Source organism: Abramis brama (assembly GCF_963993115.1).
Source record: "Abramis brama genome assembly, chromosome: 21".
Taxonomy (NCBI): domain Eukaryota; kingdom Metazoa; phylum Chordata; class Actinopteri; order Cypriniformes; family Leuciscidae; genus Abramis; species Abramis brama.
The window spans coordinates 22,228,072-22,300,160 of NC_139983.1; the positions used below are offsets into that span (position 1 = coordinate 22,228,072).

Here is a 72,089-nt window from a genome sequence, read left to right on the forward strand (position 1 = left end):
TGGCTGTGTGCTTCGGGTCATTGTCATGTTGGAAGACCCAGCCTCGACCCATCTTCAATGCTCTAACTGAGGGAAGGAGGTTGTTCCCCAAAATCTCACAATACATGGCCCCGGTCATCCTCTCCTTAATACAGTGCAGTCGCCCTGTCCCATGTGCAGAAGAACACCCCCAAAGCATGATGCTACCACCCCCATGCTTCACAGTAGGGATGGTGTTCTTGGGATGGTACTCATCATCATTCTTCTTCCTCCAAACACGTTTAGTGGAATTATGACCAAAAAGTTCTATTTTGGTCTCATCTGACCACATGACTTTCTCCCATGACTCCTCTGGATCATCCAAATGGTCATTGGCAAACTTAAGACAGGCCTTGACATGCTGGTTTAAGCAGGGGAACCTTCTGTGCCATGCATGATTTCAAACCATGACGTCTTAGTGTATTACCAACAGTAACCTTGGAAACGGTGGTCCCATCTCTTTTCAGGTCATTGACCAGCTCCTCCCGTGTAGTTCTGGGCTGATTTCTCACCTTTCTTAGGATCATTGAGACCCCACGAGGTGAGATCTTGCATGGAGCCCCAGTCCGAGGGAGATTGACAGTCATGTTTAGCTTCTTCCATTTTCTAACGATTGATCCAACAGTGGACATTTTTTCACCAAGCTGCTTGGCAATTTCCCCGTAGCACTTTCCAGCCTTGTGGTGGTGTACAATTTTGTCTCTAGTGTCTTTGGACAGCTCTTTGGTCTTGGCCATGTTAGTAGTTGGATTCTTACTGATTGTATGGGGTGGACAGGTGTCTTTATGCAGCTAACGACCTCAAACAGGTACATCTAATTTAGGATAATAAATGGAGTGGTGGACATTTTAAAGGCAGACTAACAGGTCTTTGAGGGTCAGAATAGGTGCATCTAATTTAGGATAATAAATGGAGTGGAGGTGGACATTTTAAAGGCAGACTAACAGGTCTTTGAGGGTCAGAATTCTAGCTGATAGACAGGTGTTCAAATACTTATTTGCAGCTGTATCATACAAATAAATAGTTAAAAAATCATATATTGTGATTTCTGGATTTATTTATTTTTTAGATTATGTCTCTCACAGTGGACATGCACCTACGATGACAATTTCAGACCCCTCCATGATTTCCAAGTGGGAGAACTTGCAAAATAGCAGGGTGTTCAAATACTTATTTTCCTCGCTGTAAAAAATAAATAAATAATAATAATTAAGTGGCAATGTAATGAAGTACCAGAAGATCATTACGGTAGTTTTGTATTGTGATGCAAGTCAAAGAGAAATTGATTATAGAAAAGAAAAAGAGGGGCAGGGATTAGATGCTTGGATCGGTTGTTGATTGGATGAGGCATATCTGAATGCACACTAGGTCAGATTTAAGAGAGGGGCAGGTTTAAGCAGACCAAATGATTAGAGTAGTCCAGTATACGTTAAAGTACAAAATGAAATTGTATATTTTTTTTATGAAACCTACATAGATTAATCATTCACAAAAAGACCAATAACATGCATTTAGAATTACCATTTCATGCTAACCTTCATTTGACTTAAGGCAGAACTCATGTGCGAGACAGTAACGGTGGAACGCAAACTTGAGAGGTTCATTCACAGAGACGCAGCACTGAAGAATGGAAAAGAACAGAGGTTCTCAAGACATGTTTTTAAGAGTTGAATGGGGCACCAATGTGTGTGAAATCCTGAAAAATAATTGTTACCTTAAAAAACAACATTTACCTTAAAGTAGTGGAAAACAAAAATGCATTCTGTCCAAATCAGCTCTTCGAGAGGGCAAATTTTATATTGAAATGATTAAATAGAATAAAACCCACAAAGAACTATAAAGAAAATGACAACAGGGAACATGAAGCTCATTTCATATTTATTTAATACCAAAACAACGAAATATAAAAAAAGATCACAATGACCACAATTAAACAAATAAAACTCAAGAAAAACTTCAACTGCTAAAAAAAGATACAAAGCTATATAACATACTCTATTTTAACAGAAACAAATAATATTAGCAATTTAATGTGCATTCCAGCTAAGACAATTTTTCCTAACAAATCATTCAAGCTACAAAGACATAGCAAAGTCAAAATATCTGCTTTTGTTTTTTCTTCTTTTTTATTATTCTGAAAAAATAAGAAGGAATGGGTTGTGTAGGCAGTTGGATTTCAACTAATGCATTAATGTCCATCTCCTATCTGTTTTTTACAAATGAAATTTTAGTGCTCTGCCTTGAAACATCTGATACTTTGAGACATGAGTAACATTAAGTGTAAACGCTTGTCCTTGTCCTTATATGTGCCTTAGAAGGGAGCAAACCATTCCAGGTGAATTCCAACATACCTGGGAATTCGTCGGGAACCATCCACCTGTCCTTTGAGATGATCTAGAAGTTAGCTGGCATGACATGAGGGTGCTGAGTGAAAGGTTCCTTTAAATCCTGGCTCCAGCTCTCAGATTAGTGAATAATTTCCCTAAAGGCATGCATTTACACGTAGACAAACTCTCCCATAAATACACACACATTCTCAGTCTAAGGAGTCACCCAGTGTCCTGACTTGACCCTCCTGCTCTTTATCTACCAAGACATTCTTTTACTGACAACCCCCAACTCCTCCTCTCTCTGGCTGCATCATGTACAGGGTTTAGATGTTTATTGGATGCTGGGGGAGGGCTGTGGGTTTGGATTGGCTGTTGCTTGGCGTGGCATAGTGTACATGGCTCCCAGGAACTGATCAGCGATCCTTCCTGCCTCCCTCAGCCCACTCAGCAAAGCGCCGTGTACCGTAGCAGGGTAGTTTCTAATCGTGTGTTCGCCCGCGAAGAACAGACGTGGAACAGGCTGTGAAATGCACACAATCAGCATGACATCTGCTTCAGGTAACACGCATATCAGAGGAAATGAGCAATAAACTATGACACTCACCTGTGAGGCTCCAGGTATGGCAGGACCAGGTGTGATGGGCTGGGCCATGAGATCATAGTCGTTCCCCGACGATCCAGCTGCTACGTACGAGTAGGACCCACGAGCCCAGGGGTCGGCCCGCCAGCGACTCACCACCGTCTCTTTTGGCTACCATGACGACAGACACATAACACATAGTCAGTTTGTTGTCGTTGGAGCAGAGCCAGATGCTCCATACCGCGGGAATGAGCCACAAAGTCTCGAGTGTGTACCGAGATATGAGAGCACTGAACTTTTCAGTAGATTTAGGTTGACGTTTCCTCTCATAACTGTTACTCGCACAATCTTTTGTTGTACAGTATCCAACTACAAATGAAACAAGCTACTCTAGCGCATCTGAGCTCACCTGAGGTACTGCACTGCTTCCAAAGATACCCTTGAGGATTGCCAGACAACGGCCAACGATGACATCATCACTAATATTCTCCATAATGCCTGCAGCCTCTCCTGCCATCAGAGCCAGCAGTATGGGTGCTGAGAAAGCAAAAAAGGTCAGATTTAATGTGAGCTTTATATGACATAATTATGTAATCATAAGTAAAATTCAATTACATAGTTAAATGTAGTCTTTAGCAGATCTCAAGATATGCTGTTCATAATTTCAATAATGTTGAGATGATTCAATTTACTTCTTGCATTTTAAACTTTTTCATTTTTTTAATTCCCCACTAAATTGTAAAGATTTATTGGTTATCACCCATAACATCAAAATAATGATCAATGTATTAACCAGAATTGTAATATTGGTGCATCTTTAAACTGAATGATAATCACCTTTGTAGAGGTTCCAGAAGAGAAACAGTTCCCCTCGACTGGCTGTGGTACTTCCCACATGTCCAAAGAGGTTAACACTGGGGTCCCAGAATACTCTATCAAAACACAACACCACCTAGGACAAGGACGACACAGATTAAGTCAGAATATATCTTTTTAATCACACCATTGTTAGTGGACAGTAAAGGTATAATTCACCCAAAAATGACAATTCTGTCCTCATTTACTCCGACTGAATATGAATGCAACACGGACCAAAGACATCTAAACGAACCAAAAACAGGATGTGCTGTCACACGATGCAACCCTAAATAGGACAGAATTCTCAAGCATTCCTGTTCTTTCTCATCATAGCAGCTACATTGCCTAATACAATTCGGTACAGGCATCAGAAAAGCTGTCTCCTTGCAGCAGGATCTTCGTTTGCGTGTGCAACGGAGGAATTCCTGGTGCTGTTTTGAGTCCTTTACATATTTTATAAAATCTTCACAAGTTCTCAGTTGGTAAAAATACAATCATATGTACGCACATATACCAAGTGCATTTGGCCCAGCACACAGCATTGTTTTGACTGTTCTGCAAGTTCCGTTGCAAAATATACGCAATAAAAGCCACTTTTTGTTTTGTATTGTCAGTCTTAAAAATTACAGTGTAAATGCTAAGCATACCAGGACTAAATGTATCATTTTATTTTTTGGTCCGGACCAAAAGAGCCAAGATTACCAAACTACAAGTGCGAGCACACCCTTAGTTTCCTCTGTGGAATATTAGATATTTGGAGAAATGTATGTTTTTTTGCCCATACAATGGAAGTCAATGAGCACCAAAACATTTTGGTTACCAACAGTCTTCAAAATATCTTCTTTTGAGTTCATACAGGTTTGGAACAACATGAGGGTGAGTAAATTGACAATTAAAATTTTTGGGTGAACTATCCCTTCAATTAAACCCCAATAAAATATTAGCAGTCTAATGCTGCATCAACATAATACAAATGTATTCAAGACCACTTACAACAAGCCCCTATAAACCCCTACAAAACCCACATTATGCAATTTCTTTATCACATGTACATTTTGTTTTAGCAGATGCTTACGAAGCAAAATCACTTTCCCACAACCACAAAAGCCTAAAGCCATTTCGAGAGATTATTTTTGTCACTAGAATGATACAAATTGATAAGGAAAAAACACATGTAATCTTAAAAAAGTAGCTGAAGCTTGCTTTCAATAGAGTCAAAGAAAAAGCATTTCAGTGAACATTTCTGACATCCTGCGGTGTATACAGACAGCTGTTTCTGATATAGCAGCACTGTGAATGAATCTGGTAACACACTGTGCCCCCTTGTGACAAAAAACGAGAAATGGAGAAGGACAATTGCATAATACTGCAGTATTTTTCTGCTGCAGCTGAACAACGAGAGGGAGAGTGCAGTGAAGGAGGATGATGACGCATCCTGGACACCCAATGTGTGTGGGGGTAAATTTGTTCAGGAATCACACTGATTAAATACACACACATATCTATCGTATTAAATATGATTTGACCTAACCAGCTTCATTCTGTTTTAGCCAAAGTGGATTAGTTGGATATACATATATAAAATGTCCCATGCTGACACAGGCCAATTTTGTCATTTCATCAACGACTTCCCGCCTGCAAAGGAATTATTCACACCTTGTTGAGGTTCCCAAAGCCCATTCTCTGGATGGCAGCCGTCTTCCATTCCGGCAGGGGAGGCACAAACTGCACGGCTGGCGGCTGCTGCTTCATCACTCCCAAAGGAAGGGTACACAACACGGCATCACACTTATAAATAAACGTCTGGGTAGTGGAGCGGGTATTTACCGCTATCACCTCACAACCTGAGATGGAGAGGAAATTATGTTTAAACTTACACAATAAAATGCACACCAAAATACAGGCACAAACAGCAGGAGCTGGTCTGACTGACTCACCAGATGATGTGTATCGGACCTGTCTCACTGCAGTGTTGAGTTTGATATCCAAACCCTCTGCAAGTGCCACTGGTACGCATGAGTATCCATTCCGCACAGTCAAGTGACTTCCCGTGAACTCGAAATCATCGTCCTACTCAAACACAGAAGGAAAAGGGACAAGTTGCAGAAGCAAGATTTGTTTTCTTACATTTATATGCATTTGACTGGGAATCGAACCCTTGGCCTTGCCATTGTAAGAACCATTTTCTACCAGTTGAGCTACATGAACACTATAAAGACATTAAAGGTGTTTTGCAAGAAAAGGTGGGCGTGCAGTACCTGATCCCAGTGTTTGAGCGAGAGCGTGGACAGAGGCGTAGCATTAGCAAACTCCAGGTTTGCAAAGTGCCAGTCAAGAATCTGCCGGTCTCTCGAAGACAGGTAAACATCACTGAGGAAGAGATCCAGGATGACATTACTTGGACTCATTAGGGAAGTTAGACAGGTATGTGGCCTCACTGTGTTTGATTACATGCATGGGTTTTATATGATTACCTGGGTGGGTTGGCTTCCAGCTCCTGTAGTCTCTCCTCTAGCTTAACCTGCATCTCCACCAGTTCGTCATACTCCTGCAGCAGAAAGACAGGATTACAGAGCAGCACATTTATGCATTCGTTTTTTTTATTCTTACTGTATACCAAAGGATTACATATTCTTAAGAGGAAGAGGTTAAACTGAGGTTGAACCAATGTGGGTTTATAAATGACAGATGGCAATACCATATCTTGAGAGCAGGGTGGCCAATGCCTGACATAATACAGATTAATTATGTATTTTAAATATAGATGGGGGAATTAATATGCAGGATTTTTACACAATTTAGAAGGGGAAAAAATCATCACAAAATTGGTATTATAAGAAGTTGATTCTTAACTTATATTGAACCCAGAACAGTTAAAAATAAGACCGTCCTCTCTCCCTAGCACCTAAGTGTGAGGTTTTCGGATGTGTACACTCTTCAGTGAACGGCTGAAGGCAGCAGCAGTGGTTTCATCCCAGAGGGCAGAGTCATCCCTCTCTGAGTGGGCCAGCCGTTCACCCAGCTAACCAGCATGGGACTATTTAAAGAAGTCTACCCTTAAACCACATCACACAACTTTAAAATATCCTGCTACAGTTTCTCTGTGTGTCAGACTGTTATAGTCTGCAAAAACGTCTTTTTAATCACATGAAGACCACAAGCACAATGAATGGTATTACTCTCCACACGAAGTGAAAGCACATTCAATAGCATGAAAGAGAGAAAATTACAGGTATAGGTAGACATTTCTGTTGCTCTTTTGAGTCCCTTTAAAGCCATATGCACTACTGTTCAAAGGTATGGGATCAGTTTTTTTGTGTTGTTGAAAGAAATTAATTATTTTATTATGCAATTACAATTGATCAAATGTGGTAGTATAGACATTTATAATGTTACAAAAACTTTCTATTTCAAATAAATGCGGTTTATTTGAAAACTTTCTATTCAAAGAATCCTGAAAAAAAAAAAACACATCATGGTTTCCAAAAATTAAGCAGCACATCAGTTTTCACCACTGATAATAAAAAATGATTCTTGAGTACCAAATCAGCATATCAGAATGATTTCTGAAGGATCATGTGACACTGAAGACTGGAGTAGTGGCTGTTTAAAATTCAGCTTTGCCATCACAGAGATAAATTACAATTTAAATTATATTAAAATATAAATAAGTTATTTTAAATGGAAATAATTTGAGATATTACTGTTTTTACTGTATTTTTGATTTAAAAAAAATGCCCTGGTGAACAAAAAACATTTAGAAAATCTTACCAACCCCAAACTTTTGAATGGTAGTCCATATCATGGAGAAAACAATTATTTGGCCCCTTTAAAGGAGTAGTTCACTTTAAAATGAAAATTCTGTCATCATATACTCACCCTCATGTTGTTTCAAACCTGTATGAATTTCCTTCTTCTGCTGAACACAAAGGAAGATATTTAGAAGAATATCAGTAACCAGACAGTTTTTGGGTACCATTGACTTCCATAGTATATTTTTTCCTACTATGGAAGTCAATGGGACCCAAAAACTGTCTGGTTACTGATATTCTTCTAAATATCTTCCTTTGTGTTCAGCAGAAGGAGGAAATTCATACAGGTTTGAAACAACATGAGGGTGAGTATATGATGACATAATTTTCATTTTAAAGTGAACTACTCCTTTAAAGACTAATCAGCCTATGTATACTGATCTATAAAAAAAAAATCCTTCTGTAGTCAAGTTCTGATTTTGAATATGAAATTGTGAATAAAGTAGTTGTCATTTTTCCATACTATAAACCTCAAGGCCAAGGTTTAAGGCTTCATCTCTGAGTCACGCACTAAAAGTATCTCTAAAGTTTAAAATGAAGTTAAACCCCAATGTGAGTGAGCAGGCATCGAAATTCATGTTTCAACCATAAATGGTTAAAGTGCCTCTAATAGGCTACAATTGAGAGTGATTATGTGAATTAACATGCTAAAATCTCACCAGTGTAGACCGCTTAAGTTAGGAATTTAACTTTCTGCTCTGTGGGTGCTAAAGAGAGTCCGACAAAGTTAGACTGCGGTTTGGAAAATGTACTAAAACAACCCAACTGAAACAGCAGGCTGAAATGGTATTATGCTCCATTACCAAGCGCAGAGGTGTTTGGCATGGTTGGAAAACACTGCTGTGCAGTAAAAAGATATTAAGATCGAGCATGATGGATCCAGAGGTGTCTGGAGTTGCTACGAGAGAGGACCTAATTAGGAGATTTCGTAAGGGATGCTTGGCTGTCGAATATGCATTAAGCATCAGTGGATTGCAAGAATTGTTTGCAACAAACTGATTGTCTTTGACATGTGGTTTTCTATCAGCATGTCTAAATGTGTGAGCGTGCACTGTTTACATGGTCAGTGTGGGGTGATGTCATATGGGTTTGGTCAGGGTGGGGATTTTGGTGTACTACCTTGCAGAGAGCAGTGAGGTCTCTGTGTTTGCTCTTCACCAGGAACTCAGCTGTGATGTCTCTGGGTGGCTTCACCTCACTGGCCTCTTTATACTGCTGATGCAGCTCTTTTACCTTCTCCTTAGTACCCACCATCTGAACAAGAACACGGACAAGCAAATTAACTGTGTGATGAGTAAGCTGTAACTGAGGGACGTGTAACTGTGTGTTAATTACCTTGTTCAAAAGGTCTCTGAGCTCCTCTTGAGTCTTCACAATCTTCTTCCAGTGTTCGATCTGTTCATCTTTCACATGTTTTTCCTGCAGCCTGAACAGAGAAAAGCAGTATGTCAGTGCCATGCTATTGACTCTTTATTTTAAAGGACAAGAATTGCTTTTATTGAGGTTTAATTCTTAAGGGTCCAAGACAAGCAAATAAATCCAGTGTTCACTCACTGTATGACGACTTCTAGGGCTTGTCCCAGAGACACGGGTTTGTTGTTAAGAAAGTTGAAGTCCAGCTGGTGGCTGAGATACGATGTCGCCTCTAACAGGCGATTGAACTCTTGTTCTACCATCTCATCCTTCTCTTTAGGGACCTTCAGCAGGGTTACAACCATTAAATGAACATATATGGATGATAATCTAAAAATGTCCTTTTGTCTTTTATAGAAGAAAAAAAAATTCATACAATTTGGAGCAACGTGAGGCAAGTTAATTTTTTCATTTTAAGTGAACTATTCTTTTAAGTGTAAAAGCCTGTAAAGAACAATTAACATAATACCATATTGTTCCAAATATATGATGTCTTATATTAGGAACAATACAGTATTTATAAAAACAAGTAGTAGCATTTTATTAATGGGGATTCATTTTCCCAGAGGGATTACATTGACCTTAACTGACAGACAGAGCTTAATTATTCATAAACTCAGTTGCATCACCAAACAATGCAGACAATTAACATCATGCATTTAAAGGTTCATGCATTATGAACGCAGGATGTCTGCCATTTAACAGGCGTTCATTTCCATCATGTTCTTGGGTAGCAAACTGTACTGAACAGGTGATAATATAAAAATGAGACAAACCTGTATTGAATATGTAATTGTCATTGGGTGTTGTGAATAAATTAACTGGAACAAGTCCTCTAATTATATGTGTTGTATGATATTATAAACAGAAATACTTACACTTGTGCAGCGCTCTCCCTGGATAATCACCATTTTAAGAAATGAAAAAGCAGTGAAATCAAGTAAGAGAAAAACAAAAAGAATAGGATGGAATGTAGCAAAGGGAAAATGTTCAGGGTTTAAGAGGGGGCAGAGAGTGAGAGAGAGAAAAATACTGTTAGAATGTTTTTTCCTCTAATTAGAGTCTGACAGCTTGACTTTAAACATAGTTAAGATGCCAATCAGAAGAGAATGGGAGGAGCACTGACTTTTCATATTTGATTTAAACATGTTAACTGGTCTGATAAACAACTGCACTATAACTGTGAACACACTGAGGTAATGGATGCTGTACACATCTACTAATATCATTATCAAAGTTGTGACACTTTTAACATTATATTCCTATTTTAACATGCATTTTACTTTTGATATATTACTTAATACTTTAAAATTCTGATCTTATACATACAAACATACGAGTATATGATACTGATCTGTGTATGAAACCAGAGTGATGCGTGTCTGCCAGTGTTTCAAGAGCACTCACAGCCTGTCCATTGGCCTCATAGAGCGGACACTTCTGTTTGATCTTGGCCAGCTCCATGTTGACCTGTTTGCTGATTACAGCCATAGGGTTTCCACCTGAAAGAGATGTACACTTCAATTTCAAACTGTTGCAAAAAGTCTGAATGAACATATGACTCTTTTCCATGGTCAACAGTGCCACTTCCTGGAGAGAAGTGTATTTGATATTTCTTACCCAGTCCAGTCACTACCATGGCACCCAGGTCAGCTACATAGTTCCCTTTTCTGAAAGTGGCCACTCGCCCTCCTACACGATCCTATCAAGAACAATCAAGGTTTGTAAAAGAAAAAAAACTTGTCTCAGCTGTGTGTAAATTGCTGTATCGTAGCAAAATTTACTTACTCTTGCCTCCAGAACAGTCACATCCATCCCAAAACTCTGCAGCTGTCTTGCTGCTGCCAGCCCTGACACCCCACCTCCAATCACTATCACCTTTCCAGTCTTCTTTGCTACAGGAACATAAGAGAGTATAATACAAACAATACAGAGTTGTCTCTACAACAGAAAAATTAAACATAATTGTGAAAAAATACTGTTATCTTCCTGTTTGTTTGGACATTAATATCTCTAGTTCTGCTCTGTTGTAACATTAAGTCTCAATTACTTGGCAGAGGCTTTACTCTCTTGTAGACGCCAAAGTTAATGAACCCATGTCTCTCCAGGTAGCTGTGTATCCGGTGCACCAGCACAGCATCACCTGCAGAGAGAATCAGCAGACCAATTAAAAATATGCACAAGAATATTTAACAAATACAATTAAAAGGTAAACTATGTAACTTTTGCTGTTCAAAATTAACAAAATTTAAATAATGACTCAATACATCATCAAAACGTATTTTGCCCTGATTAAATAAGGTAAGCCTTTCCTGACACTTATAAGTGTTTATATTTTAAACCTGTCTGGATGGTTTTAGCAGGAAATTGCTTGCATACATCACTCGCCCTTGCGGGTCTCGTCATATCCGTAATAGAGAAAAGTTTATCCGGCTACTTTGCCGTGTATATGGTGTGGTAGTGGCACAGGTTAGTTGCCACAATAATCAAGAGAGGTTGACATGAAGCACGAAAATCTCGAAAATCTCTTCTCGAAAAATGCCAAACAGCAGAGAGTCTACTATCAAAGAAAAAAAAAAACACACACACAAAAAAAACACACTGTCTTGGCTTTTTGAAGATGGCGAGAACTGAGGGATTTTAAATGTTGTAATGTAAATGTGTTTTTATTTGTAAGTTTTACATTCCAAAGCATTTTCTGTGCAGGAATTTATTTAAGGAAGAACTGCGTCTATTGTGTATAGCTACTATGACGTCTTTAGCTAGTCAGTTTGATCCTTTCCATCTAAACGTAAACCTAATAGTAAAAGTTGAGCAGTAGGATAAAACTCTCTCTTTTTTTAGTTTTGAGAAAGAACCATATTCATCCACACAGCGCCGAAGCACAACCAAAAAAAAGCTCTTCCATAAAATGCATGCAGTTTTTTTTAAACTGCTGGAGGGCCAAAAGTTACATAATGTACCTTTTATACATTCAATAAAGTGTAATAACATCAAATTTGGGATTTTTGGAATCAGAGCAATGTCAGGTGGAACAGACTTACTGTTGTATGGAGCTTCTAGCTGTTGCACAGTGGCCTCAAAGGTCAGTTGAACTTTGGGGTTGTCCAACCATAGCTGAAGCTGAACATTAGAGAGAAGACATTTTCACAACTGACTGGAAAACACATTTAGTTGTTCCTGAAACGTTTCTGTTGAATCACCTTTAAATATCTTCTACACTACTATTCAGTAGTTTGGGTCAGTAAGATTTTTGCTAACCAAGGCTGCATTTATTTTTTCAAAAATATAGTAAAAACAGTAATATAGTGAAATATGATTACAATTTAAAAAAGCTGCAAGCAGCATTTATCGGGGTTCAAGCTATTAAGGCCTTTAAGGGTTTTTAAGCACAAAAGTTATCAAGTTTTATTTAGCAAGCATCTAACCACTGACATAATAGATGGAAAACACCATTTACAGTCAATACAGGCAATTTACCATAGGAAATATATGGTTTTAAAGCTTTTTAACAGTTATAGCGCCACCTATAGTCCGATCTCCATGACATTTTGCATGCTTGTTAATGATGTTATGTCACATATGCTCACCAATTTTTGTGAAGTTCTGAGTTTTTATTTATGATTTATAGGCTTTTTAGTGTATTTTGCCACGCTGTTTCCTATTTTAATAAATTTTAAACTAATTTATTCCTGTGATGGCAGAGCTAAAATTTCAACAGCCAATACTCCAGTCTTCAGAGTTGCATAATCCTTCAAAATATCCCAATTTGCTGATTTGGTGCTGAAGAAACATTTATTATTAAAAGGGTTGAAAACAGTTGTGCTGCTTAATATTTTGTGTTAATATTTTTCAGGATTCCTTGACGAATAGAAAATACAAAAGAACAGCATTTATTTGAAATAGAAATCTTTTGCAAAGATTTTATCAATTTAATGCTTCCTTTCTGAATATTAAGTTTTCATTTCTTCCTTAAATTTTTTTTATTACTGACCACAAACTATAAAACAGTAGTGTATTATGATCCAATATGACTTCTAAAAGAGTTTCTGCCATAATAATGATGTGTCTATTTGGCTTTTGCTTATCAGCCTCAAAAAACTTAAATCAAATATCACAGAATTGTGTTTCCAGCTGTGAACTCACTGTGCGGTTCCGGATGTATAAGAACACCTTCTGAGTATGCTGTGGTCCACTGATAATATCAGGGAAGCATGCAGCTTCCTGTGATGTCATACGGTCATGTGGGAGACGGCTCTGGAAGGCAGCCCCCTCTACACCTGAAAAGTTACAATATTTCAAATTCATAGACTCACAACTATTATGTCAAAATGACATTTTGAAATGTTTGTTAAAGTGCTTTTAGAATTCAGTAAAAGGTATAAAATGATAGATTAGGCCAACCTCTTTCCATACCTGATGGTTCCTCAGGTTCGCTGTCATTCTCCTCCTCTATTGGTGGGGCTGGTGGAGGAACCACCTGTTTGCGTTCTTTCTCAGCTTTAGCGTTCCTCTCTTCCTCCGAGTAATACTCATCCTCCGACAGATTGGCGAGACTCTCATCCATCTCCCTGTACTCCACCTGCAGCAGGAGGCACAATAAAAGCTTCATTAAAACCTTGTTCTGCTTCACCTGGGGTGAAATGGGACCATTATTCTCTTACAACTTACGGCAAAGTCCCTTTTTGTTGCAATTTTTGGCATTAAAGGGATTATTTAAAACCAATAAATAAAAAAGAACAAAGGGAGGAAGCACATCACAAGTGAAACATACAAGTGAAACATAAAACCTCCGCCTGAATCCCTTATTTGTTTTCCTTGACTTGGAAGTCTGTTCATATACGCATCAAACACTGAAGAAAGAAAGGATACATTACAAAATACATTTTTTGTGTGGTAACGTTTTATCCAGTTTCTACTTAACCCCTTAACTGTCACCATCCTACCGGTGGAACGTTTGCCATTATTTTTTTAAACCAATAAAATCTTGGTCACTCTAAACCTAAGGTAATATTGACAAACTATGTATCATTTGAAAACTTACTATCTCTAGTTTTCATATTTGGTGTGGTTTTTAATAGAAATGACAATGCAGTAGATTTATAACAAGAACTGCAACATATATACAGTATATATATATACAGTATATATATATATATATATATACAGTATATATATATATATATATATATATATATATATATATATATATATATATATATATATATATATAATGTAAGAGTCCTTATTTGGTTAGCAATAGAGTAGTCTCAGCCTCAGACGTCACGCCCACGGAACGTTGGCTAAACGTCTGATGCATATGGTACACTTAACTGGAAACACTTCAGGAATGTCGAAGTCGTCATCTGATTGGTTGAATTTTATCGGATTTCCGGGGGGCGCGAGTGTCGCGTTTATTTTCGGTCAGCCGGGAAACAAAGCGCAGACGTGTGATTGCGGAAGAAAAACATGTTGTGTTTACATGAGTGACAATGAGCATTTATCAAGATCAGCTAAACGTAGGATTCTCAAAAGTATACGTGCACGAACAGATCAAAGACTTACTGCTTGTTTTCTTCTCCTTCTTTGATTTTCTATGCTGACTGACTTGTTGCACGCCGGTCTGTTGTTGTGGGGACATTTCCACGCCCCGAAACGTGACGCTGAACGAAACGAACTGTAATTGGTTGTTTGACATGTCGGTCAAACGACCTTATGGGCGGGCCTTGGCCAAAGAAAGCTGCTATGAATTCCAGACTTTCAGCCGTCAGTCTGAAGGTCTGGCTACGCGAGACTAGCAATAGAGCCTTGATGTCATCTAGAGGAAAAGTTTGGTACTGCGTCTAAACAAATTTTTTTTTTTGAGATATCAACCTAAAATTTGGAACATAACTTAGAACTAGAATTTCCAGCAGGTTTTGTGTAAAACATGTTAATTTGTTGTTAATAGCTAGAAATGTCATTTTGGGGTTTATGACTATGGCATATACACACGATGGGGGAGGAGAGAGAGCTCAGTGCACAAGACAGAAATGAACAGAACAACAATAGAAAGAGAGAGATGGCAGAGAAAATGGGAGGGCCTGAGGTTGCTTTATTTCTTCTCGATACCGGAGTAACATCGGTTTTGCTGTGTTTCACAGAACTAAAATATGCTGTCTTTTCTTGAATATACTCGTGTCATCTTAGCTTGTTTGCATTATTCTTATTATAAGCTTGGAACGTCTAAACCTCCTCCAACACCTGTTTCAAGCATCGGCTCCCAAAGTGTGTCAGAAAAGTGAGATAACATACTCCTAATATATGTTATTTCTTTTGGTTCCTTTTTAGTGATTGCTATAACTCCTTAATCTTGTCACATTTGTAATATTAGTTACTTGGACTATCGTGTTATGTAGGGAGCTGTTGATAAAAACTAGGGATGTGCGAGACAATTCGACTAGTCCATTGAACAATACTTCTGCTGCTAGTCGACTTGTTTTTGTTTTTTTTACACATTTAATGTTTTGCTTTTGCTTATATTTTTACAAAGGCTACGTTTAAATTACTATCGTGTTAACTTTAAAATTAATAAGTTATTTTGAAAAGTGTATATCTGGAGCAGAAAAACAAAATCATTTCATTTTACCTAAGATTTTGCATGCAATGGTTTTCTATGTGGCACTCGCAGCAGCTTCAGAGAAATTTCCACTTGGAAGATGAGCAACGTGGCGCTATTGTCCAAATTTTTTTTAGCAGTGACGAAAAAATCTGAGTGCGCTTCAGTGTGGCAGCAGTGCGCGAGTTCAGTTTCCAGAATTAAATGAAAACTAACATGAGAAGTCGATGCGTTTGATTACACATAGACGAGCACCCAGTTTAAGTCCATTTTATAATAATAAAGTTAAAATACTTACACTTGCATAATTAAGTTTCTAATCCAGCTGATTTTGTTTTAAATGGTGGCTGTCATTGACAGATTCATTCAAACAAAAAATATGATTAGGCTATGTAATATGGTGCATATATTTAACAAAATGTTATTTTTCTTGCCGACTATCAAGTTAATGGTCAACGAATGGCTTTTCTGAGGTATGTTAAGTGACATTGAGTTTGCACTAGAGATGCACCGATTGATCGGCTGGTGACCGGAATTGGCCGATTTTCACGTGATCGGCCGTGACCGGCGACTGGCCGGTCAGTCTGACAAATGCCGATTTTATGCCGGTCAAATGCACTCGGGCGCCGCATGATTAACATCGCGCAACATCAGCATCACGATTCACACATGCACACGGAACACACATGTAGGAAACCTCGTCAGTTCAGTCAATTACGTCAGTTCAGACCGCAAGCGCGTATTTTTTTTCCGGTGTGCATGTTAATCAATGAGTGCATTCTTCAACGGGAGCAGGAGCGTCACGAGCAGTGAAGCGCGTGTTTCGGCGCCGTGGCACTGCTCATGCTCTATTAAAGGGAAAACACACTTTTGACGGACAAAATAGCCTAAATATGGTTTCACAAAAAAAGTGCCCAAAATGCACAGAATTTGCGTGTTTTAACAAGAACTGGAGTAGGCTATGTCAGAAAAGAAAACGAAGACTAATATTTATAGAAAATGTACCCATTTAAACTTGTTTTATTATTCAGTTTGTACAAGTGATTGCAATAGGCATGTGTGTGTGTGTGCTTTGAGAAATATCTTTATACTGCAAGGCTATATTTATTTTATTTTTTATTTATATATTATTTTATTGCCATTCCCTGTTCATACAGACGTTTAGTTTGCTAAATACATATATAAAAAAATTATTGGATATTGAAAGTGAAAAGGTCCTTCCATAACACTGCACTTTAGATGTGTGTGTGAATTACCCACACCTGGAGTAATTTATATAGTTCTATTTTATAGCGTTTATCTGTTCAAAAAAATATGTACTATGCAAATAGTAAAATGTTCTATTACAGAAAAGATATAAAATAAATATTTGTGTGTGCTGTAAAGTGGTTAGAAAAAATGAAATCGGAATCGGCTAAAATCGGTATCGGCAGGTCAAACTTAATGAAAAATCGGAAATCGGAATCGGCCCAGAAAATTGTAATCGGTGCATCTCTAGTTTGCACTGATTGAGCGATTATATGAGACATGATATGGATTTCGGTAAGTTGTACAATATCTTTCAACATATTTTCTGATGTTCATTCATTTTATTTCATTCTGTAACATAGTAGAAAGGAAGGGATGATCAGGGTTTACTCACGGTCTGCGACAACTGTTCAATATGAAAACTGAAAAGTGACGTACAGTCTTTGTTCATCTTTCTTTTCATAATATAAATAAATGTATAGTCTATATGCTTGTCCTGTAAGTTTGTGAAATGAAAATGTGATTGAAAACAGAAGCTATTAAATGTCTTATTAAAATATGAAAATTAAAATGACAGGTCATAATAGATTATGATGGAATTTGTATGATCCTATCCATCTAACACTCTGTGAGGGAGTATTTTGAAAGACTACACAAAACCTTTCAGTGTTCTTCCATGTCATAGTCAAACTAGCATATAACAATAAAGCTTGCTTATTGGTGTGTTATACTACTGGTTATGAGGGACAATATTGGATTAATATTGGATATTATATTGGATTAAAGGAGAAACGTTATGAATGAAACTTAAGCCGGGCTCAGACTACAGGAGTTTCAGGCCGATTTACCCCTCCCGACATTCTGAGAGGGATAAAAAAATAAAAAAATAAACACACATCCAGGGCATCAGTTGGTTCCGACATTCTAGATTTAGACTAAACTACCGTTTAAACGTTTATGAAATTAGCTGTTTGTTTTTTGGGATGGGATGGAATGGAAGGGATGATTTTGTCATCGAAGGAGTAGAGGAGCTAAATAACATTTAGACATTTAACCCGAATTATCATAGTAACACAAATTGCTTTCAGTTATTGATGACATCATACCCTCAGGTGGCAGGCACAGAAGATTCCGTCATAGTCGTTGCCCATGTTGCATAGTGTGTACGTGAACATGGGGTTGGAGACGTCAAGATAGGGGTGTGATCCTTTTGAGTAGGCACATGTTTGTTTTGGTGATTTCAAATATCAACATTTACCATAAATCGGTTAAAGATTTGATGTTGGATTTTTTTAAACACTATACCACTTATAATATATATATATATATATATATATATATATATATATATATATATATATATATATATTTTTTTTTTTTTTTTTTTTTTTTTTTTAAGTATTTTGATTAGCAATCAGAGCAATTTAAGTATCAGAGCAATAAAAAGTAATGTATTATTTAGTGCCAATTAATTATTTTACTTCACTTTCTGTCTCAGTTCAACTCAGCTAAATAAATAAGCCTGCCTTAATCATTCCTGTTCTCTCTTCAAAGAACAGGAAACATTAATAGAAATGTTTACCTTGGCCCTCTTGCGGCGACTGGTTCTGCGCCCCTCTGCAGAGTCCTGATCAATCCCTCCTGGTCCAGGAGGGTGTGAGAGAGGGGGTCCACCTGGTTCCCCACTTGGGGAGGATCTCTCTTTCTTTTTCACATCTGCTGAACCCGGGCCAGCGGGACCGGCCGGACCAGCCTGAGGGGCAGGGAGGATTTCAGGAGCACGGTCACCGCCGTTACCCCCTGAGGAAGAGGAGCCTGGGTCTGACTTCTTATTGGACAGCATCACAGGTGACAGAGGACTCTCCTGAAGTGACGAAAAAAAGCTGAATGTAGGTGCACAAACAAAAGATGACCAGCAATCTAAAGAGAGACAATACAACATATTCTCCATCTATACATCTTTAAGTCTCTGTCATAAACTTCAATGCTTCAAGATTAATAATGATCATCTTGGATTCCTTCCAAACGGTTTGGTCCCATACCTAACATAATGAATGTACTGCTGGCTGCCCCACATTACATGTGCCAAAGGATTTTAATGTTTATCAAAACAAAAAGAGGTTTGTAGAAGTTTAACGTCGCACTAGTGCACCTGCTTTGAACAAACAGGCATTGTTGGAGACACTCAGGTTGTTCAGGTATGAGAGGAGCTTAGAGACGTTGGGTAAATGTTGCATAATGACTTTGGCTGTAACGTTATATCATTAACGTTACAAAACATATCTTGTGCTGGCCCAATTTCTCTGCTCAAATAGATCGTGAACAAACTCTGTAGCATTAAACCAAATAAAAGCTATATTTATATATTTACTTTTAATCAGAGACCAAAGCAATAAATGAGCGGCCTGAAAATAATTCACAAGTCTAACGTTAGCTGTTTTCATAACGATAGCAGATAAACGCTATACCGGGCATAATTAAAGCCAGGAACACCAGTCTCAGTTCTAAATGTGGGCTAACGCGTTAAATAATTTATTTTATTAAACATTCGCAAACAACATATTTTGTAACTATGAAAAATAAGACTATAACTGACGCTCGTGCACGGGTTAGCAAACATGCTATTGCTAGCGGCACGAGCTCAACAATCTACAGAAAACCTTAGTTCTTCGTTACTGTTCATTTATTATAATTGGCATATAAAATATATATAGATGTTATGCGTTCGTCTCATTTAACGTGTTGTGCTCTGTTTATAAGAAATATTATTTATATTTACCTCCTCGCTGCTGTGGGGAATCTAGCACAAAGAAACAGACGCTTGTCCCTGCCGGAACACCGCAGCCAATCAGGTAGACGACGAGGGTAAAGAAGGCGGGATCTAAATTGTCCAGTGTTGTAATTGGGTAAAATGCCATCGATCAAATATTTCGGAAAGTCAGGTTTAATTTATGCAAATTCTACTTGCGTCGTTTAACTGTATGCAAAATTCATGGACTAAAAAAATAAACAACGTAAAAGGTTCCATTCCTTAACCCTCATGTTATGATCGAATTCTGCATACTATCCTGATGCAGTCGGTCAAATTGACACCAGTTATCAATACAATTTCCCAAAAAATCACACTATGAAAAAATAAAATCCAGAATCGTGAGCAAACAATTAACTTTTTTAATATCAATACTTTTCACATATTACACAGAATAAATATCTTAATCTATTATTCATTTAAAAAAATTAACCACTATTTAAGACGGCCCCTCCCCCACATACTTGGAACATTTGCCTTTACACATTTATAACAATAATATCTTAGTCTAAATCTAAAGTAATCTCTACAACCATTTATCATTTGAAGGGTTTCAGATTTTAGTTTTCAGATTTTTTGTGACTGATTTTCAAAAGAAATGACAGAACAATATACCGTAGATAGTGAAATATTCATGCCGAACTATAACACACGCCCTGTTTTTATGTGGGTTTTAGAGGTTGAATACAAATCAAATATTAACATTACTGCCCAAACCACTTCTGAATAGGTCTACTTTATGAAATAGGTAAATTTTTATGAAAATTGTGGTAGGTACAGATCGCTCAAAACATGATGTCATATTGGAAAAGTTTGACAACAGACCTGTCGCTCTCATGTCTTGAAGACATGGTGTTGGCTGACCTGAAGGACATCACTGGACCCCTTGCTGGACCCCCTGCAGTTTGCTTATTGAGCAAACAGCTCAGTGGATGATGCAGTCAACATGGGACTGCAACATCTGGACAAACCAGGGACTTATAAGGATCCTGTTTGTGGACTTCAGCTCGGCCTTCAACACCATCATCCCATGCAGCACCACTCCAGACTAAGTTAACCCAGCTCTCTGTTCCTAGCTCTATTTGTCAGTGGATCACCAGCTTTCTGACAGATAGGCAACAGCTTGTGAGAATGGCGAAATTCACCTCTAACACCAGCACAATCAGCACTAGGTCTGGCGCCCCAATCTCTCTCCCCACTGCTCTTCTCCCTGTACACAAACACTGCCAAAGACCCTTCTGTGAAACTTCTGAAGTTCGCAGACGACAGTACCGTCATCGGCCTCGTACACAATGGTGATGAGTCTGCATAGGCAGGAGGTTAAACAGCTTGCTGTCTGGTGCAGTCATAACCTGGAGCTGAACACGCTCAAAATAGTGGACGTGATTGTGGAATTTAGAAGAAACTCCCCGACTCGCCATCATGAACAGCACTAATGAAGCAGTGGAGTCATTCAGGTTCCTGGGCACCACCATCTCTCAGGACCTGAAGTGAGACAATAATATTTGCTCTACTGCAAAAAAGGCCCAGCAGAGGTTATACTTTACAGAATCTGAAGACTACACAGGACGGTTCAGACTGCTGAGAGGATTATTGGTGCTCCCCTGCCCACACTCCAAGAACCATATACACCTAGAGTGAGGAAAAGGGCTCCGAAAATCACTCTGGATCACTTACATCCAAGTAACGTTTTCTTTGAACTGTTGCTGCCCGTGCCCGGCCGGCGCTACAGAGCACTGAGCACCAAAAACAGCCAGGCACAAGATTGCCTCATGGCAGTCTACCTCATGAACAGTTTTGTTCCCCCCACTGTGCAAAGATAAATATGTGCAATATATTTATACATCATATAGCCTACATCACAGCCAATTCTATTCTACTCTGCAGTATCACCTGTACAACTTTGTCTATTTTTGTTTATTTATAGATAGTACATCATTTGTATCTTATTCAATATCTTTATTCTTTATTTTGTATTTAACTATCTGTGTACTGTTGTTGACTCTGTGTAGCCTACTGAAGCTGCTTCTGTCACCAAAACAAATTCCAAACATGGCAAAAAAGCTCATTCTCGTTCTGATCCTGATCATAACAATCCACCAGTGACCGGACTGAAGTGGGAAAGGGAGGGTTAATGTAGGCTATTCGCCGTAAAAAATAAAAAAAAGTATTCGACGTATGCGCTTTGAGAGGACGAGCCAGACTGACGTATGCGCTATGGGAGGAGTATACGCAAAGCGGAAAAGCTGATCCAGGTCCGGCCACTACGGGACAGGTAAAACAGGTACTGGACTGTGTGAAGGTGTGTCTCCTGTTTGTCGATGTACTGGACTGCGCGATTTTTTTTAAAGCGGGCAACTAAAATAGGCCAAACTGAAAAGACGGATCTTTTCCTAAAGGTTAGTTTTAACCCGTTTATTAAGCTTTAAGGTTTCTGATTTCTCAGTTTGAGTGATTACTGATTGAGATTCATGAAGCACGGTTTGTTTCGTTTTCCTGCGACGTCACCCGTTGTTGTTGCTGTAGTGCTGGTGAGCTGATTCTCACAAACATTTCTTTGACTTTATCATGGTAGGCTATAACATTTTGATCAGTTTTCTATAATTATGTTTGCCGTTAACTTATCGTAAATATTTATAAGGATCCAATAATAATAATTACATTAAAGGCAAATTTATTACTGATATTGACCAAAACAATATGTGACTTGCACGTTCAACCAGCCAACAATTGGTTGTTTCTTACTATGGGCACTGTGTGGACTTAGGCCTGTGGATTTAGGCCTATTATATATATATATAAAAACTCTTTAAACACTGTCAAAAATATTTAAACACTGTCTAAAACACGGTCTACTGTCAATATCGAACTGTACATGCATCAGAGAATATTATTATTATATATTTTTTAAAAGTCATAAACATCTTGACCACACTTTAAATCATGTAGCCTATTGAATTTAATAAAATTCTGTAATTCTTTATTTATCCTAAATACACATAATTAAATTACATTTGTACTTTTTTTATATAATATGAATTGAAATGAATTGAAAATAATGCTTAATATAGGCTAAATGTGATGGTTACTCTTTTATTAAATCATTTAATTATTGTTGTGTGTGTGTGTGTGTGTTCAGCACACATCACATGTGTCATTCTATCTAATATTTATGCTCTTAATTATTGTTCTGTGGGGTGGAAATGATGCCACAATTGAGAGGTATTTTTTAATAAATGTATATTAATTATTTCTACACCATAAATATTGAAATAGTTTATAATAGTAGATAGTTCATATGAATTCATATTTTTTATGGTGGATTTTCATATTTTTAACATCCAAGATTTTAAAATGGCTAAAATGAAAAATAAAAATCTTAACATAAGTCTTTTGAAACATCATTAATGATGAATGTTTTAAATGTAACCTTCATAAAACAAAAAGATAAAAGTTAAAATAAAATCCCAATGCCCAGGATATAAAAGTTCCCAAAGATGAAGAAACAACCCTTTTCTGATGTATTATTTGTTGCATTGAACTCTGATCTGTTTTCCATTTGGCTTTAAAAAGAGTATTATTGTTTTATCGATGTAATTTAGGTGCACACAGTAAGCTTGTTGGCCTTTTCTTAAATCATCAGGATGAAGAACCAGGGAGAGACGGCTGAACGGCCTGACAACACAGCATTCACACAGCAACGGCTCCCGGCATGGCAGCCCATACTCTCTGCTGGCATTGTCATACCTGGCTTTCTACTCATTGGCTTGGCCTTCATAGGCATTGGAGTTGGTCTGTTTCTGACTTCACAGACCATACAAGTGCTAGAGGTAAGTGTTTACTGCAGGACAACAACAGGAGCCAGTTCACTGGGTGGATGACATGGCATTTTACTGTAGAGTTTGTTCAGCCTCTCTAGTAATTTAACAGTTGTACTGAGGTCGGTTTTTGCTTGTTTGTTAAAGGATAGACAACACTATTTAAACATTCAAGTCTGTTTTAGAGTTATCAAACCCTTGGCTCTACATTACACTGCCTAGTAGTTGAGTTAGTTTTGAGGTGTTATCACACCGGGGTGTTTTGTGCAAGGTGAGAGATGTTAATTAAAGATTAATGCTCTGTTTGTTTCTCACCATGTCACAGAGGGATTACACAGGCTTTGATAAGGATTCACCCTGTTTCAGCTGTACGAACCCAAACCTTCAAAACTGCACCTGTGAAATCACATTCGCCCTCAGTGAATTGTTTAAGGTAAAGTCTTTGAGTTTGACTCCCTTTTAAAGCCTGATATTTCTCTCTCAATGTTAGAAAGAGACTGATAATGTCTGTGGTGCTTACAGGGCCCCATCTTCTTTTATTATGGCCTGTCTAATTACTACCAGAACTTCAGAAAATATGGTGTGTCAAAAGACGACTATCAGCTCACTGGCGATACAAAATACTTCAAGGTTTGTGTCTGGCCAGAATGATCTTTTAAATGTTTTTTTATTTTATTTTTCTTTCCATGTAATGGATCATATGTTTCTTGTTTTTATTTTCATCTGCCTTTCTAGAGTCCACAAGAATCCTGCTCTCCATATGACTATGACTCCGATAAGAATGCCATTGTCCCATGCGGCGCTATTGCAAATAGCATGTTCAATGGTAAAATTTCTGTTTGGTTGATTAACTTTATGTATGTACTTAGTTCTGGGATGGATTACTAATATATTTTTTTGTTTGTATGTTTCTGCAAAGACACATTTGAGCTTTACCAAATAATCAATGGTACGAAGAAGCAGGTGCAATTAGATGGTAAAGGAATCTCCTGGTGGACTGATTACAACCTCAAGTACAGGAATCCTTCGTTTGTGAATGGCTCTTTTGCAAAGGCTTTCGATGGTAATTAGCCTTAATTAATGCAAAAGTCACTATCCCTGGATTTGATTTTTAGACTTGGAATATAACCTAAATGCTTTATCTTTATTAATGCTGATTAACAGGTACAGTGAAGCCCATAAACTGGCCCAAGCCAGCATATGAGCTGGACCTCACAGACCAGAGCAACAATGGTTTCCTGAACCAGGACTTCCTTGTGTGGATGAGGAGATCAGCACTTCCTGAGTTCAGGAAGCTGTACCGGCGTATCACAGAGGGTGATTATAGCGCGGGGCTCCCTGCTGGGAACTACTCTCTGACAGTGCATTACAGTATCCTTCATCTGCAAGTCAAATTTGATTCAAGACATTAATTGGGAATTAATAGTAGGATTATCATATTTTATTCATTCCATGTTCTTAAGTTTGTAGGATTTCATCTATAAGCCACGTCATGACTACAGTCAGAAAGTCTTCAGATATTTGTAAGACTGCATGGCATATGGTTTCAGTCCTGTTTCGCAGATGTCTTTTGACAGTGTTTGCCTGAGATCCAGGCAAACAGGTTTTTACAGGTTGGGTGTGGCTTTTAGTTGATCCAGAGCAGAATGTAGAAGAAACAGAGGGTTTTTTCTTTGAATATGCATAATGTGCCTATGCAAATCAATGAAAAGGCATGACAGTCAAAAGAGCAGCTGGGATTTGTCTTAAAGGTGCACTTTTGTAAATTTCCCTCCTCAGTAAACTATTTCCTGTAAAGCAGCATAACGAGCTGTTTTGTATGGTAAAAAAAAACTGGAAGCGAATGAGACCTGAAGCCTCACACATTCAAGTTACAAATGGGCGTGCCCACTCTTACATTTCAAATAATGTGGATTTACAAGTTTTACACATAAGGAAATTAATTGAACAATTAAAAAATGTTTATGTACACCAGTTAAATATTTGGGGTTGGTAAGATAAAAAAACAACAACTGTTTTTAAAAAAAAGTCTCTTATGCTCACCAAGGCTGCATTTATTTGATCAAAAATACAGTAAGGAATATTGTGAAATATTGGTACAATTTGAAGTAAATGTTTTCTAATTTAAAATGTAATCTATTATTGTGATGGGAAAGCTGAATTTTCAGCAGCCATTACTGCAGTCTTCAGTGTCACACGATCCTTCAAAATGTTGATTTGGTGCTCAAGAAACATTTAATATTACTATCAATGTTGAAGACGGTTGTTCTGCTTAATGTTTTTAGGGATGCCATGCTACTTTTTTTTAAAAAAAGATTCCTTTATTAGTAGAAAGTTCAAAAGAACAGCATTTATTTGAAACAGAAATCTTTTGCAACGTTCTAAATGTCTTTATCGTCACTTTTGACCAATTTAATGTGTTCTTGCTGAATTTTACTGACCTTAAACTTAGTGTACGGTAGTGTACATTCACATGAGATTAAGCTCTATATAAAAGTAGATATACATGGAGCTGGTCTCCTAATTTTTGCTCACATGACCAGCTGAATACGTCTCTGTAACCCTCCTGTCATTGGACACTTGTGGAATCAATCAATTATGACTGGCAGTAAATAGAGTATTTCTACAATGGTATCAGTGATTAAAAACATCCTTTTACTTTAAGTGTCAGTATGTGTCCAAAATGACGGGCTGTGCAGCATGATCACAACATTACTTATTGCACCTTTAAGGCAAAGTTTTTAGAAACACTTGTTATCCGAGTAAGCTTTACTGTCTTTTTTACTGCCATAGAAGTGCTCATGTGCAGCATGAATGAACTGTGTTTGTTCCTTAACCACGTAATTTCCAGACTACCCAGTACTGACTTTTGATGGACGTAAGAAGGTGGTCTTCAGCAATGTGTCTTGGATGGGAGGGAAGAACGACTTCTTGGGCATTGCTTATTTAGTGGTTGGCTCCTTGTGTGTGGTCATGTCAGTGGTTATGCTTATTGTTTATGCCAAATTCAAATTCTCAGATGATGATGCGTAGTGATGCATCCAAAAAAAACAAAAAACAAAAAAAAACGAAAGGAAAGAAATAAGTGGCTCATTAAGATGGAACCAAATTTTGAAAAACATGAAAAATCAAGTTCTATGTAATCATTTTGCATTCACTCGCTAAAAAGTTTTAACTTCAGGTCATTTATTTATTTCTTTTTAATCAGGAATTGTTTATTTATTAAAAGAACTTTAATAACAGGATATGCATTAGACTTTAGGAAAAACTCAATTATGCTAATGTTCAAAGAGCAAAAATCTTCAATCAGTGTGACATACACTAGAATCTGAAGATCAAATTGGTTATCCGATGTCATTATTCAGGGACTGTTACAGGTTTTTAGTCTACTTAGACTGTCTCAGGTATAAAAGATGAATTAGCAGTTTAAATTTGATCTCTTGATAACACAAGAAATGTTAAACTTATATATAGACAATTTTAGGTGCCATGTCTACCTGTCAAATGCAGGTTTAGTTTAATATATGGAAAATTTAAATTTATTGTGACTTGTATATTTTCTGTAATAAACTTTATATGCTGTTTTATAATATTAAAGTTTACACGAGTATTTTATTGCGGTCTTATAATATTTAGCCATAACAGCAGCACAGGTTTTGCTGTGAGCTATGACCGTAATAAGCATAAAAGATTTTATTTCCAACCAAGGGAAGCCTTCTGCTTTTAGATTGCCATTTGTACTGGACAAATTAAATGAAACTTAAGGGTGAATCTCGACTGACTCACAGAGTCTTTGTTTGCATGCATCGGTGATATTGATCCCTGTTAGAGAAAGAGATTTCACTTGGGAGCAGTATTCTGTGCAGAGTTTAGCTCTAATTCTGCAAAATGGTTCAGTGTTTTGTGAAGATAAAAGCGTTTGAGAAGTGAGGATAAAGCTTCGTTTGATCTCACTCATAATTAAATGCTTTGATCAAACTGTAATATTTCAAACTGTTATTAGCGACACCGGTGGCCGTTAAGTGAACTGCAGCAAGCAATTTATTATGCTCAGCTCAAGTACGTACGTACTAAAGACTGAACGTGATTCAAGGCCCTGGCATACTCATGGCAAAAAATTCCATTCTTCGTTTAGATCTAAAGAAGCTGGAAATACCTTTGCAGCGATACCTTTAAACATCCAGATGCCGCCTGCGCTGCTGAGTGCGACGTTTATAGATGAATATGTAAATATGTGCTGCTCGCTTTCTTTTCAATAAAATAAGCACACAACAGAAATGTTAACGGTGAGAAAACAGTATAGTTAAGAAAGCATCTGATTATAGCAATGTGGATATGTTTGCACTAACTCAATTCACCGGCATCATGTCGACAGATGAGGTAGCCTAATTAAAGTTATTTTATATTTTGATTATAAATTTGCTAGTTTGAATTAATCCGTTGTCTTTGCATGAAACAGCATTCATTTCAACCATAGACAGTGGCTGCGTCCGAAATCGAATACTTCCCTACTATATAGTATGCGAAAAGCAGTACGCGAGCAGAGTAGTATGTCCGAAATCATATAAAGATTTCAACGGAGGCTCTCGGGAGCGCGCGAAAACGTCACATCCTTTTGATTTTGCAGGCAAAAATGAAAAAAAATTCTGGCCTTTCACAACCTAGGAAGTCGGGGAAGCTATAAGTTGTTAAAGAAAGCGATTAATACATGATAATATATAGTTCAAAATATATGACATATACAGGCCTTTTAATTTAACTCGAATCCTATGAAACCTTATTGTTAAACATGCTGCCTGCTTTTTTTTTTTTTTTAAATGTGAAAGAAGTAATTTATGCTCACCAAGGCTGTAGGCCATTTGTTTGATCAAAAATACAGTAGGCTTAAAACAGTAATGTGAAATAGGCTACTCTTACTTTTAATACTAGGCTATTAGCCTACTATTAATGTAGTAGGCCTACTATTACTTTTATGTCATTAATTTAAAATTACTTTTCTATTTTAAAGTGTAATTTATTCTGTGATGACAAAGTTGAATTTCAGCATCATTACTTCAGTCTTCAGTGTCACATCCTTCAGAAATCATTTTTATATGCTGGTTTGGTGCTCAAGAAACATTATCATTGTTAAAAACATTTTCCTGCTTTAATATTTTTGTGGAAACTGTGGTACACTTTTTCAGAATTATTTGATAAATATAAAGTTCAAAAGAACAGCATATATTTTTTATAGAAATCTTTTGTAACATTAATGTCTTTACTGTCACTTTTGATTCATTAAATGTTTCCTTTCTGAAAAAAAAAAAAAAAAAAAAATCACATAGTTCTTTTGAATGGTAAGTATAAAAAGATTTTGATTAAAACAACATCTGCCAATGATAAAGAAGCAAGTGAGCCGATGAGCATCAGGAATGAAAATCGTAACACTGCTCTATGTGCACTAGGTGGCGTGGTTGGGTCAATGTTTGCAGTAAAACACCTGCTGCCACCATCTTTCTCTTTTTGTAAACTTGTAGCTGTTGTAGGCCTTTAAATATCTACTGTGTAATTAACCATTTTACGTTCCAAGATGGCTCTATTATTAAAGCTACAGTAAAGCTCTGCTCAAATCCCTTTGTTTCAGTTTTTAATCTCATTAGAAGGATAAAAGCCTCACCTTCGCTCGGTTGTTACGTGTGTATATTTGAGGTGCACCGGGATGTTTTGAGCGTGAGAGAAATGTGGCGGCTCTCTCGCCGATGACTCTGTGCCGTCGTGGCCAGGCTGCTATCACTGTTTTGTATTATTAGCCTGTGATATGAGTGCCTTCATTTCCTGTTCTTTCAGATGGGCGAAGCAGGCCTGAAATTGGAAAAGCTGAGAGAAGCAAGTGAAAAAAAACAACAACAAGGCCAGAGGTGCATCTCTTTCTCTCACTTTAATCTCTCTCTCTCTCTCTCTCTCTCTCTCTCTCTCTCTCTCTCTCTCTCTCTCTCTCTTCCTAATATAGGCATTGCATTATAAGTGCAAGTGATGATGGATCTTGTGTGGGTGATTTCTCTGAAGAGCGAGTTTATGAACAGAACAGGTAGTCATTATTATACTACTGGGTTCCGCCCTTCTGGAAAGCTTAACATAGGCTAGCCTATATTGTCAAGTAATTTCATTTTTCAGACCCCAACCAATAATGCAGAGGACTTTGTCATTACTGATGTCATAAGTGTTGCTATAACAACAAATCCTCTATATAATGACCAGTTTCATGACCATAACAAGCACGAAAGGTTTTTATTTCGGAGCAGTGTGATCCTGAAGAGCCATTAGGATTGGATGAAAGTAAAGGGTCGAATCTTTACTGACTCGCCAAGACTTCATTAACACACTGCGGTGATATTGATGTCAGTGGAGGAAATTTTAGACTAATATAGGCTAGTCCTCACAGTGATTCAGTCCTGCACTGTTTGCAAAGTGTTGATAAACATCAATTCAAACGAATTCAAGCATTCGAATGCTCTCGCACATCCTACTGTGACAACACCCTTATTTAAATGAGTGCACTTCACTCAAGCTTTAATAATAGATTGATTCCACGTTATCAAGCAATTAGGTGCCGTGTTATGGTTTCTGAAGTGATGGGAAGCCTTCGCTACTCCTGTGAGTTTTTAGAGAGGGTTTTAGTGTGGATTCGGCATCACAGAATGCCAAACAGTTGCACAGCCTACGTGACCGCAGGCATTTATGCAAAAAATACATGAGCAGATGTATCCAGTGATGTCTGTCTTGGAACCGTGATGTCGCAACCATCAGTTTCACACAGATAACAGCTTGCTCGTTGACCAATAGGAGAGAAACAACACTGAAGAGGTAGGACTTAAAGGATAGGACTATGTCAGAAACTGCAAAAACAATTTAAAAAAAGTATTTGTGTCTTTTTGTTTACCAATACAGATATATCCAAACATCCAAAAAACTAGATATGTTTGCTTGAGAAGCAAAACTGACCAATACACTTCTGGAGTTTTTTGTTTGTTTGTTTGTTTGCTTGTTTGTTTTAAGCATAAACATCTCTAGCCGACATTTTTATTAAATGTCACCTATCCTTCAAATATTTCCAGTAAGATTTTATTTTTGGTTTAAAGAAATTAATACTTTTATTCAAGAAGGACACATTAAATAGATCAAAAGTAGATAGATCAGACTTTTTTTTGCGTTTTTACATCATAATTTCCATAACAATATTAAGCAGCACAGTTTTTCTTTTTTTTTAATAATTGATAATAATAAGGAATGTTTCTTGAGCACCAAAACAGCATATTAGAAGGATTTCTGAAGCACAAATTACATTTTAAAGTATATTAAAATGGAAATCGGTTATAAATTGTAATAATATTTCACTATATTATTGTTTCAGTGTATTTTTGGTCAAATAAATGCAGCCTTGGTGAGCATAAGAAACTTTTGAACTGTAGTGAATGCTTAAAACAAGAAAATGTCATATACATTTGCCTTTCCGTTTGAACTAAGGTTTGAGTTTGATAAATGATTTGCATATCATGCATATATAATGTAATTATAAACCAAAAATGTGGAGTAAATAAATTTATTCATGAATTGGATTAGATATTGTGTGCATTCCAGTTAACATTGATTAATTCGCATGTTCAATGCTGATAGCTTTAAAAGGACAAACAGCATTACAGTGAAATTACAGAAATGATAAATATCCTGAAATACACATAATACCCTAACGTATTTAAAGATTCCCTTTAAATGGTTTTCCATTAACATGAAATGAAACTTCTGATAACTGCACCCTGCAGCTGAATTTTGCAAATGATCATCAATCTCTTGACATTAATTAGAAAAAGATTCCCACAAAAGTGAATGCTGGTCCACACTCCCTCTGGCCACCTTCATTTGGGAAAGAATTCAGTGTTGGGTTCACATGGAGAACCATTATCATAAAACTATAAGATGCTGTGAATGCCAAAGAAATATTATAAACTGCGAACAGAAGATTCTTAATTTTAACACATCTCTATAACAAAGTGGGCAAATGTATAATGTACACGTGTGAACTTGATCTGGAAGAGGTGCGACAGAAGGAATGAAAGACATAATACATTTCAGGCAGTAGGAAAGGGAGTCTTGACCTTCGGCGTCACATTTAGCAGGTCTAGATACAGTCTTAAATTTGCATTATCATCATTAAGCCCTGATTTGCCTCTAATTGGAAGTAAATGGCTGGCAGTTCACTGCTAATCACTGTAATTGTGGTCTAATTTTGTGTGCTTGAAAACTAGCCTGCTCTGACTTCACCAGCCACCCAAGAGCAGAGTTTGAGGTATATTTCATTTAATCAATTAATATTGATTTAAAGTAGGACACACAATTCTTGCGTTTTACAACACTCAGCTCAGATAGTTTCAGAATGCCCCTACACTCAATTATTTGATGGTTTGTATGTTGAGTTGCTTGATTTGCTTTTGTTATTTTTTCCAGCAAGTGAATCTGTAAACCTACACAACAGATTTGAGGAAGTGCCTTGTTGTTTTGCTCTGTGTGACGGTAATGAGAATTGGCATCTTTATTTTGGATCTTGTGAGAACCCAACGGTTACCCATCATTGCATGACTGAGGGACACAAAAGTTCTAAAATAAGGGACTGATTGTTGTGTTTGACTGTCTCTTTGCTTTCTGTTTCTTTTGTTTCATGTCAGATGTAGCCACAGAGATGGGCTGAATCTATGCAAAACAGGGTGTTAGTTTCGAGTCCGCATGGATAAATTTAGCTACTTTGTGTCACCTCACTGTCTCCGATATAGACATAAACTCGCTGGCTGAGTTTTGGATTCAGGCCATTGTGGTTTCTAGGTTGCCTCGTGACTTTGTCTGTTTTTGTGGCAGTCCTCCTGAGATTTTGTGCTGTTTTTATGCACTTATCACATCTGTAAGAAAATAGATTTAGTATGAAACTATACATTTGGTGTTTTCATGATGCACTCTGCTTTACATTCACTTTTGTACTGATGATTGTGTGCATCATGTAAGTGTCAATTAGGCCACAGTACAGCTGAAGCCACCAAGAGCTGTAATTGTGCTTTTGCATTCGCACAATCCTTTGGAATTAAGTTATTTAAAAATATGAAAATACAATCTAAAATTGTAAATGAAAAGTAATACTATTTATATTTAATTCAGCATGAATCAGAAGTTGTGATAGTCTTTTCTTCCCTATTGTGATGGACACCTACGTGAAAAGGCTTCTCAGACAAGAAAAAATGTCATCAGAGAAGAGATGTCACTGCAAAAGGGATGGGAATTTAAAAAAGAAAAATGATGAGCACAGATAAAACGTAATTGTCATGGCTGGGTTGCAGAAACAAAGATAAATTGATCTAAATGCAGCATTTTTATTAACAGAACTCAAAAAGACAAACACTCAGGAGCAAACTTGATGCAGGAACAGAACAAGTATAGCGTAACAATAACGGACAACTGAACTGAACAAAACACAGAGCTCAAATGAATCAATTAACGAAATTAACTTCAGGAGTGACAGATAATAAAGCAATAAAAATCCATGGAAAACTAAACATAAGCAACCCATAAACAGAAATAAAACCAGAATACCCATAGCAATAATAATTACCAGAATATTCCATTAAAAAACAAGATTTGTCCATTGTGGATTCATGGTGACTTTAAAGGGGTGGTTGAATATGATTTCACTTTTTTAACTTGACTGGAGTTAAGTTAGTGTGTAATGTTGCTGTTTGAGCATAAACAACATCTCCAAAGTTACAATGCTCAAAGTTCAAAGCAAAGGGAGATATTTTATTTTAAAGAAATTGCTTTTTTAGGACTACAACAAACGGCTGGTAGGGACTACAGGAGCTTCCTCCCGGGTTAGTGACATCACTAACCCTAAAATTTACATAACCCCCGCCCCCGGGAACGTGATTTATAGATTATCAAGACAGAATATGCTAATCAATGACTAGAAGATAACTACACATAAGCTACATAAATTCACCAACTAACCATTCAGAAATGTCCTGTTGCATTCTACATGTTGTCACTTCTTCTTAAGTCTCTCCATCTTTCTGTCTTCGGTTTGAACATAAAAAGGCTGAAAGTTTTAGAAATTTCCAGTGCATGTCTGTGTGAGGTAAAAGGACACAAGCTCTTGAAGCTCCGCCCTCTGTGTCGGGAGCAGCAGCTCATTTGCATTTAAAGGAACAGACACAAAAACGGTGAATTTTTGCTCACCCTCAAAAATTGACAACTTTAACATGCTATATAAAAATATCTGTGGGGTATTTTGAGCTAAAACTTCACATACACACTCTGGGGACATCAAAGACTTATTTTACATCTTGTGAATAGGGCATTATACCACCCCTTTAATATTTATATCAAAATAAGTTCATATAATTCAATATTGAATAATATAAATTAAATTAAATTAATTATTATGTATATTTCACAGAAATTAAATGTTTTATTATTAGTAGTAAAATATTTCAATTAGGTGATATGAGCCTTGAAAATAAGCTTTATACAGATATTTTCATATTTTTTTGGTCAGGGGCGCTTGAAGCAAATGCAGCATATTTATAAAATGCAGCATAGGAAATATAACGTTTAGTTATTACTTACCAAGTGGTTAGTTTTATATGAGCTTTTTTGTTTGTTTTGTTACTTTTTCAGACCCGGAAATTACTGCAGTTCGGAGCAGTAATCATTCTGGGCAGATGGCTTTGCTTCTGGAGTTTAAAATTGTTTCATATTTGTCAACTTTGGCCATTCCTCCCAAGGTTTCTTTCTGGCACTTTTTCTCGCAAAGTCCTTGTGCTTGGTCACCGGGGGGGTTGACATCCTAAGCCGCTTTCTGTAAATCTCCATTGTTGAAAGCCAATTTACAAGTTGAAATCTTTAATTCGAACTTAGAAATGGCATTTCTGTGCCAATACAATGTCTATTTATATGTGTGTTTATCTCTCTTTCACACTGCTTTTAATCTACTACGTGACTGATATTTATCTCCCGCTCTGACGCTGCCTTTCTTTTTCTATAGCGTCCCTCAATAAGTGCGTTTTGATAACATCGGCAATGACTTTGGGTCTACAAGTCTTTTTCTGAACACATACAGAGAAGACTGTGTAGAAATTGGCCAAAGGTTTTCATTGTCTGAATATTTTATATTTATTTTACAGAGGTTACTCTTGCAAAAGCTCAGGTGTTTTGAAGGATTTTCTTCTAGGTTTTAAGGATGATGCTTTTCAAACTGAGCACACATGCATAGACCTATAACATGTCAGAGCTTTAGCAAAATGGGAAGATTTCCTGTGAATATTGATGGTCCAATCCTCACAAAGCTACTATATTGCTTCAGAATATTAATGCTTTCATGGTGTTTTTAATGGTCTTTTTTGTCCTTTGGTTTATGTGGGGCACAATTAATTATTTGTATAAAAATAACAGCATATGGGTTTGGAATTACATGACAGTGAGTCAAATAGTGATAGAATTTTAGGTGAACTATTCCAAGTCTCTCTTATTCTGCCCTCCTGTCTAGGAGAAAAAAAATGTATATTACAGGTCTCATTTGGGATTTTTCTTTCTTGTGATGCAACAGCTTTGAATAGATCTTCCCACATTTTGAAATTTTCGCACCTCTCATATTCTTTGAGCCTATTAAGTGTAGTTTTATATTTATGTGTCAGTGTTTGATGGTGTGCAACATGGAAAAGCTTAACGGGAAAGTAATGTTTCACACTGCCACATCCACTCAGTGCTGAGCAGATGACACTGCCCTTCACACACTCTGTCTTCCTCTGCCCATCAACCCTGAGGCTGTTTCAATCTCAAACAATCCCTTTGGACTGACGGAGCAGTTGGCATGTTGTTGCATTGTGGAGACTGACTGGAGAGCTATAAGGAGTGACAGCAAAGAGAGAAATGCTGTGACATCACACAAAAAGTGTGTGACACCACATCAATTGGAATTCAAGGGAATGTTGTGTTTAAGGGATTAGTGCACCCGAGAATTAAGCCTGTCATCATTTATTCACCTACATGACTTTCTTTCAAGGGAATTGAGTAGTGTGCTGGGTTCTATGAAATTGCCATGAATGGGGACTGGAGTTTTCAAGCTTTAAAAAGGGCAAAAAGATTACTGACAGAGGATTTGGTGTGCAACAGATCCTGAGCATCATTAACAAATATCGGTCAAGTACCGTTGCTCCATACACATAGGGCCCTATTTTAATGATCTGAAACGTAAGGATCAAACGCGCTGTCTCGGGCGCTGTTGCTATTACACCGGCGGTATAAAGGATTGGGTTGGGTTGGTCTAAAATGGGTTGGTCTGAAGTAGCTACATTACTCATAGGTGTGGTTTGGGCGTAATGTGAAATAAACCAATCAGAGCATCATCTCACATTCCCTTTAAAAGCAGGCGCGCTTGTTCCATGGCGGATTGCTATTATAACGGCGGATTTGCCAGGTGCACGCCAGTAGTGGTTCACAGCCGAGGAGACCAATGTTCTCGCCAGGGCCGTAAAAGACAGAGAAGTGACATTGTATGGGGATGGGAGAAACCCACCCAAATAAGCTTAGGTTAAACAGGCGTATAATAATTTGGGTAAATGTGTAAGCTAGATTTATGCCTATTTTTTCACATCTTCATGGACACTACAATGATTTCCCTCATGTGGAATATTTTTCTTTGTAATTATGTATGGTTTGTATTGCCAAAAATGGCAACTGCTGCATCTGTGTGTAGATGAGAGAAGCAAAGTGTATGCGCGTTGTGCACACACTACATTATGGCCAAGTATGCGCCCTTAAAATAGCATCTGAACACGCCACTGTCTTTAGACTAGGTTTTTCCTGGTCTGTGGCGGAATTGTTTTCTGGAACTGCAAAATAGCACCAGGAAACGTTTGCGCTGGAACACGCCTCCTCTTTTCGCTAAACCGCCCCCGGGAGCGTAAGTTCATTCCATAATTTACCGACGTGCGTCTGCCGAGGGAAAAGTCCGCTGTGCGTCGGGTGCAAAATAGGAATGACACATGCGTCGGTGTACAAAGTCAATTGCGCTGGGTGCAAGATAGGGCCCATAATGTCACAAGTTTATTTACCAGTGTGAAAAAAATCCTCAACGTGACATCCATAGTTCATAAGCCATACGATAGTTTTGAAATTAAACTTGTTGTTCATTGATAATATGTTATAGCTGCACCAAGATCAATGAGTTAGTGAGTTGAACTCGGGAACTAATTAGCTCAATTCATGAACAAATTATACACACAGATTTTGTAAACTGGTGATGTAAAAGAGTGATTCGTTCAGCAGTGAGAATGTGCTATCATGTGCTGTCACACATATGACTATTTGGAATATTTTATCCTATACTTATGGTTTGTCATTTTTGAGTTTGACAGCTCCAGGCCTCATTCACTTTCATTGACCAGCATTCTTTTCAAAACAAAAAAGAAATTCATACTGGTTTGAAGCAACATAAGGGTGAGTAAATGATAACAGAATCGTCAGTTTTGGGTGAGCTATTCCTTTAAAGCATTTTCAGCCCAGAGCTTTTGATGAACCCACCAGTGTTTACATGAGCCTGAAGAGCTGTCCATTTGTTTTTCTGTGGGTAGCAGGTGTATTGCCGTATTCTCCTTCATTGCATAAAGCATCTTTCTCCATACACTTAAAAAAATTGATCCAGTTTTTTTTTTTTTTTTTTTTTTAGTTTTAATGTTTGCACTGGATCACTGTACACACCTGTGTAATTGTGTGAACATCAGCTTTTCCCTCTGGCACATTACTATAATAAATGCTGGGTTGTAGCTTTCACTGAAATAATAATAATTATAATAATACAGATATTTCACAATTTTGAAAATTAATGTTTTGTTAATAACCTAACACCATATCATAACAAGATCAGGCAGGGAAAAGCAGCAAGTGATAAAAATCAATAACATTTTTAGTAGTTCCATTCAAAAAAAATAAATTCTGTAGTCAATAATTGTATCCCTTAAAACTCTTTGATCACCAAAATTACACATTTAAAAAAATTTTCCTTAAAAAAAAAAATTAAAAAAAAATTCATGCCTTAAAATAGCTTGAATGTAACTACACCCTTGCCTCTAGTATACGTGGTTCTATGAATCTGCATATAAGCCCTGCCTCCACACACCAGCACAGAGATCCACTTGTTGACAATCACACATCGACATGATTGGTTAGTTTGTGACGTCAGAAACACCAGTGATTTTAAGACTGTCTTTGGTTCACTGCAGTTTTAAGGAGAAAATAGCCTACTCAGCAATGGAATTTATGAATTTGCACATGGTTTGTCTTAAAGCATAACACCACATAGACATATAAACAACATTAAAAGCTTGATTTTCACCACAGGGGGACTTTAAATATTTTGAATGCCTCTTATGCTCACCAAGACTGCATTAATTTTATCAATAATAAAACAAAAAAAGTCATATTGCAAAGAATTATTACAATTTAAAATAACTCTTTTCTATTTTAATATATTTTAAAATGTAATTTATTCTGTTATGGCAAAGCTGAATTTTCAGCCGCCATTACTCCAGTCTTCAGAGATCATTCTAATATGCTGATTTGCTGCTCACATTTCTTATTATCAGTTGTGGTGCATAATATTTTTGTAGAAACAATGATATATATTTTTTAAAGTTTCTATTTCAGTGATGTCAAGCTGAGTAGCCCGCTGTAAAATCTCATTCATCCAAAATCCTGGTCACTGTACATTAAACATCCAATACATTCTGTTTGGTTACTACGTCTATACACTTCAATTCAGTTCAATTTTCAGTCGACTAAAGCAATAAAGTCTTTAAATGCCACGCAAGTGCTGTATGTGCTTTATGAAATCATGTTAGTCCAACATTTTATTTTGTGCAAAAGGTTTAGGTCATGCAGCAGTTTCACATTTATTGTGCCCAGACAAATTGCTTGTCACTAGAAATCTATCACACCTGGTTAGGACAAAGAGTAACCTTGCACCCAAGATCCTCTGTGGCACGTCCCTGCTGACCAGTAGATATAGTTAAGGAGGCCACAGCTACCTTGGGTAAGGCATGAAAGAATGCTAAGCATTGTGTGTTACATTTCCACAGCCCCTGAGGCTTTGACCGGAGTCTATTAATACTGTTTTCACACACATGTAGAGCATGATAAACTCTCAGCAGTCTTTGTAACCCCTGACTGTGGTGCGAAAGCTGTGAGCGGACTGCTGGACAGCTGGATTTCCTCCACGCTGACAGCAGTGTCACAGAGGTCAGGCTTTCCCTCATTCTGATTAAGGGCTTGGATCTGCCAGGAGCTCATCATGCTTTTATCAGCGTTATGACAGCTCCTCTTCTTCACTGGGTAAGAACTGTCAGGCATCAATCCCCTGGCCTCCCAAATAGGTAGGTGTGCGTGTGTGTATAGGACATCTTTATTCACCTTTCACAGTGAAGACCTGAAAGAGAGAAAAAACACAGGTGTGGTGTTGTATTGTGCTCAGTTTGAGCTTAGAAGAGAAAATATTATAGCACAGTATATTATAATATATTATTATATTATAATATAATATATTATATTTTATAAATATATTAAAACACAGTTGCGCAGGCCTGTTATCACAGCAGGGATAAGTAACTATGCAAATAATAAAATACAATTACATAACCATGTATAGGTAATTACATTTAGAATTCACTTGACATTTACCAATCAAACACTCTAGCAATAAAGAATGTCAATTACACCTGTGCTGGTGTTTATGCATTTATGAAATTGCTACTCTTCCTGTTCATTTTGCATGTTAATCATTTTGTTGGGTTTGTTTGTTAGGGGATTTACAGTTAAAGACACAAGAACCAGATATGATTAATTAAGACCAGGAGTTAGAAGTGCAGTCAATTTAAGACAAGAGTCAGAATTGTAATAAATGAAATAATTTTTTATACTGAAGATAGTTTGCAGTTTCATCATGCAGAAGTCAGCTTCAAGACTCGCAAGGAGTTTGTAGGCCGCCCCGCTTACAGTTACAAAGATCACAGCAATTATACCCTTCACCAAGGTCTATGCTACGTCCTTGCTTCAGGTTTAATGATTCTGATTGGCTAAGAAATAGATAAACATAAGACCCTTTCACACAGAGATTCTGGAAAATACACGGATAATGTCTTTTGATTTTGATTTTTCCGGAATCTGTGAGTGCGTTCACACACGTAAAGATTCCGTAAAGACGTGACGTCAGGATGTGACGTGTAATGTACGTGTCGAAAACATGTTGCGGTACAACAGCAGAAGTGTTTGCATTGCTTTGAACATCATGGCAGCTGATCAGGCACTAACGCATTGCGTACCGTTCCACAAAGCTGGCGAACAATCTCAGCTTCAACGCGGATAGTAAGGAGCTCCCTGGTCTCTGCTTCATTCCAGTTTGCAGACATTTTTTCGTTCTTTCTTTGTTGATGACAGACACAAACTTTCTTCTAAGAGCAATAGTCAATCTCCAATAATGCCAGTTGTTCCTTAACCTGTAACTAAGAACACTAACACACACAGCTTCTTTAAGGTTGGGTTTGGTTGGGCTCTAACGATAAGCAGGAGAGTCTTCCCAAAACATCTAGATAACATGTTCTTTCTCTCAATGAGAGGACACTAAGAAATGGTCACTTAAACTATTGGTTCCAATGACCCTTATATGTTTTAACACGTTGAAGACCTTTCTCAACAAAACGAGTGCATATCTGGAAGCCGGGCTAAATGAGCAAGCACTGTTGCTGTATTCCTAGCATGGGCACAGTCACCTCTCAGATATTTAATACAAACATTAGAGAATACATGAAAAGAACATTTCAGTAATCACACTGGTAACTTCTATAACAAAGTAAAATCTCATTAGCCTAGAGAAGTCATTCAACTCGTGTGATATTTAGAAGGAAAAACATTGATTAATACCTTGATTATAATCACTCATTAGATATATATTGAAGCAGCAGTGTATTCCAGAATCCACCCCTTCAAGTGTATATTAAAACATTTCAATGTTTGATTATGGTATTTTTTTGGATGCGGCAATTCTTTGCCCTCAAATATGGGACAATTTCATATTATACGGGATGGTTGTCAGCTTTATGTGTGCGTGTTGGTGGTCTTCTATATCTCCAGGTTGTTTTGATCACAGTTGGAGTGGAAATAGTAAAAAGGATTTCTCTCCGTTTCGTCTCCACTGTGAAGTTCTCTACTCTTTGTGTTTAGATAAACTTCACACACTATGGAGTGCTGACCACCAACCCTCTCCTTCCTCTGATCTGTGTAATGGCCCATCTCCTTATCCCTCTGTCATTTGAGTTTCCATTTACACTTTCTCGGCCTCTCCCCTTCATCTCCGCTTTCAGTCTGTCCTGCTGTCGCATTGTCCATTTCTCCTTTTCTTTTTCCTGTTTATTCAGTCCCTTTCTCCAATTCTCAATTCCTTTCTGTCTCTCTTCTGTCATTTTGAGTACCATCACATGTTCATTGGCTCTTGGCCGATAGAGCTCTTGGGCTCTGAGATTAAGTGGCTGTCTGGCTTAATCTGAGTTGTGCAGCAAGCTATGAAGTTCAGGTTGAAGCAATGGCCAGCCTTTTGAAAGAGATAAGAGGCAGACAGAAGATTGGAAGTGTGGAGTGTGGTATTTGACCTATAAACAGAAATGATAACCAGCCAGGAGTCTAGGACACAAAAATATCTGGAGTCCCTTCATGGGCTTGATTCAGTATGGATGCTGCAACATATTGAGTAAACGCACTACCTCTATTTCAAATCATATACTGGCAAGTAAGATGAAGGTAGCAACGCCACTAACTTCACCTGGTCTCTTGGACTGACCAGCTAAAAGGTGCCCTTTAAAACCAGCCAACAGACCAGGCTGTAAGAACTGGGAGATCATAGGTTCCTAACGATATTTTTTTTCCAGCAGGGTATTTACAAAATATTTTAATGTGTAGTTAAATTCTACTGATCAAATGCTGTTTAATGCTTTCGCCTTACTAAGCTGGCTACTTTTTAGTACCTTGTAGTGTAGCTAACTACTTTTTCAAAAGGGTATCTTGATGGTAGTTCAACTTTAGCTTATGCGCCTACCTTGTAGCTTGACAAGCAAGTCAATTACACTTGCTATATAGTGCGCCTCACATTGTATGAGGGACTTGACAAACTATTGTTAATTGAGACTAAGTCTTACAGTTCTTTTCAACAGAGCCAGGCATTAGCTCTTTGCTAAGCTAACAACTGACTCAGTACTTGATCATACTGCCTCAAACAACATTTAATCATTATAAAGTTGTATATTGGATAAGTTTATTCAAGTGTGCTATTATTTTGATAGTACTTTTTGTTTTGTCCCCCCTTTTGAATTTACTTCAAATCTACTTTACTCTTTCCCTGCCATTGACTGAATTTTCCAGCTTTCCATGTTTTCACTGTTATATGGTAGGGGATGCTATTATGCATCTTCTGAAACAGTACAGAATCTCCAGATCAAAACACAGGTGAAGAAGAAGCAGAAACAAGTGATAGTGGATCAGAATAATTAATTAGTATAAGTGCAAAAATTATATATAAATAGTAAACTATATGATATGTTCACTTATAAAATACAAGTAGTTGCAGTATAAAACAACTAAACTAGTAGTTTACTGAGTACAAAGTACTTTTTTATAAACTAAAAAATGTGCTACAAGTATTTGACTAGTAAACTATCAGTATACCTATAAGTTCACTTGTAGTATAGTTGCAGTACAAACGGAAAAAAATAGTTGTAAACTATATGTAAACAGTACTACTGTTACACAAAGTATATTTAAAAGTATACTTTTATACTTTACAACAAATATTTTTAGTAAGGATGTTTTATACTGCAGATTTTCAGTACTGAATATAGACTTGTGTCGATGCCTATGAGATGCTGCTTTAAATGGATGCCTACTGTTTATAACAGCCTTCAGGTGGCAGTTGTGAACAGAGCCTCTTTCTCTCCTGCAGGGTGCTTTGACAGACGCATTCTTAACACCTCTCCCTAAATGTGAATCGAATGAGAGGTAGATGAATATTTAGCCTGCATGAAGGTTTTTTTTTACAACTCTGATGCTTGTAACCAATTAATGATGATTTGTGGCACTCAGACGCCATTAGGGAGGCTTGAGGAAAAGAAAAGTTGAGAATACTTTAGGCAGAAATAGCAGAAACAACTTCTACTAGTCCTGAAAACTAAAGCTTGACTCTATGTAGACTTTCTCAAGCTCTGCAATAATTATTCAGGAGAATCCCCAAAGTGTTTTGTACATGAAACACTGGCCTTTGTGCTAGGATTCTACAGATTTGGCTGTGGTTGAACATGAGCTTAGTGCATAAATCCTTTCTGTCTCTCTCTGGACCTTCAGGTTGAGTCCTGGTGGAATGATGAAGTGGTGTTGTTTTACAGAGTGCCAGACTGCACTGATTTTGAGAGCGGTGAACAGGAGTAAATGAGCTGGAAAGTGTAGCAGTAACAAACAAGTCTCTTCTTCGCTCTAATTAATCCCATCATGCTCTATGGCAGAATTCAGAATTCCATGGCAATTATGCTGATGGAATCAGGAAGTGTGTGGGTTTTTTTCATGGTGAGGATGAGTCAAGTTTGTGCGTTTCCCCTTCTCCACACACTCATCTCTGATGCCATAATGGCGGTTGTATCTTCAGCACGCCTCATTTCCTGTTTGTGCAGGTGAGCGATAACACACATGTAGAAAAGTAGGGTAAAGCTTCTGTAATTTCCTCTTTTGCCGGCAGGTCTCCACTGGGCAGATGTGTTTAACATGTTCACTCTCTCTCTCTTTCTTTCAGCTGCTCCTGTCACCACATGTTTAACATGTTCACTCTAGTTTGGAAAAATTGCACTCTCTTTGCCCTTAACAAACAAGATGTGAATGATCCAGCAGATGCAACCCCACTCTTCATGATGCATCAACTCAAAACATGTTAGTTCCTTTAAAGTCCCCCTGTAGTGAAAATCAAGTTTTTAATGTTGTTTTGTCTATGTGTATATATAAAGTATTTTCTCCTGAAAAATGCAGTAAACAAAGAGACAGTATCAAAAAAGCAGTTTGTAATCGCTGGCGTTTCTGACATCACAAACTACCTTGTAACCAATCAAGTCAATGTGCGGGCGGGCTTTAGCATATCATTAACAGCGAACTAGCAGGGGAATCTGGAGAGATGCAAGGTTATCCCGGTATATTTTTTTGTTGATATGAAAAATCGGGTAAATTTAGCATATAGCGGGTGTATGATGTATATTTCGATGTTATGATGACTATATGCCTTTCTCCACTGGTGTTCTGAGTTGTTCAAAGCGTTTCTGATGATTGTTAGAAGGCAGACTGAGATGGCGAACAGGAACATAGTTTGTGTAATATTAGCAACACATTATTAGCTGTTTGATAGTCAAGCAAATTGCTAATCATATTAATTACCTTTGTGTGTCCGACATTGTAAAGTGTGATACCATTGTGCAGTGTTTACCTTTGTTAGTTGGCTGAGTGAATCTGTGAGCTGGCGTAAATGAGTGGAGGCGAGGCTAATTAGCATATTCTTGGATCCGCGTATACTAAATTAAGCAAGGGTGTAGAGTTACTTTCAAGCTATTTTAAGGCATTAAGATTTTTTTTCACAGAAAAAAACGTTTAAATATGTCATTTTAGTGATCAAAGATGAGTTTTAAGGGATACAATGATTGACTACAGGGGGACTTTAAGTGCAGATTTGCTCTGTTCCCATAACTGGCTATAATAAAGTGGCATTTTGAAGTATCATAGGCACACTCCTAACATAAAGGCTGATCCAAAAGTACTTTTAGATCATGCCGACATCCTGCTGAACAAAAATGTTTTATCAAATCTCCATGCACAGAAAATTGGATCCATTCTTTTTACCAGAAACATCTCATGCTTCCTTTCAAGAGAAGGCAATCCCATAATGCACTGGAAGGAGGTAGATAAATGTACTACCAATATCATTTTTTTTTTTTAACTAACCTTTTCCCCTTTAAACTGTGTTTGCTTTGTTGAAATATTACATTGTTCCTCTCACCTGTATTGAATTCAGCTGTGAGTTGAGTCTCTCAGTGAGTGTGAGTGTTTTTTGTATTGCGCACTGAGTTCATGATTAGAGCGTTTCATATCAATAACTAATGGGTTCGATTTCAGTTAAGATTGTTTCATAGAAGACAGCTGCCTATGTAGGCAGTGAAGCAGCTCAATAGGTTTTGAAACAGAGCTAATGTTTCAGTAAATTCATTAGTGAGATTTAATTTTATAGTTATGAACTCAATGTACCCTAAAATAATCCATATGTATAAAAAAGAAAACAACTTTACATTGAGGTTTTGTTCAAGATTATTCAGAAACATGTTCACAGCCTGCAATGCAGTGTTTGTTCAATAGCTTTTTATTGAGTACTGACAAATAAAAGAAAAACATGAATTTATTCATGTTTACGCAGTCACACGGTTGATGCTTAAAATCACAGGCCCTGGGGCTCACAGTAAACGTGAAATGTGAGAAAAAATGCATTTGTGCTCTTTTTCAGTTAGTAGTATTACATTTGGGTAGCCTGCTTTCTTGGTGACATAGCAATAGCAGCCTAATGGTTATTATTATAATATATGCAGTTCAGGTAAATTATGTTGATTCTGTAGCTGCTATGATGGATTTGGCGAGTTTATTTATTGGAGGATTTGTGATGAACTTGTTCAAACTGGTAAATCCTTAGTTTGTGAGTCTTTTGAATGATGTCTTGTGAGTCTTTTTTTGGCTTATGCAGGTCGCTCTGTTTAGGTTTGTTTTTGTGTTCAGCTCATGAGTGGCTCTGGTGCTGGAAATATGTAAGTAATTACCACCTAAAATTTGTTAAGAAATTAAGCATAGCGTCAGTTCTGGCAGGTCACGTCAGTCAAGCTCGCATCTGACTCTCAGCTGATCCACGTCTACCTGTAGGAATATGACGCCTATCACTGTATACATATATAAGCTCCTTCAGTATTATCAGCAGCTATCGCGTTTCTCAGGAGCTAATTTCCCTCCTTCATCCCCAGCTCCTCCTCTCGTGCAGTCAGTATTTGGCCTCTGAGTGCCCTTTAATCAGAATAAATTCTTGAATTATGTTGTACTTTAAAATCTTGAATCAATGACATCTGCAATACATTCATGTTGGCTCTGTTCTGTTTACCCTAAGGGGGATTATTGCTGCTCTCCCTGCTCTTATCCATTCTAGGCTGCATGGATGCGCAGGGAGTTCTCGCCCAGAACAGAACCAATACCGCCAATCCTAACTGTGCTAATTGTCAATCGTATTTGACGAAAGTGGTCCTGACAGAACTTATACTTCTTAATATTTCTGACATGAACCTGGACTCGCCACCATTCCAGATAAAATTCCCAGTTGCTCCCCATGGTGAATGAGTCATGTCATTATGTGTATGACTTGTCACAGTTTGGCATTTCGACAAAGATTTATCATGATATGAAAGAACATTGAGTTGAAGTGCAGCTTCAGAGAGGATTTAGCTTTTGTCTGAAGTAATATGGACACAAAGGAGCACATATATCTCCAATCAGCCCAACATCAAGCTAAGTTTGACAACAGATGGCTGCAATTTGTTTATAGAGACTGGGTTTTGACAAAGGTCTTGCCAGACATTGCCTTATCCCTCCACTTGTTTTATATAATACAGAGCAGACCTCATCTCAGATGGATGGCAGGCCAATAACATTCATATGTAATACGAATGCTCCCTAGACTATCATCCATTTCAAAACTGAGTTCAGATGAATTAACCTAAGCTCTGGACCATTTGTTTCACATCAAGGTCTATTATACAGTTATAACTTTGTGTATTCTCCCCCCCCCCTTTTTTTTTTCTCTCTCTCTCTCTCTATAGCTGTCTCTGTCTATCTTGCTCTTCAATTCTCCATCTCCATTCAGTTGCTGAATAATTTATTTTTTCTTCATTATAACTATGTTCCTGCAGGGTTAAGCATTAAATCAGTTTTTCAAGCGAAAGAGAGATTGTGAACAATACGTATGGTCTCAGCCCAATTGCTAATCAAACCTGTACCAATCACGTCCCAGTAAAAAAATGTGTTTGGAGGGAAGAAACAGCAACAGTGTAAAAGTAGCCCAATACCACAAGAAAACCGTGGACTTGGCAAAACTGGAGACTGCAAATGCATTTCTTTTTTCTTCCAATAAATCACTATTTAAATATTATTACAGTGAGGAAAATAAGTATTTGAACACCCTGCTATTTTGCAAGTTCTCCCACTTGGAAATCATGGAGGGGTCTGAAATTGTCATCGTAGGTGCATGTCCACTGTGAGAGACATAATCTAAAAAAAAAATCCAGAAATCACAATATATGATTTTTTAACTATTTATTTGTGTGATACAGCTGCAAATAAGTATTTGAACACCTGTCTATCAGCTAGAATTCTGACCCTCAAAGACCTGTTAGTCTGCCTTTAAAATGTCCACCTCCACTCCATTTATTATCCTAAATTACACTGTTAAAAATTACCTGTAAATTTTACAGTAAAATACTGGCAGCAGGGTTGCCAGCCAATTACTGTATTTTTTACAGTAGCGGTTCTGTAATTTAATTTACAGAATTTTACTGTATTCTCTTATTACAGTAAAATTCTGTAAATTAAATTACAGAAACGCTACTGTAAAAAATACAGTAATTGGCTGGCAACCCTGCTGCCAGTATTTTACTGTAAAATTTACAGGTAATTTTTAACAGTGTATGTAAAATGGAGTATACAATATATTTTCCTGATTTTTGAGTATTAATGACTGGCAGCTGAATTTTAAATGTAAATTATTTATCAACTGCATAAGCTTTAAACAACTGTTTTTAAATACATAAAGTGTTGTATAATGCACAACTTAATTCCCCTATTACTTCACAAAACAAAAAAATAATTCAACATACTTATCTTGAAAAACAGGTAAAAATGTATAACTTTAAAATCTGCATGAAAAAAAGTCATAAACAGTGTATTTTGTATTATTTTGATTTCATTTTTATTTACAAAATTGTATTTTTTTTTTAAATGGACATGAAATTAAATATTTTTAAATTACTTGAAACAAATTAGCCGTCATGGCCCTTTACACAAAGAAGAAATACGCAAACAACATACATTTAAAACCACAAGTTGACCAACATGATCATAATAATAAAACAAAAAGAGACGGGTGAATTTTCACCACTTCATTACCAGACAAACATGTCCAAACAACAAGGCCCCAAGTCAGTCCAACAAACTTCTGATCAAAAATGGAGAACAATTCAGCTCCAGAATGCTGTTCCATCACAGGATGCAAAGAGTGGCTAGAAACATTGAAAAGAAAAAAGAGGACAATATATATTAGATATATTACAAAACATAATGATACAGTCAAAGACAGATACAGGGATGACAGATACAGTTAAGCCCCTTTCACACAGAGATTCCGGAAAAGTGACCCGGGATTTGATCCAGGTTCATTTGATTTGGTTCATTCACACTGCCAGTGATTTCCGGAATCAGAGAGTGCATTCACACACAACACGTAAAGACACGTGACATCGATGTGACTTGTAATGTCTCAGCAGCATCTTAAGTTTGCTTATGAGCTGCGATCTCTCTCTCTCAAGAAACCACGCTTGTGCATTTTTTTCTCTGATTCAATCATAAACTTGTGCATTACGTACCATTTCACAGCTGGCGAACAATCCCGGCTTCAGCGTCATCACTGCAACACGGCATTATTACGGCTTTTGTTCACATAGCGCGCGTTCCGGGACTGAACACGGCAATGTTACTAGGTCCCCAACCCGGCATCGATCCCGGCATCAGTCCCAGGTCGTGTTTGCGTTCACACAGAAGGCATTCTGGCAATTTCCCGGGAACATTGCGCTGTGTGAAAAGGGTTTTAGAGACAGATAGAGAATATTAAAAGGTTACAATTAAAGGGAAAATAGATCTGTGTGTGTGTGTACTACTTACATTTCAGAAATTCCACTGTTAATCCATCACTTTGCTGGGCAGAGTGGCAACATGTGGGTTCACTGCAACCTGTTTCTTCTGTACCATTTGCCCTGTTGTTTTAGATGGCAATTTTTCTCTTGATTTCTTTGTTCCTCTTTCCGGATTAATACATACAAAGCGCCTAAAGGGTCAGGAAACAGACAATATGTAATTAAGATTGGTTTTAAGTTTTTGAGGCTTGTAATCATGTTTTTGAAATTGGACCATATATTAGAGCAGTGTTTCTCAACTCCAGTCATGAGGACCTCCCAGGAAGTTTTATATGTCCACTAATTAAAACACCTGATTTAACTCATTAGCTTGCTAGTGTTAAAGATGAAGACATCTAAATCATTCGCCCTAAAAATTCTCTCTTCTCGAGTTGAGAAACATTGTGTTAAAGGGATAGTTCGGCCAAAATTGATATTAAACCCATGATTTACTCACCCTCAAGCCGTTCGAGATGCATATGTCAATATTTTTCAGACTAACACATTTTCAGTTATTTTAGAAAATGTCTTAGATCTTTCAGTGGTTATAATGTCAAGTTATGGGATCCACCTCCTTCAAGTCCCAAAAATGTGTATGCATCCTTCACAAAAGTAACCCATCCGGCTCCAGGGGGATAAACGAAGGCCTTCTGAGGGTAATCCATGCGGTTTTGTCGTAAAAATATACATATTTAAAACTTTATAAATGAAAATAACTGGCTTGAAGGAGTGGACCCCATAACTTCACATTATAACCACTGAAAGATCTAACACATTTTCTAAAATAACTGAAAATGTGTTCGTCTGAAAAATGATTGACATAATGCATCTCGAACGGCTTGAGGGTGAGTAAATCATGGGTTTAATATCATTTTTGGCCGAACTATCCCTTTAAAGGCCTCAACAGAAAAGGCAAGTTCTGATATTGAATAAATGTGTAAAATGCAGGTTCTGAGGTTGTTAAGAATTCAATCATTACCTTTGAATGAACTCCAAGGTACTGCCTCCTCCTGATTGAATATGTAATATGCTGTGAACAGTATGGGAAGGCCAGACAGGAAGCTGGGCTGAAAGCCCTCCTCACACACACAACTTGGCCTTCCAGTGCCCACTTGTCTGTGTCTCCTAAAACAATACAACATGTGACAATAGTTATTTTTAACTATACCATTTTTATTTTTCGGTTTTTTACATTTAAACTATAATTTAGTATTCAGAGTGCAGGAACTCTTTCTTTTAAATAAAGTTTAAAACGGCATTACAAACAAACAATAAGCAAATTTCACACACAGAGTAGGCTACAGCTAAAAAAAAAACAAATTTCGTACTGAAATGTAAGCCAACTATGGATTTTTACACCGGCATATTAAACGTGCAACAAACCTGGTAACTTATTACAGCATCATTTATAATTTATATGACACGCATCCTCCGTGAGTCTGACGCAAGGCTTTAGCAACGGCGTTTTCATTTCGGCGCCCATTTTAACAGATGACTTGATTTTGATTTGATTTACACCATAAAATAGTCACGACGAAGTGTGCTAATCAACACGAAGCTCGTGTGAATACCGACAGTTGTCATTAAAGCATGTAATTCTTAACACAGGAGCCCATAGATTTTCTGCCCATAGCCGCTGTAGCGCCGGGGTGAGATGTGTAAAATACTACCGTGTCCGCGCTGCTGAAGCCCGGCGCAAATCTCCTTCGCGCCCCGCGGTCGGAGGATGTGTGATCCGGGGTTACCAATATAAACCGCGAATATAACGTTACCTTCATAGTCTACGAGTTACCAAACATTGAAAATAAGAAACTGAAATAATAAGTCACTTACCACAGAGTTGTGAAGCACTCCTCTTGCGCTACCCGAAAGTCGACGACACGACCGTTGAAGATCACAAATGCCTCTGAAGATTTGAAATTTACAGCAATATTCTGTATTTTTAATTAAACCGCCTAGCGACCCCAGAATGCATTGCAGTTTACAGCAATATGCTGTATTATTAGAAAACAGCCAGCTGCTGTAAAATAATGCTGTAATTTTTACAGCAATTCATTACAGTGTAGATGCACCTGTTTGAGGTCGTTAGCTGCATAAAGACACCTGTCCACCCCATACAATCAGTAAGAATCCAACTACTAACATGGCCAAGACCAAAGAGCTGTCCAAAGACACTAGAGACAAAATTGTACACCTCCACAAGGCTGGAAAGTGCTACGGGGAAATTGCCAAGCAGCTTGGTGAAAAAAGGTCCACTGTTGGAGCAATCATTAGAAAATGGAAGAAGCTAAACATGACTGTCAATCTCCCTCGGACTGGGGCTCCATGCAAGATCTCACCTCGTGGGGTCTCAATGATCCTAAGAAAGGTGAGAAATCAGCCCAGAACTACACGGGAGGAGCTGGTCAATGACCTGAAAAGAGCTGGGACCACCGTTTCCAAGGTTACTCTTGGTAATACACTAAGACGTCATGGTTTGAAATCATGCATGGCACGGAAGGTTCCCCTGCTTAAACCAGCACATGTCAAGGCCTGTCTTAAGTTTGTCAATGACCATTTGGATGATCCAGAGGAGTCATGGGAGAAAGTCATGTGGTCAGATGAGACCAAAATAGAACTTTTTGGTCATAATTCCACTAAACATTTTTGGAGGAAGAAGAATGATGAGTGGTGTTCAAATACTTATTTGCAGCTGTATCATACAAATAAATAGTTAAAAAATCATACATTGTGATTTCTGGATTTTTTTTATTTAGATTATGTCTCTCACAGTGGACATGCACCTACGATGACAATTTCAGACCCCTCCATGATTTCTAAGTGGGAGAACTTGCAAAATAGCAGGGTGTTCAAATACTTATTTTCCTCACTGTATATATGATATACTTGCTGTTTATACTGTATTTATATACAGTACTGTGCAAAAGTCTTAGGCATGTCCAAGATGCTTGAAGAAACCTTCCTGCAAAGCTACCTGAAAAACTATGCCTGTGTACCTGGACAAAAGCCGTTTTAAACGCAAAGGGTCGTTACACCAAATATTGATTTGAATTAGTTAATAGAAGTTAAATCATAAATAAATTCAATTTGTGATTTTATTTTTGAAAGCATTCTCACTTTACAGCATTTTAACACAAGTGCCAGTACTTTTCACAGTACTGTAGCTTTGCAGTAAGGTTTCTTCAAGCATCTTGGAGACGTTCCCGCAGTTCTTCTGGATTTAGTCTGTCTCAGTTTTTTCTGTTTCTTCATGTAATCACAGACGGACTCGATGATGGTGAGATCAGATCATCCTGGCTGTTGTCAGATTCCTTGTGCATCCAGAAATCTCACTGGATTATTACAATTAATGGCAAAAAGAATGTTTGGAAATGTAAACTGATATTTCCTACTGACACACTACAGCAAAAGATATAAAAAACTGACTTAAACCCATTTTTATTAACATGCCTAAGACTTTTGCACAGTACTGTATCTGACAGACATCTGACGGACAGACGGACAGATAGATAGAGAAACAGACACAAGCGTTGACCATCTGTTTAATCAAATTCAGACCCTTGGCTTGACCATCACTGATTGGTCAGTGTTAGCAACTCTGTGTGGCTTGTGCAAAGCTCTTTGGCTGGAGGACTTGGAATGGAAAAGAGAACTTAGCATCAATATAGCATAAAGCCTGTAATTACAAATGTGAGCTCAGTAATGCCTGCGGTCTCCCACACTCTGTTTCTCTCCTAATTCTCTTTCGTCTACGCCTCACGTCTTTCCGCACAGCAGATAAGAGCAGAACGACTCTCCACTGCTCTCCATGCATACCAATGTTTAAACCTACCCACAGGCAGAGAATGAGACACGCACACACGCACGCACACACGCACACACACACACACACACACGGAGAGATGATCACTGACATGCTAGAGAAAACGGGGAATTTTACAGCCTGACAGCCGCCTAATGATGGAACCTCTTTTCAAGTGATTAATGAGTTTCATGTGCGGAGATTCACTGTATAACAGCCAATACAATAATCTTGCCTGAGATTTCTATGCTGAAGTGGGAAAAACTCAAAATTGATGATCCTGTTATTTTGCAGTGTGTGTGTTTGTTTGCTCTGTGCTTCATTAATTGTTTCAAGTGTGTATTTTTCCACTGTGTGTGGCGGTAATTTCATTGTTATTTATTTTATTTATATTTTACATTCTGGTATGACTGAAGAAGAGACTTATTCTAATAGCCTCATTTAGAATAATAATCATTTGTGTCAAAACATAGTTAACCATGAATTCTTGTGGCTTTAGATCCTTGTAATCACCCATTTGTAATCACCTTACAATAAATGTAAGGCTTTCTACATTTCCTTTTGACTTGAATTAATTCTGACTTTTACTGATTACACTAGGTTTATCTCTAATGGTGCCACTGAAATACCATCTAGGCTCCAACAACTTTAAAAAAATATTGTATACTATACATTTACATTTATGACTTTGGCAGATCAGTTCATGCATTCCCTAGGAATCGAACCCATGACCTTATCATATATGTAATAACATATATACTAGTGCTTGGGGAATTGTGCAGATGCCTGTGTGCAGTCTGTGCAAGCATGTGAAAAACAGTATTAAAATACCAATAAAACTTTAATGTGCAACAAGACAATTCAAATACAAACTCAATTTGCACTTGAGTTTGTGCATGACTATATCTCCGCAAGAGTCTCTCACACCACATACTGTTGTTTTGCATTACATATGAAATTTGATCATTTTATGTGCTCACTGCTTTTTCTCCATGGCAATGACTCTAATTTTGGATGTCAAAGTAATGGGTTCAGCTTACCTCTTAAAAAAAAATCTTCCATCTGAACAGTGAAAATGGCATTTTGTGGTATTTTTTGGTTGAACATTTTCAGTGGCTGAGACTTTGCATTTAAGTGATCAAATTAAATGACTAAACCTGAACTTTGTAGTCCTTCAAAATCTTATTCATCAACCTTTTAACTTTCATTTACTTCAAAATATGTTTTGTTACAGGCATTAATAAGGAGACAAGGTTCTTTTCAAACTATCTGTATTCTCTTCAGTTTTGACAGCAGAGGAAATACAGCACTGATGTTATAATGTGCTCAACAAAAGCTCTTCTTTTGCTTAAAAAACATTGCACTTTTAGCTCCTCCTGCTTTCTTGAGCTTAAATCAATACGGCACACTATTTTTCCATTTCACTCGCTGTTGCGGTTTAATATAAGCTACTTCAAACACAATGGAATTCACACACCATCAAAACCAGTGCAGCAGGAGTCCTCGAGCATGCATTCAACTTGTTTGTGTTTAAAATAAGCATTTTAGGCAGTGCGGTGTGCCCTGGGATATATACTAAAACATGACCATGATATGGGGGTGTTGCACCAGTGCAGAAAAACCCAGGATGATTAATTCATGAGCGGCTGAATCTAAAGTGATTTGGTACAGGTGTGTCTGTTGTGAAAAATTACACATTCTGTAAAGGTCTAAGCACATCATGGTTTATTTATGAACAGTTGGATCTAAAGCAATTTGGAATCTAGTTTTTGGGAAACTTAACATCATGCAGGAGACCATTTTAAAATGTTTAACAGAGAAGACAGTTATTGTGAATATGTTTAAATGGCACTTTAACAGAATTTAATATAGTTATTGGGGGGTCTCGCAAAGGTTTCTGCAATCTGCAAAGTTGTCACTCGTCTTCGTCACGAGAGAGACGAAGAATTTAAGTGTTCAGTTCAGGAGAGGCTCTGCTAAATGGAAAGGTGTTGAGTCCAGGTGAGACAGCGGTCAGGGTTTAGGAGAGAAATGTGCGCCGCTGTGGGTTTTTGAGCACCTTTTATGGCTGTTGTGGTCCTCTCCTGCAAACTGAAAGCATCAGAATGATAGAACTACATAATGCATGACCTACTTTATTTTACATATTCTTATGTATGTTATTTTCTACTTGTTGTGAGGTGTATACACATGTACAAATCTTTGTATAATTTTTGTTGCAAAAAAAAAAAAAAAAATTTTTAGTGAAGCACTGCAGAGCTTCTGGCCTGACAGTGGAAATGCAGCAGATTTTGGACTCGGCGCTACAGGCCCGAGGCTTTTAGCGCGGCACGGCCCTGAAAATTATATTTTCAATAAGAATATTTCCCTCTGTTCTTTCCTGTCAGGATTATCACAAACACTCTGCGATCTATGCATAACAGTGAGATTTCAGCTGAGTGTCAAGTTAATTCAAGTTGTTGTTAAGCCCTGTTCAAAGTGACTGTGATGTCAAGTGACGCTGGACATTTGCTGTGGTATTCAAATGTGGCAAATTACTGGACATTGGTGGACATCAACATTTAAAGGAGCATTGCGTAGGTTCTGAAATTTCGAACAGTTACTGACTACAGTGGCCGTTAGAGGAACTGCAGCCAGTCTCATGCTCGTTCTCGGTGTGCACACGCTTGTACGACCACATCAACCAGGGTTGCCGCAGCAACCACTGACGGCTCATCGAGATTCACCAGCATAATGTTTGAGGTAAGAAAACACCATTTGAAAACACTACCGATTGCCGCTGCTTACTAATAATGGCTGCCGTGCCGTACGGATGTAAGCCCAAGTAGACGAGAACGCGCATGACGTCACATTTTGTGAATTTTCGCGCTGATTCGGGCCCGACTCCTCCACACACAATTGAGCCTATAGGCTGATAGAGGCAACCGTGGTGGACAGTCAAGGTGTCATTCTTTTTATTACATCATGGTTGGCTCATACATGTACAAATGAAAACTCTATCTTAAAGATTTGTTTAAGTAAAAACCTACACAGAGCCCCTTTAAAGTCTTGTGGCATTTAGTCAATATCAGCTTGCCAAAAAAAGATAATAATAAAATAAATAAACAAAACATTTATCATATACACTACCATTCAAAAGGTTTGGGACAGTTAGATTTTAAAAAAATGTTTTTTATAAATTAAGATCTAGTTCATTCATGAAACTCCAGGGTGCAGGCTGATAGGTCCTTTACATGCAATCTGCAAGCAATCACATAATTATTGCATGGCACAAGCTGATTGGCCTCTGCTGATCCTGCAGCCAATTACATTGCTTGCTCAACATTTAAATAATCTGGTTCATTGTTTCCCCATCTCCACCTGCCTAGTTCTGCTATGGAATTTATGTATGTCTATTTTGCAGCAGCATATCTTACATGCTCACAGCAGTATATCTATTAATCTGTATATCTATTAGCAGTAGCAAGTCCTACTTGCTCTGCAGCAGCGTCGCAGATCTAGTCCACCAAGACCAAATACATTAACATTGCCATATTCAATAACATGCTAAAACTATTCAGAGTTTATTGAATTATTGAAATACTTTCAGCAAGGACACATTAAATTAGGGTGGCCATTTCCATAACACCAAAAAGGAGGACACTTTGCGGCATTTAGTGAGGCAAGAATAATTGCATAGGACTCTGGTGTACTCGCAACTACAATACAATTTTGTCCATCATATCAATGGTATCATGATACAGTGATTCTGAAATAGTCTATTCTTTGCCAGACAATTTGATCTACGATATATTTTGATGTAGACCTATGTGTAACAGTATTTGTATTTATTCAAGACATTGTGATGTCTGTTTCAAAAACTGACCACTGAGATGAACCTGTCTTGAAAAGTGCACAGTGCCAGAAAACATCATTTCTGGACTTCTGGAAATAACAGAAATACATAAATAAACAAATGATGAATGCGAAAAATAAATAAATACACATTTCAGTTCTTAACAAATAAGTTCACCCTCTGCAGCATCTCAGGCGACAACAGAACCTCTAGGGTCATCATGGCCAAATTCGTGCTCTTTTGTCCATTCCGGATTAAATGAGATCTGACGTTTTGGCATGTTAACGTTATGATATGACGTAGCCAACACGTGGACTCCACGACGTGGAGGCTTGTTTACGTTTTTAACCAATGATATATCAGATATTTATTTGACACTGCTTGAGGCTGCGCCGGACGCTGGACAGGGGGCTTAAAATCCGGACTGTCCGGCCAAAATCCGGACGTATGGCCACCCTACATTAAATTGGTCAAAGGTGACACTGTTCTTTTGAATTTTGTATTCATCAAAAAAAAAAAAATCCTGAAAAAATGTATAATATTAATAATAAGATTAAATGTTTCTTGAGCACCAAATCCACGTATTAGATTGATTTCTGAAGGATCATGTGACACTGAAGACTGCAGTAATGGCTGCTAAAAATGCAACATTGCCATCTTATTAGGGGCCAAGCCCCGAAGGGGATAGCCCCTATTGTACCTGTTAGTTTTCTTATTATTATTTTTCCCGAATGGGAGTCAATGGCAGCCCTATCAACGGAACATAGGAAAATGATGGAATTTGGCACACTTGTAGTGATGGTAATGAATAGTAATTGGACCAATTTTTGAGTCTCTAGGACCAACTCTATAGCGCCACCACCAGTTCAAAAATTAAACATTGAAATGGTTATAACTTTTGAACAATTTGATCTAGGAAAATTAAACTTAGTACACCTGATTCCATTCATTATGGTGATCACAGTCAATACCTTACATTAAGACTCCCCCATTACAGTAGTGGCCATTTTGAAAAGTACAGTTTTTATTCATCTTTGTTCAAAAGTTATGGTGTTGCAAACTTAACAAGGTCGACCCAAAATTGCTGTATCTCGGCCAAAGTTTGATCAATCGAAACGAAAATTGGTACACTTTATCGGAACCATGATCTTAGGGGCCATGCCAAATTCGGGAACAGCGCCACCTACAGGTCATGAGATCTGGAAAATGGCTATTTTGGCCAATAACTTTTGAACAGTTTGTCAGAAAATCATAAATGTGGTATCTATGGATTCCTTGTATCATGCCGAAAATGTACATATTCAGCTACATCCCAAAGATGCAAAAGATGTAAAAAACTGATGAAATACACAGAATTTATGGTCATGTTTGCATTATCCTGCTGGATTAGCCATTTATGGATATAAAGGGATTCAAATGGTCAGCATTCCAGCAGGCAGTGGTTTTTAAATACTGCTCAATAGCTATTAAGGAGCCTAACATATGCCAAAAAATGATTTCCTATCATTCATTACACCGCTGCCAGACTGAGCTACTGACATGTGCAGACTTCATGCTTTATGTCAAGCAGTATTAAGACCAGTTTGGTTGGGTTTCTAACCTCTGTAGCCTCAGGTGGTCTTCTGCTGCTGTAGATCATACACAATGTTTGATGTGTTCAGAGATGTTCATCTACATAGCTATGTTGTAACGTGCAGTTAACTGAGTCGTCTTCTGGTTAGCTTGAACCAGTTTGCCATTTTCTATGTATTTGTATGTATGTATTCATCTGTATAAAGACCAGCAGCAATGTGTTCAGCTCCCAGCCTGTTTGGGTCAAGTCCCCTTGATCCTGCCCAGTGGCAGTGACGCCAATGTGCATCACTATCACACCAGCAGCCTCTGAAAATGTCAGAATTTCCACACTTTACCTGCTAATCCAGCAGCCATAGCCTTCTCTCACAGGGTGCCTTTGATGTAAAGGGTATGTTTCTCCACAGAAATACATTATTTTAGAATGTGCAGTAAAATTCATTGCAGGTTACTTTATAACTCACCAATGCAACTTTCTTTTTTATATTAAGGACACAGTACAGCTGATCAGCTAAGCCTGTTGAAACACATCAACCTCCCAAAGGACCATAATGAAACACCAATTCAGACGAAGGCTTTGTTGAGTTTTCTTGCAGTACATGACCACTCTGATGTGGCAATGCCCAGTGATTGTTTCTCTATGTGGATTTGGCATTATTGTGTAAGAGTTGTTTAATTATCTGTTCTGCCAGCATTTAACATTCACTTGACTTTACCATGTTACTAAATAAAATAGGTGTCGTGTCGAATATTTCAGCTGAAGTAAATGTTGGGTGTCAGTGAGTATGCATGTACGAAGTAGGCTATTTTGATTTACAGCAAACGCTTGCTGTGACAAATGGTGGTTTCACTTTATTTTAATGGTTCCTTTAACACATTCTGTTTACTATAAGTAACGTTGCACCTATATGTCTACTAACTCTCATTAGAGTGTTAGTAGAGTATTAGTAGACTGGTAGGTTTAGGGCTAGAATAAGTTAAAGTTGCAAAGTTTCTTATAGTCAGTGGAATGTCTGTCGGAAGACCATCACAATAAACAGTTAACAGATATTGCTGACAGTGTACTAATGCTCTAATGAAAGTTAGTTGACATTGAGTTGTAAAGTTAATTATAGTCAACAGAATGTTCGAAAGGGACCATCAAAATAAAGTGTTACCCAAATGGCTTGTTTTATATTGTACTGACAAACTTACTCAAGGTTTTGAGTAGGGCTGAACGATATGGACAAAATTTCATATCTCGATTTTCATGCCAGATATCTCGATATCGACACAATACGATATGACTACGTAAGTACTAAAAAAACAATACATTTAGAGTTTGTAAAATACACACTGATGTCTTCTATGGAAGAGGTAATAATCCTTTCCATTATAATTCGACACGTTTTATTCATATCAGATACACATTGTGTAAGTAACTTCAATGTTTACTCTATTCTATTCCCAGTTCACCAGCCACTTATTTTTAAGTATTTCGGGAGAAGTGGATGAATTCACGTGTTGTAAACATAGAGGTTGTAAATCCAACAGATCCGATTCTCTGAACTGCGTCTGCGGCACAAACTAACACGGCGGCGCCCATCGCGCATACAGCTCAACTAACGCGATCGTTATAAAGGTGTTTAAACAACAATACACTTCCACTTGCATGTATTTGACAATCGGAATATCAGATATTTCATGCCATAGCTAACACATTTGTGAATATTCTGAATAAAAAAGGAAAAATTACATAAAAGCAGATCATCATTCATTCAGCGCTGTTGCTGCTGCGGTGTGTCACGTGACAAGCAATGACGCGTCACCATGGATGACCACTATATCGTTGCTTTTTTCGATAGTAATATCTTGAAAGTTCATATCTCGATATAGATACGATAACGATATATCGTTCAGCCCTAGTTTTGAGTAGGGCTGGGTAACGATTCAGATGTCCCAATTCGATTCCGATTCACAAGATTTCGATTCAGTTAATTAAATGATTACATTTTCACTGGTCTTACCACAAAAAAATTATAATAAATGAATAAAATAGTTATTATTTTTGTTGTGTTTGATCCATGTATTCTTGTATTGTAATAAATTATGACACCCAAAATTTTAGATACCAGCAAAATTGGAATTGAGAATTTGTTAAATTTCGATACCACAGCTAAAACTACTAACTAATATAGTTAGTTTATTATAAAGATTATTAAAGACAAGTAAATAGTCATCAATGAAAAAAAGAACAAATAATTAAACTACAAGCAATAGCACACATAAATAAATACAAAAGAAAAAAGATACAAATTAAATAATCAGTGCCTTTATGGTTTTTCAGGTAGGTCTAACAGTAGTTTTCAGGTACAGAAACTGAATAAAGTAATCAAATGTAAAATAACTGCATTTAATCTTCACTGTACAAATTAAATAAAGGTAAATCCTTATTAAAGTTACAAAAATGTTATTCAGTGAAGAGAAGGGAGTGATTGTATTTTGTAGTTTGATTAACATTAAAATACAGACAGCATTAGGAATGTTAGGCTGCTGTCACTTTAAGACTAATGCACAGACCCAATAAAATGATGCACATGAGTTCTTTCTCTACTGTTCACTTAAGCCATAACCGACTATGTTTACTTGGATACTCGCCAAGGCGGGTTTAAGCGCAAGGAGATGTGAAAGAGAATAAATGTTATTATTTGCACGTGGGCGCTTTGGGTGTGCACACACAAAACTTCTCTCACAGCGCGCGCATTCTCTTTCAGTTCAGCACGAATGAGTATCCCCGCTGTGGGAGGATGACATCTAGTGGAAAAGACTAGTGATAAGATTAACGTCAATCAGATATTAGTGAATGTACATGAAAAAAATCGATTCGTGGCTTTTGAGAATCGATATCGAATCGACCACATTTTAAAAAGTGGTTTTAAAGCCCAGCCCTAGTTTCGAGTACTGAGTTGATAAAGTTCTGCAGTTGTTTCAGTAAAAAAAAAACTACTGTATGGAGCTATTATGAGTTTTAAGATGGCAAATAAAAACTGTGTGAGAAGTTTGCCATCTGCTATAAGCTTGCTTGATGCAGATGTTCATGAGTTTTGGAACTGCAGGGCTGAATTTTCAGTTAATGATGTGATTGTGTGCAAGCGCAATGGAATAGTAATCACTAAAAGACTGGGCCCAGATATCAATGAAGAAATCAATGAAGAACATCTGGGGATTTAAAAGTGCAAGAAAGGGAATGTGAAGTTCGTATTGACCAAGAATAAATCAAGACATTGCAGTAATCTCAATGTCCAAAATTTTACACTATAGCCCAATAATCCCAGTGATCCTCTCAAACACATCCAGTGTGCAAAATAATGATATTATTCAATGGTCAGCTGGTATTGTGAGAAGGTATGCAAGAAGTAAAAAAAAGTGAAAGTAGTTTTCGTACAACAGCACATATTCAACTTCCGAACATTTGATGCAATTTCTTGAATATGGTAACTACAAATGTTCATTTGACTCTTAAATGTTTCCTTCTAGGAGTCACTAACTCTCATTTTATCATTTTAGTTTTATTGGTTTATTCGTACATGTGTCCCAATATGCATATTTCTACTACATGCTAAAAAAAATTACTTTGCTGGTAAGTTCATGTTTTCGAGTGTGTGCACTCTTAAAAATAAAGGTTCTTTATTGGCATTAATGGTTCCATGAAGAACCTTTAACATTCATGCAATCTTTCTATAGCACAAAAGGTTCTTTATAGTGGAAAAAGCTTCTTTATATTACCGGTATGTTCTTTTAAGAACTGTTCTCTGAAAGGTTCTTTGTCCATAGCTTTAATTAATTAACTTAATTAAGTTTAGTATGTTGTGAATGAATTTTAATTAATCAACTTTAATTAATCAACTAACATTTGTTTTTCTTGCAGGAATAACATTCATATGCTTTTAATGTGTCCAAACTCTTTGGGGAAAAACTTGTGACTGACTGTATGTGTATAAATACAGAAAGGGGAACTGAAACTAGGCATGACTAGTTCGCAAACACCTTGTGATAAGTAATCAGAGTTTGCTTATGCCAGTGACAGAGGGAAAAGGTTGGGGCTTTTGAACCAATCATATTGAAGGTGACATGTTAGTCTTATTTGTTTTCTTGATTCTATAAAAACTGTTGTATATGTGTTTTTCGGTGGGATTCTCAATGGAATTTGTCTGAGATCCTCCGGCCTTGCTTCTTGGGAGAGATTCCCTGAGAACTGCTCGGGAAGATCTCCCGGCCGTGATTAAAGCATTTAAAGGACAATTGCAGGTCTGTTTGTCGATTTATTCCTGCGCAGGAAGCTAGTTTAGGGAAGCAAGTTAGTTATAAACTCGGCCAGTTGTCGACTGAAGATGCAAGAGCTAGAGTTTAAGGTATTGGTGTCGAGAGCAGACGCCAGAGAGTTTAAGGTATTGGTGTCGAGTGCAGACGCCAGAGAGTTTAAGGTATTGGTGTCGAGTGTAGACGCCAGAGATATTAAGATCAGGTGGGTGTCGAGTGCAGACGCCCCAGATAGTTAGGTTTAGGGAAAAAATCCACGACAATGTATAGGTTAAAACTTAGGATAAAGGTCTAAATTCACATCTTGTCTATTCAGTTATTTCTTCTGACAGTAATTTAATGGTGTTGGTGCCAATAGCCTCGTGGGCAGCATGCCAAGTCCCGAGTTCGAATCCCAGCTCGTGGACCTTTCCCGATCCCATCCCCTCTCTCTCTCGCCAGCTTTGCTTCCAACTAAGTGTCCTGTCATAATAAAGGCAAAAAACGGCAAAAAAATAAAAAAAATAACGCCAACTTTTCTTGGCAAATAAGGAAATATGCAACTAAGTGTGATTTAATTAATCAGCATATGCTTAATTCAAAGTTTGACAGCCCATATTTATATGTTGTTATATAAAGGGTTCATGTAAACTCAATCTGAGGAGTCTCAATACTTCAGTCATTTACAGTGATTCATTCACATGGATGCCGGTCTGACAGTCAGTGTCAATATATCAATATTTGATTGACCCACTGAGGCAGGTCATGGCAGAAAGGAAAATCCTGTTATCTCAGAACGACTGTATGGATTACAGGTCTAATGTTATAAAAGAGGTCAGCAAAAGTTTACAGCAAAGATCATTTAACTCAAATAAAATATCACTTATGCCTTAGAGACAGCATAGATCTGGGTGAATGGTGGGCTGGCTTCCCACACGGCATGTTCCTGTATAGAAAGTGTTGTCATGGCAACCCAGATGACATCTCGTTTCCATCATTTTACAAACTCACATCACTCATCACTTAATAACATTGTTTTCGCAGTTTTAACACGCTGTACATGACCCGGAGATCATTCACTTGGGCATTTTGTTCTACACAAGTAAATGAAGTAAAGCAGTTATGTAATTAATCTCCACATTCAGAATCAGCAGGAAAGCTGCTTGTTGTACTTCTATGAAAAGGAACATCAAACACTCTCTGAACCTTAACATTCTTTAAACTATGTTTTATTTGTGTGTTCTATTTTTGAGTGAACTATCCTTTTAAGACTTGTAAGGTCGCCCAAAAATGTACCCAACCTCATTTTGTTTGAAATCTGTCTGACTTTGTTTTCTGTTAGTCACAGACTTTCAGTCTTAAAAGGACCATAAAACTCATTTATGGTGCAGAATGCTATTGGTTCTCATGTGTCAAATGACCAATCGTGACACCGGTAATTAGAATATGTGGAAATGCAAAAGTGAATATACATTTCAGTGAATAATGGCTTAAATCTAAGTCATACAGGTTTGAAAAGCCATGGGTGAATTATTCCTTTAAAGAACGTCAATTCTCACAATAGATGTTCTTTAAAGGAATAGTAAAAGCAAAGCATAATGAAGAATATTGCACACCTCTCTAAGATAAGCACCAGCTGAAGCCATTAGCATGGATCATGTCAAACTTTTTTTTTTCCTCATGGTAATAACTAATAACCTCCTCTTCCCAAGAGTGAAATACCCTTTTCATGATGCAACAATGTGATAGTGAGTGACAGAAGCTCTTTTTAATGTCAGATCCCTTTGTTCTATAATTATCATTATCTCTGAATTGGTGGCTACTGATCTTTCAATTCTGTGTTCTCGTGCAATATTTCTGCTCTCTTTCGAAACTCCCCTTTCATCTGTTGCAGATTTGCTTTCTAGTCAAGTCATTTGTCAAGACAACGCCACCAGGCTCATGTGGTGTCCCTTGATTGTTTGTAATAACTGGGAATGAGAGGGAGTCTTATTAGAAACAGCCGCAACTGAGCACATCCCGTCTGTTAGCAAACCTTCCTCAGCCAGATCAGTCTGTGCTGATGGATCTCAGACAATACCATCAACACTGATCATCACTGCTGTCATGCTTCATAATTAGCTGTTGTTTTTTAGAGATGCTTCATGGAAAATGCTTCTCTTGTCACTCAAAATCTTTTCCCACTGAGTCACGTTACATTAATAAAAGAACAATGAAACATCATTACTCCAGTCTTCAGTGTCACATGATCCTTCAGAAATCATGATGATTTAGCTCAAATCAAACACAAACTTTACTTGATGAGTTTAGGCAGGACATACACAACAACCACATCTAACATAAACGAGAACCGATAAGGGACTGAACAGAACAGGGAGTATTAATACACAGGACGAAATGATGGAACTAACTAGACACAGGTGGAGGAAGATAACTAATCAGGGACTAACGAGGACAGGTGCAGGCAGGACAGAACATAATTGTGACAGATACACTACCAATCAAATGTTTGAGACAATTAAGATTAAGAAAAAATAAAACAATGACATTAATATTTAATTTAGTAAAGATGCATTAAGTTGACCAAAAGTGACAGTAAAGACATTTATAATGTGATTTCTATTTTAATCAAATGCTGTTCTTTTCAACTTTCTATTCATCAAAGATTGTTTTAAAGAAAAATATCACGGTTTCAATAAGGAGCAGAAACTGTTTTCAATATTGATGATAATAATAAGAACTATTATTAATAATCAAAATTAGCATATTAGAATGATTTCTGACACCGAAGACTGGATGAATGATGCTGAAAATTCAGCTTTGCATCACAGAAATAAATAACCCTTTAAATATATTAAAAGAGGAAACTGTTATTTTAAAGTGTAATAATATTTCACAATATGAATATTTTTACTGTATAAAATAAATCAATATTTATCAAAAACGTGAATATTTTATTGAATTTTTAAAATGCGCTTTTGCCAGGATAAACCTGACTCCAAGCAGAAGCAACGTCAGTCTGTTAAATGGGAAACTTTTTAAAATAATTTGAAGGGTAAATAAAAGGATTATTGTTTTGGAAGTCATTGGGGTATTGGACCCCAAACAAAAATAATAAAGTCAGTCTGAACAGGTAATAAGGGTTCTCTTCTTGATTCATGTTCACGTGGTTCTTCAGCTTTAGTGCTTGTGACTCTCCCCAGCAGCAGACTGCAGTTCTTGAGGCTGTAGTTATGTCTCTCAGAGGGAGATGTCTCATCGATGTGCACTCAAAGGGCAAACTCAGATTGTTTTCTTGGCTGTCCTTTTCCCTCCTGTCTGTGTTTTTTGCTGCTCTCTATGGATGCGAGTGTTTGTTAATGTTCAGGGTTGTCCTCATTTAAACCCTGTATCTCTTCTCTGTGGGAGTGTGCATTTCGTTTGTCCCTTGTCTCCTTCTTTCTCCATATCTCTGTTTCACCTAAGTGCGAACAGACAGACACCACCCAGCAAGGTTAAATGCATGCTGACCCTCTCCATCCTGATTCACTGCAAACTTAACGTTATCTGAAGCTCCTTGCTTATTTTCCTGTAAAGTGAGGTCGCAGGCCATCTCTCCTCCCGAACCCCCACCTCAATTGTAATGCCTGTTTGCATTTTACATTTCCATTTGTTTTAAATTGATTCAGCGATGCTGTCGATTTAAACACTTCCTGAGGCTGAAATCAGGAGATATCTAGCTAATTGCGTCTCTGTGTCAACTGTGATTACCTTTCCCTCATCGAGTGCTCTCTCTGAAACCCTGTTTCAGCTGAAAGAGAAAAGAGAGACCTGTTGAAAGCGTGAAATGAATAAAAACAGGAGCCTTACACATGGTTTTTCATCTGTTCACACTACTAAATATCTTTTTGCAAATCAATAAACTCATTTTGTTGCTGTGTTTACTTAGACTGTTTTAAAACGCATGTGTCTTAATTTATGAGACTTAATTAATTAGCAAATTTGTTTTGTGAGCAACGAATCGAATATGAATAATGCATCGAGTGAAACTTCAAACATGAGAACATTAGGGAGCAAGAACGGATGAATATCTGGGAGGAAATACTAGTTAGAAAGCTGGGGGTAACAGAAATGTGTGTGCAGATTGTACAGAACTGAATAGAGAATGCCAGTTCAATTTAATTCCTGATATTCAATTAAATTCAGAAACATCTCAATTCAAATTTGAAATGATGGAATTAGGATTAAAAAAATAAATGTAAAGAAATCCATATAATAGAAAAGTTATTCACAGGACACAATTAGAATATTGGGTTTATCTGGAGAAAAAAAACAAAAAAGATTCAGATAGATTTACATATTTGTGACCCTGGAACACAAAAGCAGTCACATGGGTCCATTTTTTTAAATTGAGATGTATACATCATCTGAAGGCTGAATAAATAAACTTTCCATTGATGTTTGGTTTGGATAGGACAATATTTGGCCGAGATGCAACTATTTGAAAATCTGGAATCTGAGAGTGCAAAAAAATCGAAACATTGAGAAAATCGCCTTTAAAAGTTGTCCATTTATGTTCACGATTGTGCTGCATTCACTCACAAAAATAAATGTTTTATATATTTACGGTAGGAAATTTTTAAAATATCTTAATGGAACATGATCTTTACTTAATATCCTAATGATTTTTGGCATAAAAGAAAAGGCGATAATTTTGACCCACACAATGTATTGTTGGCTATTGCCACAAATATACCTGTTCTACTTGTGACTCCTTTGTGATCCAGGGTCACATTTGGTCTATGCTATCAAGTTGGAACTTCTGCAGATCATTTCCTTTGAAACTGCCTCTGGTGTCTCCTAAAAAACCATGACGCCCTTGACACGTATACAATTTGAAACCTAGTCGAGTATTAAACAAAACAATATTGAGAACTTTATTGAAGGGATATTTCACACAAAAATGTAAATTCTGTCATAATTTACACACTCATGCTGCTCTAAACCTGTGTGATGTTCTTTCTTATGCAAAACACAAAAGAATATATTTTGTGAAAAATAATGTCTCTGTTCACACAATAAAAAATAGGTCACACCCCATGAAATAGATCTTTAGGCTCATTATCATTCACAACCCAGAAGGAATATTCGTTCACCAGTATTCTGCCGTGAGTTTTGTACATGAAGGCTGGTGTGATGTGTGTGATGTATATAATTTTGGGTGAAGTAACCTTTTAAGAGGTTGTGTCGGGCGGATCTAGAAAAATATTTATGCGGTGGCGAGAGGGGGGGCAGGAATTCTTGAGGGGTGGCAACATATGGCAGACGTATATATACTGAATTTAATCACAGTTAAATTGGCCATAACTTTTAATTCGTTGCTGCCAACTGGGGTGGCAGCAGGGGTGCCCTATGCCACCCCGGTAGATCCGCCCCTGGGTTGTGTAGGTTTAGGGAATATAAAATGTCATAAATGCAATAGATGACAATGGAAAGTCCCCGTCGTGTTCAGGTTTTACCTCCTCTACATCACAAATGTATCTATTTGATCTTCTAATCTAGTCCATCTCAAGATGGCCACACTGATATACATCACACCAGCCTTCATGTACAAAATTCATGGCAGAACAGTGCCAACAAATATTCCTGTTTGGATTTACTGGTGGTTGTGAATGATAATGAGCCTAAAGATGTATTTTATGGCATGTGACCCAATCCTTGCTGTGTGGATGAGTGAGAGGGAGCTCTATCTCTTGATATACAGACTGTGAATATACAGACAATCTATCTCACCCAAATAGCACAGCTTTACCCCGCACTCTCAAATGCTGTTTGAGAGCCTGCAGGCAGCACATTCCAGGGATATGCCTCATTATTCCTGTCTGACTCAGGTCTAAAGTCTCTTATTGCCATGTTTTCTTATCAAAAAATCTTTTGAACCAAACACAGCTGACCTTCATCATAAGAAAGAGTGATGGAGGGCAAAGTTTGTCAATTTCCTGGATGCCATTATTCATATATACCACTGCAGTCAGAGGTGCTTCACTTTCCACAAGTTGCATTATTGGGATATTTGACGAGATAAGGACCTTCACACCAAATAAATAAATAAAATAAGTGATGCTGTGATAATGACAGCATGGTGAATGTAGTACGTCCACATTCACATTCATTCTATGGAACATCCTTTTTTTAGCGGCTGTGAAGTAATTACTTATTCAAAATAAGTACTTATTCAAGAGAGTATGTGATTTCGGACGCCTGATGTTGGCAAGGAAGGCCATTATGAACAAATGGGTTGGAGATAGCCCTCCATTATATAGGGATTGGCTAGCTATGATAAAGTATCTTATATCTTTAGAAAAAAATTGGATTCTATTTTATGGGCAAACAATGTCATTTAATAAAATGTGGAAAGAACCATTGAAGTCTCTTGGGATAACTAAAGATTCCAGCACGTACCCATAATGGGACAATTGTAGTATAAATTTATATACCCCTGTTCACTTGGTTATATATACAGTACATATATGATGTATATTGGATATTTATGTGTTCCTTATTGTTTTCCTCCATTGTGTTATAATAAACATACTGCATATGTATCTCCTTTTTATAATCATTATTATCACTATTATTATTTGGTTTGATTTTGTTTTAAGGCTTGTGTTAAACACACTGGTTGTTGTCTTTTTTTGATGTGGACATTGTTAAAATATCAATAAAAAATACCTTTAGTGGTACATTTGCTGCAAAAGTTGCACCTTGTGTCAAAACACATCAGGTATATCCAGAATTTGAACGTTTGATCATTATATGTTTTTCTTCTGCTGCATCATGTCCTGAAATGAGCCATGCAGCCTGAAGCCTGTTTTTCATCTTTATGATCATAAAACCCCTCAAACTCTGACATCAAAATGGAGGGAAGGAGAGAACTGAAAACAAACTTCTTTCAGACAAAAATACAAAACCACAACATTTAAAGCTTTTTTTTAATCTTATATAATGAACATTTTTATTTAGGGAGTCTATGCTAATGTTCATATACTTCTGCACGGTCCTCAGGGGGCCCATATATGCGTTCCTATGGGAACAGCAACCATCATTTATTTGTATTCTTTTTAAATAGAGTCTTTCATATTAATTTCACTCTGTTTCTGTTAAATAAGGCAGTTTATAGACAAGTTATTGGTTACAGAGACAGTAGAACGTTGCTCTCTAGCGAAGGATTTGTAATCTTAGCATGCATTCATAAACTACGAGGAAGCATCAACAATATGGCAAGATATTTTACAAGCTGTCTCATGAGAATAGTAATCTACATCGACCAGACACTGTATGCGCGTTTAGGAGCTCACAGAAAAACAAACGACAGGGTACGTAGGGGTCCTCAACAGCATATGAACAATAAAAGCTCACAGGATTCAGATATTTTCCGCAGAAATCCTCTAATTAAGTCATGAATGTGACAAAACAGGACAGGGGTGTAACATCAATAGCATCTTTTAAACTTAATGAGTTTGTGGAAGGCTTGCTTGAAGTCATCATTGAAGACAGTGTAGATGACTGGATTAATGAGCGAGTTGAGGTACCCTAGCCAGGTGAACACATCAAAGAGCACAGGATCAAACCAGCAGTCTTTACAGACCCCCATCACCAGCGTAAACACGAAGAACGGGAGCCAGCACACTATAAACGCACCCAGGATAATCCCAAGAGTTTTGGTGGCCTTCTTCTCCCGAGCGGCACAAAGACGCTTTCTTTCCAGTACGCTGTCAGCCAGCTTCACTTTCACACTGTTCGTGAAAAGAGGAGACCCCCCTCCCCCTCCCCCACCCCCACCTCCACCTCCTCCAGGATGAAGATGTCCCTCCTGATTTGAGGTGGAATTCAGCGAGCAGAGCGAAGAGCCCGCTGAGTTCTGGATGAGCTGAGCAGCGGTGAACCGTTTTCCGCTGGTCGCTGGTGTTTTAAAGATCCTGGAGCGAGCCGCCACGTAGATACGCCCATAGAGAATCATCAAGAGGATCGTGGGCACGTAAAAGGCGCCAAATGTGGAATAAAGCGTGTAGGAGATCTGGTCAGTGTTGACCATGCACTCTGTCAGCTCCTCGTGTGCCTTAGCCTGCCGCCAGAATAGAGGAGGCAAGGAGATCGAGACGGAGATCACCCACACTACGCCGATCATCAGCGCCGCTCGCCGCATGGTGCGCCGTTTCGAGTATTCCAGGGCGTCGGTGATGGCCCAGTATCGATCCAACGCGATCACGCACAGGTGCAAGATGGAAGCCGTGCAGAACGTTATGTCAGATGATAGCCAGATATCGCACACGATCTGACCCAGAGTCCAAGTCTTACTGACCGTGTACACAATGCTGATCGGCATGACTAAAATGGACACCAGGAGGTCAGTCACTGCGAGAGAGCCGATCAGGAAGTTGGCAGGGGTGTGAAGCTTGCGTGTGAGGAAAATGGTTGCGATCACAAAAGCGTTGGACAGAGCAGTGGCCAAAGTGACGATTGCTAGCATGGCAGAAATGGAGATCTGAAGGCCGAGGAGCGTAGCGCCGTCCCTTGACTCCAGGGTTGTGGGACTGACCGTAGCATTGATGAGGAAGAACTCATCTGAGCTGTTGAACAGATCCATATTGCATGGTTCACCAGCGCTTCATATCATCTATGCATGATTCTTACCATAAATGATCAATTATTCCATGAAAACCTCTTGTGAAGAAAGAGTAATTTAGTTTGCTGCTTTGAGATATTGGTGATGCTTTGCCTTTGTGAAGGTCATGGCTGATAAATGTGAGCAGTAATTCATGGTTGAAGATACTGTGACTGTTTCTGTTTCTTTTTTTGTAGAATATGTTGACACACACAGAAAGTTAAATGCCACAGAACAAACAAGAAACCGGCATTACCCTTTGTGCTCAAATTTGAGTTATAAAAAATATTCCTTTAGCCCTTAAATCACTGCTCATTATTTTCTTTATTGTCCCTTATTCTACCATAAAAACTGGAGATCCCACAATTTCGGCTCTTATGAACTGCTGGAAGACTTTTTTAATTTATTCTCCTGTTGATCTGCAAAAGCTCTGTTGTTTCAGACATACGGATCAGAATATTCCTTCATTCCCTGTATATCCAGTGATGGCTGCAAATGGTTTAGAGAGAGGTGATTTTGCAGTTTCCCAGAACACCAAAAGCTGTAAAAAGTTTTAAATATTGGCCACGTGAAGGTGCCAGTCCAGAAGAAAGGACTTAATCCAGGTGAAGATCTGGAATAGAGAAAAAGAAAAGAGAGAATTAAGAGTGAGAACTTTAGAAAACTGTTCATGATTTTAGTCTCTACACACGCAATAGTTGAACGTTTAAGATGCACCTGTGGAAATATACTGAGAAGATTCATTTTAACAATGCAAATTAGGCTCTCATTACTTACATTAGCAGGTAAAACTTCATACAGAATGATTTGGTAATGTTTTGTCTTGAACGCCAACATTTTCCTGGAAACGCGTTTTAAAAAGTGAATTTATTGTCTTAGAGTTTCATGTATAATAAAAATAACTGTATAATTCCCAGCTATTATTGCGAAAATGTCTTTGTAAAACCGTTTTATTTATATGTGTGAAAATGCATAAATGCAAAAATATAATGTAAATAAAATTTGAAAATGCTCCAACTGAGAAAGCAGAAAGAGCTCTTGTAGATTAGAGCTGTCGGACATTCATGAATCAGAAGATCAATGTTCTATTTACTGTAGTTTTTATTTATTTATTTATTTACTTATTTAAATTAGTGCAGAGTAGTTAGCTAGCAGCTGGAAAGAGCTATTTCGATTTCTAGAGCTCTTAATCTTCCTACACACTATTTTGCAGGATTACAGGATAAAGCCTAAAGTGCTTGAACATATTAAAACGTTAATTCAGATTTTTATTCTTGCAAAGCCAAACTCACATAATAAAATCAATTGTCCATGCTCAAATCAAGATACGTGCTCTCCTGCTTAAGATGCAAATGAAAATCA

General features: G+C 37.5%; 3 protein-coding genes and 1 long non-coding RNA gene across 16 annotated transcripts in view; 1 reads left to right on the forward strand and 3 right to left on the reverse strand.

Annotated features, from left to right (window-relative positions):
- Positions 1 to 1,879: 1,879 nt before the first annotated feature.
- On the reverse strand, positions 1,880 to 19,710 carry kdm1a (lysine (K)-specific demethylase 1a). 4 transcript variants are annotated; one of them, XM_084097206.1, is made up of 21 exons: positions 19,637 to 19,710; positions 18,440 to 18,721; positions 13,428 to 13,593; positions 13,158 to 13,291; positions 12,056 to 12,134; positions 11,062 to 11,154; positions 10,800 to 10,906; positions 10,632 to 10,713; positions 10,419 to 10,513; positions 9,890 to 9,907; positions 9,153 to 9,295; positions 8,934 to 9,024; positions 8,718 to 8,852; positions 6,261 to 6,334; positions 6,045 to 6,156; positions 5,724 to 5,856; positions 5,443 to 5,630; positions 3,766 to 3,880; positions 3,338 to 3,465; positions 2,953 to 3,099; positions 1,880 to 2,868 (listed from the first exon to the last, which is right to left on the reverse strand). In XM_084097206.1, the coding sequence occupies exons 2-21, from the start codon at positions 18,698 to 18,700 to the stop codon at positions 2,680 to 2,682; spliced, it is 2,490 nt and encodes an 829-aa protein (XP_083953332.1). In that variant the 5' UTR covers positions 18,701 to 18,721; positions 19,637 to 19,710; the 3' UTR covers positions 1,880 to 2,679. The 4 variants fall into 4 exon arrangements, with proteins under 4 accessions (XP_083953332.1, XP_083953330.1, XP_083953331.1 ...); XM_084097204.1 differs by having other exon boundaries at positions 13,416 to 13,593; XM_084097205.1 differs by having other exon boundaries at positions 13,428 to 13,596.
- Positions 19,711 to 21,860: 2,150 nt separating this feature from the next.
- tmem30b (transmembrane protein 30B) lies at positions 21,861 to 28,773 on the forward strand. 7 transcript variants are annotated; one of them, XM_084097396.1, is made up of 8 exons: positions 21,861 to 21,950; positions 23,310 to 23,496; positions 23,810 to 23,917; positions 24,007 to 24,114; positions 24,220 to 24,310; positions 24,404 to 24,547; positions 24,649 to 24,855; positions 26,336 to 28,773. In XM_084097396.1, the coding sequence occupies exons 2-8, from the start codon at positions 23,311 to 23,313 to the stop codon at positions 26,515 to 26,517; spliced, it is 1,026 nt and encodes a 341-aa protein (XP_083953522.1). In that variant the 5' UTR covers positions 21,861 to 21,950; position 23,310; the 3' UTR covers positions 26,518 to 28,773. The 7 variants fall into 7 exon arrangements, with proteins under 7 accessions (XP_083953522.1, XP_083953520.1, XP_083953521.1 ...); XM_084097394.1 differs by having other exon boundaries at positions 21,867 to 21,941; XM_084097395.1 differs by having other exon boundaries at positions 21,929 to 22,065.
- Positions 28,774 to 47,623: 18,850 nt separating this feature from the next.
- On the reverse strand, positions 47,624 to 50,659 carry LOC311072467. 2 transcript variants are annotated; one of them, XR_014604013.1, is made up of 5 exons: positions 50,430 to 50,659; positions 49,576 to 49,721; positions 48,586 to 48,748; positions 48,291 to 48,495; positions 47,624 to 47,927 (listed from the first exon to the last, which is right to left on the reverse strand). It is a non-coding gene; the product is annotated as an uncharacterized lncRNA (long non-coding RNA). The 2 variants fall into 2 exon arrangements; XR_014604014.1 differs by lacking the exon at positions 50,430 to 50,659 and having other exon boundaries at positions 49,576 to 49,862.
- Positions 50,660 to 69,046: 18,387 nt separating this feature from the next.
- Positions 69,047 to 72,089, reverse strand: part of htr1d (5-hydroxytryptamine (serotonin) receptor 1D, G protein-coupled) — a 26,627-nt gene continuing 23,584 nt past the window's right edge. For all 3 annotated transcript variants that reach the window (XM_084097851.1, XM_084097853.1, XM_084097852.1), the window contains one exon: positions 69,047 to 71,340. In XM_084097851.1, the coding sequence (XP_083953977.1) occupies positions 69,555 to 70,709 (1,155 nt within the window). In that variant the 5' untranslated portion in view covers positions 70,710 to 71,340 and the 3' untranslated portion in view covers positions 69,047 to 69,554. The remainder of the gene's footprint in view (positions 71,341 to 72,089) is intronic.

Bases quoted from the DNA above. Each gene is read 5' to 3' on its own strand.
- tmem30b (XM_084097394.1), top strand. From the start codon at position 21,877: ATGCGCTATGGGAGGAGTATACGCAAAGCGGAAAAGCTGATCCAGGTC. The intron at 24,311-24,403 runs GTAAAATTTCTG...GTTTCTGCAAAG, and splicing joins TGCAAATAGCATGTTCAATG to ACACATTTGAGCTTTACCAA. The intron at 24,548-24,648 runs GTAATTAGCCTT...GCTGATTAACAG, and splicing joins TTTTGCAAAGGCTTTCGATG to GTACAGTGAAGCCCATAAAC.
- kdm1a (XM_084097203.1), bottom strand. From the start codon at position 18,700: ATGCTGTCCAATAAGAAGTCAGACCCAGGCTCCTCTTCCTCAGGGGGT. The intron at 13,597-18,439 runs GTAAACATTTCT...TGCCTCCTGCTG, and splicing joins GTCGCCGCAAGAGGGCCAAG to CAGGTGGAGTACAGGGAGAT. The intron at 3,466-3,765 runs GTGATTATCATT...TTGCTTTCTCAG, and splicing joins CTTCTGGAACCTCTACAAAG to CACCCATACTGCTGGCTCTG.